Source organism: Scleropages formosus, chromosome 10 (assembly GCF_900964775.1).
Source record: "Scleropages formosus chromosome 10, fSclFor1.1, whole genome shotgun sequence".
NCBI classification, from domain to species: domain Eukaryota; kingdom Metazoa; phylum Chordata; class Actinopteri; order Osteoglossiformes; family Osteoglossidae; genus Scleropages; species Scleropages formosus.
This window is the reverse complement of record NC_041815.1, coordinates 10,161,685-10,226,504: the sequence shown is the minus strand read 5'-3', so window position 1 is coordinate 10,226,504 and position 64,820 is coordinate 10,161,685. Positions and strand designations below refer to the sequence as shown.

The following is a 64,820-nucleotide window of genomic DNA, read 5'->3' as shown; positions in this document are numbered from 1 at the left end:
GGACATCAGTACCTCTGTCTTAGAGGAGACAAGACCAAACATGGATGCACAAGGCAGCATCGATCATGGGGAGGATGCGGGGCAGATGATATCAAGACGGGCAGGGAAGGAAAGGTGTAGGGAACAAAAACTTAAGGTGAGATGGCCAGGCGCCACTGACTGTAAGGAGTGGACCTCTGTTAACAATGATTTGAGAGGGATTTTAAATGGTTTGAAGGGTATGGCTGAGTCTAAGATAAACCAATTGGGTGAGATTATACATGACTATGGGGAGAAGAGATTTGGGGTGTTTGAAAAGAAGCGTAAAGGTGAGCAGAGCAGGTTAAAGTCAAGAAGGCAGATGGAAATTGAGAGGTTGATTCAGGAAAGAAGACATCTAAAAAAGCTTTGGAAACGAGCAGATGAGGAAGGTAGAAGTGGCATTAATATTTTGCAGGAAGAATTGAAACGTAGATTGGTAGTGTTGAGGAGAGCGGAAAAGCTTAGATTGAGGAGAAAGAAGAAGGAACAGGCTAGGGTGGCATTTTTTAAGGACCCATTTAAATTTGTGAAGTCCTTGCTTGAGCAAGAGAAGTCTGGGTGTTTAGATGTTCCAAGGAAGGAGTTGGAGAGCTATCTGCGGGAAATGCACACCGATGGTGAAAGTGAGAGGGTTTTTGAAGTACCTGCAGATATTCCTCCATTAGGGGAGATTGTGGTACAAATGGATGTGTGTCCTCCAAGGTTGAAAGAAGTACAAGAGGTGGTACGGCGTGCAAGGGCAGCATCTGCTCCAGGACCCAATGGGGTTCCTTACCGGGTGTACAAAGGTGCCCCAGACGTCTTAAAGTTTTTGTGGAAGCAGATGGTGGTCCTATGGAAAAAAGGTATTATTCCAAAGGAATGGCGGTGAGCAGGAGGAGTGTTTATACCCAAAGAGAAAGATGCGGTAGATATAGGTCAATTCAGGCCAATATGCCTTCTTAACGTTGAAGGGAAAATATTTTTTAGTGTTGTGGCGCAGAGGTTGTCTGCATATTTGTTGGTCAACAATTTAATTGACACCTCTGTGCAGAAGGCAGGAATTGCGGGTTTTTCAGGCTGTTTAGAACATTGTAGTATGATTTGGCATCAGATGAAGGAGGCCAAGATGGAAGGTAAAGACCTCCATGTGATTTTTTTGGACTTGGCAAATGCCTTTGGTTCAGTGCTGCATGTTTTGTTGTGGAGAGCATTTGATTTCTTTAAAGTCCCAGAGTGTATTACGAGACTGGTTAAGGTGTATTTTGAAGACATTCAGTTTTATTTTTGTACCAAGCAATACACCACATCTTGGCAGCAGCTGGGGATTGGTATAATGGCCGGATGCACAATCTCGCCTCTGGCTTTTACCATGGCTATGGAGATGTTAATAAGGGCGTCGAGATGGGTGGTTGGGGGTATGAGGCTGAAGGATGGTTCTCGCCTTCCGCCAATCAGAGCGTATATGGATGATATGACTCTGCTTAGTACTACTGTCCCATGTACTCGTCGCTTATTAACGAAGTTGAATGGAAATCTAAAACTGGTCGGATTGAAAATTAAACCTAGTAAGTGTAGGAGTTTGTCGATAGTTAAAGAAAAGTTATCACGGGAGAATTTCCAGATTGATGGGGAAAAGATTGCGTCAGTGGCTGAAAGGCCAATTAAGAGCTTGGGTCGCTGGTATGATTCTTTATTTAGCGACAAGGAGCAGGTCAAAAGATTAAGGGAGGATGTTGTACTGGCAATTAGTAGGATTGATAAATCTTTTTTGCCAGGGAAGCTGAAGGTTTGGTGCCTTCAGTTTGGTTTATTGCCTCGTATTAGATGGCCGCTAACTATATACGAGGTCTGTATGTCAGAGGTTGAAAGACTGGAAAGGGTTATGAGCAAAGCTATTAGGAGATGGTTGGGGGTTCCTCATTGTTTGAGCAGTGTGGCTTTGTATGGAAAGGGGGTCTTGGAATTACCACTGACTAGCCTCGTGGAAGAATTCAAGTGTGCCAAGGTTGGTTTGGAGTTAACACTGTCAAGCTCAAGAGACCCAGTGGTGAGATCGGTTCCTGTAAGTTTAAAAAAGGGACGTAAGTGGGATCCACGGGTAGCTGTTGCGCAAGCGCAGACAGCGCTTGAGCACAGAGATGTGGTCGGTCAGGTGCAGGTAGGTAGGGCGGGGCTCGGTGCCGGTGATCGAATAAAGTTGTGGAGTAAAGCTAAGTTGCCGGAGAGGAGAAAGATGGTGATTGGTTTTATTCGCGAACAGGAAGAGGAGGCAAGGCGGGTAACTGCGACGTCACATGGTGTGCAAGGGCGATGTTTGGTTTGGGAGCATGTGGAGAAGCGGAAGATCAGCTGGCGTGATCTGTGGGCGATGGACGCCGGTCGTATTAAGTTTCTCATCGGAGCCACCTACGATGTTCTTCCTACTCCGCAGAATCTTAATCACTGGGTAGGTACAGAGCCGACTTGCAGCTTGTGCGGTGGTGTAGCCTCTTTGAGGCACATTCTATCTGCATGTAAGGTTAGTTTATCTCAGGGAAGATATACTTGGAGGCATAATGAAGTGTTAAGATTCCTTGGCATGCTTGTTGGAGAACAAGCGGGTTGAAGTTAATTCACTCCCGCAGTATGGAAGAAATAAGCTTATTTCTTTTGTGCGGGAGGGGGAGAGTGCTATAAGTCACGCGCGTGGTCGTGGTGATACGAGTTTTAAATGGGGTGAAGTGCGTGACTGGAAGTTGGTAGCGGACGTGGGAAAACAGCTGCAGATGCCGCAGTGCATTGCGATCACGGCGTTGAGACCCGATATTGTGCTGTACTCCGAGGGCGCACGGATAGTGTACTTCATTGAATTAATAATACCCTTCGAAGACTCATTGGAAGATGCCTTTGAGAGGAAGAAATTGAAGTACACTGAGTTGGCTGGTGAGGTGAGGGAGCGAGGCTGGCAGTGCGTTATTAGACCAGTGGAGATCGGTACTAGAGGGTTTGTTGCAAAATCAACCACGTCACTACTGTTGGAGTTTGGTTTTAGGGGTCAGTCGTTAAGAGCAGCCATTATAAAGGCTTGTCAGAGGTAGCAGAAAGATCCAGTCAGTGGTTGTGGGTGAGAAGGCACCAGGGTGTTTGGGGGAAGCACACTTGAGTGGGGAGTACTCGCCTAGGTGAACATCAATGGTTTGAGTTTTGTTGTCACCTCCATATGCTGATGTGGTGTATTGGTTGGTTGGGGTGGTTTTTTTTTTTTTTTTTTTTGTGGGTGGAGTCGCTGGGATGGCACTATGGGCATGGAGGGGGGTGGGTCTGGGATGCCAGATCTCGCCGTTGAGCCTTCTGGAGGTGTCGTGGGCTCAATTCAATGAAACATCAACGAAGGAAGGTGCCCACTTGACAACCCCAACGAAGTGCACGCGGTGGCTCCCGGCAAGGAGGATGGTGTTTGCCCATGATGTGGGCTGTTTTTTTTTTTTGTTTTTTTTTTTTTTTTTTTTTTTTTGTTGTGAAGGGAATTGTTTGGTGGGGTTTTGGGAGGGATGGAATATTGCGGCATGGTTGGTTTGTGTCTAGCCCCCTTGACTTTGGCACAAGGGGTTGAACATCTTTCCCTGTGTATTATTGTATGAGTGGCTGACCCATTATGCTTCAACATCTTAAAAATGTGTACACTGCAAGGAATACAGGTGATTGCTGTCTGCATATTTCACTGTCTATTTCATGATCAATTTATCAGATATTCTATGTTCACCCAGCTTCTACATAATCAGAAAGCAAGAAATCCAGTGAAAGATGTATGACTTAGATTTCAGGAAATTAATTTAATTTTATTTCAAATAAGTTACTGTCCTAAAATGCTTAAGGCAAAAAATGAGTTCTAAGTCACTGATTCATTGATTAGACAGTGATTATACCTTGTGTAAGTGTTTACCTAAAACTGCACAAAAACATAAGGATCAACACTATACTATACCAAAAAAGGTTTTCATATCCTAAAACCAATATCAACAGCCTATAGTCCTGAATGGGGTTGTGGCAAGCCGGAGCCTACCCTGCAACATAGGGCACAAAGCCATCGGGGGAGGGGACACACCTAGGATGGGAAGCCAGCCTGTCGCAAGGCATCCCAAGCAGTGCTTGAACCCCAGACCTGCCACACAGCAGGTACCAGCCAAATCTGCCACACCACCTTGTTCCCCTTATCCTAGAACCATTCTTCTGTGATTTGCTTTATAGTGGTAATAACTCTGCAGTCTTCTTCTAAAGGATTTTCCTTCATATGTAAAAGTAAGTTTTTCAAAACTGTGGTATTCATGACAAAGTTTTGAGACTGAATTCTAAGAAAAGTTTTTGTAAGGTCCTAAAACACCCATTAGCGTCATAACTGAGAGATTTGTCATTAGGCACCAGTCATTAGACACTTTGCATAATGATGCATAATCACTGGAGATATACAGACCATGAGCAGGATGGCATGGCAGCCAGAAGCAAAATGGTACTAATCAGAAAGAATTGTTACTGTTCTTTTGGGGCACTGTAGTTTGGCTCTGCTTTGTCATGGCCCTTAATTTGTCCATCAGCTAGGGCAGAAGACTTGTGAAGTTTCTTGGTGACCACATTATGCTCAATACAAGGTAAAATTTTAGTCCACTGTTTGCTTTTAAGTACAGAGTTCATCTCTTTATTTGTAAAATCAAACCATTCCAACCTAATCCAGACTAAACTGTTAATCTGAAAGTCATCTCGGAGGGTTTGAGTATGTAAAGTGAATTTTTAAATGTAGTGAAATAAGAGTCTAGAAAAAATTCAATCCTAAACCTATTATAATGTAACAATTTGTAATATCTCCTCCGTGAACCGCCACCTTATCGTGGTGGAGGGGTTTGAGTGCCTGAATGAGTCCAGGAGCTATGTTGTCTGGGGCTACATGCCCCTGGTAGGGTCTCCCATGGCAGACAGGTCCTGGATGACAGACGAGACAAAGCACGGTTCAAAAACCCCTTATGACAAAAAAATCAAGGCGTCCGTTTACCCCGCCCGGTATGGGGTCACCGGGGCCCCACCCTGGAGCCAGGCCTGGGGGGGGGGCTCGCATGCGAGCGCCTGGTGGCCAGGTCTATGCCCACGGGGCCTGGCCGGGCTCAGCCCGAAGCCACAACGTGGAGCCGCTCTTCGGTGGGCTCACCACCTGCCGGAGAAACCATAAGGGGCCGGTGCGTTGTGGTCGGGGCCGAGTGCCCGGCCGACCCAAACCTCGGGCGCCAACTCTGGTTTTTGGGAAGCTTGTCCCACTGGGAGGAGGCCTCGGGGCAGACCCAGGACACGTTGGAGAGACTATGTCTCCCGGCTGGCCTGGGAACGCCTTGGGGTTCCCCCAGAGGAACTGGAGGAGGTGTGCGGGGAGAGGGAGGTCTGGAGTACTCTGCTCGGACTGCTGCCCCCGCGACCCGGCCCCGGATAAAAGCGGAGGAAGATGGATGGATGGATGAATTTGTAATATTTTGAAACATGCAGAACATTGAAAACGCACAACTTGCAAAGAAATGACTGACAAAAAGAGATTGCTGTCAAACAAAACTTGTTCATTGTTTTTTCTAATAAAATCATACTTTAGTCAGTACATAAGTGCATTAAAGTTATGCTTAAAGGTGTATTGCTACTCATAACTTATATTTACCTCACATTAAGGCTTTATCTGACTTTGAAGAAAAGTCAGATAGGCTGCATTTGGTAACCTAAAATGGATCCATATTCTGGATTCATATTCTGGGCGCCCTGGTGGCATGGCGATACGGTGAGAAGCGCTGCCGTCTCAGAGTGCCTGGGTGGTGCAAGAGGAAGTGGGTTTCATCCATCCTCAATCTGTGTGGTGTCTCCATGTTCTCCCCGTGTCTGCATGGGCTTCCTCTAGGCGCTCTGGTTTCCACCCACAGCACAAAGACATTCTGTTCAAGTTCACCCATAGTGTGTGAGTGACTGAAAAAGTGTGTTCCACTGATGGACCCATTGTAATTACTTTGTAAGTCACCTTGGTGAATAAGGTGTGTAGACTGATAACACTACACTGAGTTCATTGGAAGTTGCTTTGTAAAAAAGCATATGCTGAATTAATGTAATGCTCATCTATTATCATGAAATGATAATGCAGATCAGTCATAGTAACTCCTGTTCGATGGCTTCCCATAATAGTAAAGGTGCACCATTATTTTTAGTAGTCGGCAACACACAGTGGGGGTAGAATGCTTTAGTTTTTAACAGACAAATCTATCCAGATGTACAGAAGAAGAGTAAGACAACTCAAGTTTCATTTCTTGCACTAGTCCACTCCATGTATGTACTGTATGTACATGTATGTTCAGGGTATGCATTTTTTTAATGGTGTTCTTGGGTATATTTAAACCAAGCCTTGTAATGTCTGCAACATATACTGATGTTGAGATTGTGTTGCATAAGCATTTATTCAACACTGTGGTTATATTCCAGGCTGTTCATGTCACAAAACAGACTCAGACAGGGAAGGGAATGGATCCAAGTACTGAGTTTTATTATTAAAGGGGCAGATGAAGCTTGGTGTCATTAGGAAGAAGCGAATAAGGACTAATGAAGTCATTGTGGACCTTATCTGGATCATGGTCAGGTACGCTCAGGGATGAAGCTGGGGTCAGAATTACAAGAGCAGACGTAAAGACATTGTTGCGGGATAAGCAGGGTCTATGCTGGGCAGGAGTTCTCTGGGTCAGTACTAGAGCACGGTCGAGGACGAAGTAGGCTTGATACCTAGGTCTCAGCATGAGAGTAAGTGCAAAGTGTGGGTTTCAGGTGTGTATGCGCTTGGAAAATTCTGCATCTTCTAAGTGGTGGCTTCCTCCTATTTATACTGGACTTAAACTTTGTTCAGGTGTGCTGGCCTCACTTCCGGGAGGTGCTTGCAGTGGGTGTGACCACACACACACACACACACACACACACACACACACACACACACACACACACACACACTTTCAGACCCGCTTGTCCCATATGGGGTCACGGGGAACCGGAGCCTACCCGGTAACACAGGGTGTAAGGCCAGAGGGGGAGGGGACACACCCAGAACGGGACGCCAGTCCGCCACAAGGCACCCCAAGCAGGACTTGAACCCCAGACCCACCGGAGAGCAGGACCGTGGTCCAACCCACTGCGCCACCGCACCCCCTACCTGGGCGTGACCATTCAATTGTTTTTGCAGCTATCTTATTTATTATCATTTTTTCCCTTTTGGTGATATTTAATTGCCACCACTGTTCCCCTCTTCCTGTGTATATTTTTATTTTTTAGACATATACTAGTTTATGTTCAGCAAGTGTTCTAATTGCCTCATTAAATAATTTTACAGTTTAAATGACTGACACTTGATAGACAGACAACATTTTTGTCCTTCCACTTTTTTTAATGCTCCATTTTCTGGGTGAGAGCATTTTAAATTACACCGCAACTCTTCTGCTGTTACTGCAGGCATCTCTGCAAATAAGGGTTGGCCACTTCATGTGAGATACTGACTTACAATGCAGTTGGCTTAGTAACCAAGAATATGAGCTTTAGTCTAGGTTTGGATGATATCTAGAGAGAACTGCACGTCAACATTAAGGATTATACATTTTATTACAATCTGCACAACTGTTATTCCAGGTTAGATTATATTTTCATTTTAAAAAGCTGTATTCATATTTTTTAGAAGCTGATATTCATTGGATATCACCCAGAACTAAACAGAGACTGAAGTCCACTTTTTTGGACAGTGAATCTTTCCATAGGGAGATTTATGAAGGCATAGGCCTATTGTCGAAATAACCAGCAGCCTACAATCTCAGCCACTACTGTATGGGACACAGCTTAGGCCACACAAGGGGATCTAATCATTTCCAAAGCTTCCCATGACAGGGGGGAGAGGAAGGGAGGAGAGGGAAAAAAAAAAAAAAACCAAGAGAAGAAATATAAAAAATCAGAAGTGAAGCACCTAGAGCAAGAACACAAACATTCTCTAACCCAAGAGAACTGGAACAGACTAAGGCAGAGGCCAACTATCAGCTGGTTGATACAAATCATATTAAAAAAAACTTCTGCTCTTTACAAAACAGCATCACTATGAATTTAGGAAAAAATCTAATCCACTTCTGCGCTATCAAATAAAATCACAACAAAATGACAGGTCAATTAAAGCCGTATACACACCGATAGGTCTAGTTACATATGACACTTTGGTGATTAATAGCAATTTAAATATATATTATAGGTCTTCTTACTTCTCTCCAGGGCAAGGTTCAACGAAAGAAACACAATCATTCTTAGAAAGTTGATCACTGCCTCAGATGAAAAATTGAAACCAAAATGTTGGGACATGGGACTGTTCTCCCAGACATTATTAAATCCCATCACACTGGATTGGTTAAAGCCAGGTTCAACACCAATAACGTTCCTGCCGTAAATATTATAAACTTCATTGCTGAAACACAATAACCAACTCTCAACAAAGGCAGCTGACAGAGTACAATGGAATTTCCTATTTGCTGTCTAGGATAGACTTAAAATGGATAATAACTTTATTATCCTAGTGAAGCTCTTATATTCAAATCCTTTGGCACAAATTAACACAAATGACTTTGTCAGTCAGTTTCTCTGTTGAAAGAGGGTGCCGACAAGATTGCCCCTTCTCCCCCTTATGATTCACACTTATGATAAAACATTTGGCAGAAGCTATTAAGAGCAATCAAGACATATGCAATATTAAGAGTACATGAAGAGGATTATTGCATTTCTTTATATGCTGATGATGTAATCTTATACCCTGAGACATCAGTCCCAGCAGTACTAAAGCTGATATCCCACTTCAATAGGCTTTCAAATTATAAAATGAATCTCTCTAAACATCTGGCCATGCAATTAAAACCCCTCTTAATTCTACTTAATGTTTCCCCTTTTAAACTGGCAAACTCTGTTTTTTATATTCCTAGGTTTCTTTGTTACTCTCAGTTGCCTTCTAGGCACCAACTACTCATTAATTAAAAAGACTGAGGACCTGCCTCTTGGAATTCTTTACCTGTATCAATATGTTTAGTAGAATTAACACTGTTCAAATGAATGTTTTACCTTGGTTGTTACACCTATGGGGGTGCAGTGGTGCAGCAGGCTTGGCCAGGTCCTGCTCTCTGGTGGGTCTGGGGTTCTGCTTGGGGTGCCTTGTGATGGACTGGTGTCCTGTCCTGAGTGTGTCCCCTCCCCCTCCAGCCTTGCGCCCTGTGTTGCTGCAGTCTCAGACTGTGTGTGTGTTACTTGCCAAACTTTTTTTTTTTTTTTTAACATGATACACATTTATCTCTAGGTTTATCAGGAACATTAAAGGGCTTTACATTGGGGCTTTTCTACTGAATGAGATTTTACTACTGTCCTGCACAGATTAAACAACCTATTAATTTGTTTCAGGCTAGACCGGAGTTTCTGTGGGTGGGTATGGACTTGGCTTCGTGCCACCCGCGACTAAGATCTTTGCCATTTATTCCGAAATTTCATAAGATCCCATTTTTATCCAAAATTTTTGTCATATTCAACACTCTTCTTCCTTGGAAAGATGTTAAAAACACCTGGGGATCCTGAACAGTTTATCATTATGGTCTCCTACCACTCTACATGCAGATCTACTTATCCATTTTCCAAAATGGGCTCCAGAAGTGGTTGACATATTTGGCCAAGAAATGTATTTTAATGCTATGGTCAACAGTTGAAGTTCCCTCTGTAAACATGTGGATGTGTCACACCAGCAACTCAGCAATAAGCACCTGACTGCAATTAATGCAGACAGGTAAAAAGGGCACCACTCATTGTGGAATCACTTCAAGACAACTGTCCCTATTGTGCTCTCACCTCACCTTGCCTGTCCTGCTCCTTACATATCCTTTTCTCACCCTTCCTTGACCATCTCCCTATCTCCTACAGTCACGATCTTCGCTTGTCCCTCCGACCACATCTCTGGATCATCTTTTGAACAACGTTCGCCCCTCGGATCTGAACCATCACCTGTCCTGACCACAAGCTTTCCTTCACCCCTACAACAGCAGAATGATCTTGTATCTTGGTCCATTCTCCCAGTCCCTGATGCACCAGCATCACAGGATGACAAATATTTAAATTACTTCCACTTGAAAAACTGACATTTTATTTGCATGACAATCCTAATGAATTATGGAATATGTGGACACCATTTTGGAAGTTGCTGGAAAGTGCAACATAATCATACCTGTGATAAACTGTAACCTTTTGACCACAAGCCCTAGCTCTCTGTATACGGAGATATTTGCTTTTTCTTGGTGTACTGTCTGTACGCCATTTAGGCCCTGTGGCGTGCATAAAATCAATTTTAAAAAAATGCTACAATGGGAAATGTTAAAGTAATTTATTTCTACTACTTTTCTAAGACCATTCTCACTACAAGACAACAACAGTATGGACAAAAATTTGCAACAGAAAGGCCGTTTAACAAAGTTACAATTCTGCTAGGGGCCCTGCTAATAGCTGTGGATAAGGCACTTGACTGGAATTGCTCCTGTAGAGTACTCAACTATACATATGAGTGAAATTCATGTCACTAACTACATATTTTTTTTTAGTGACCTCTTAGAATTTTCCACACCCACAAACAGCATAAATAATACATTTATTAATAGTTGTTTTTTGTGTCTTTTGTAATTAACACATTCTGCTGTTTTTTTGTTTTAAAGATAATATTAGGTATTATTTTTGGATTATGGCATTGTGGTTCCCTACAGGAGCAGTGTGCTCAAACCAGTGTACTCATTTGTGTGTACTGATTTGTCTCATTAATGACATCCAGTTATTCTCGCTTTTCTTCAACGTGCTTTACACAGTGATGGTTATAGTTGAGTATAAAAAATAACTGTCATGCTGTCTTGAGAAAACCCCTAGCAGAAGGGTGTGGGGGGGTGGAACTAAATAAATGAAACCTCCTAGCATTTAGTTTTATTAAGGAAGGCCAAATTTCAGTAGCGCTAACAGGTCTCCAGATGTCCAGGTGTTCGCCAAGCTTGGCATTTAGATTGTAAATGTTTCATCACCAGCTGAGGTGACATCATCAGTGCTCAATGTGTGTCACATATTGGGCACTGATGATGTCCCAACAAAAAAGCCAGCAAAGTGTAATGATGAAGTACATGTGTCCCATGTTGCCCATTTATTCCAGTACAGGTACAGTAAATCATGAGGTCACACAGCAGTTGCTCGACTCCATCAAACCATTAACTGACCACATGGGCCCAGACATTCTCAAGAGACTGGTGCTTGTGAATTTACACTAAATGGGTAAAAAGTACTTAGAATGACCATACCAGCACTCTTTAGAACCCAGTGGCGGTGAGTGTAGATAGAGTGCGAGCAGCCAGAGGCCTGAGAGCAAATGTTGGCACAGAGAAAGGCATCAAAAGGTAAAGCTGATAGTGCGGAGTCTGCAGTCCAAAGCATTTGCACTCCTCTGTCACCATGTAACACTGTATGGGTTGATGGGAAAACCCAAGAGCAAACTCTTCCTGGAGAGACTCCCTTTTCTGTCTCTGTGCCACCTCATCTTGGACAAAGTACCTTTTGACAGTGAATATAAAGAAGAGCCTGAGCAATTCCCAGCGACGAGCCACAGAGGGGGCCCCTGGTGGATTGACAGCAGAGCGCACTGAAGAGATGGCTCGACTGGACTCACGGTTGATGAGCAACAGTCCGAGCACATCCTTGTGGAGCGTGACAGAGCCAGGAAGGCAGTGGTCCTTCAGTGCTAGGCAGGTCCAGAGAATTTCCATCAGGGGGCGCCAGAAGCGACCCACCAGCTCAATCTCAGCTCTCTGCAATGAGGGACTGGGCCCACACAGCACACACACATCTGCCCCGGGCAGCAGCTGAAAACGTAGCAGGCGATGCGGCACTGTGGGACTACCTTGAGGAAGAAAGACGGGTTGATCACAACAGGCTGTGCCTCCCAGTGACCGCAGCAAGACAGTGAGCAACACCACCTCCTGGGGGGCCAGACGCCACCATTTCTCAGTAGCTGCCACTACTTTTCCGTGGACCAATAGGCAACCAAACTCACTCTCAGCCGCATGGCTGAAGGCATCCAGAGCCTCTTGCAACAGCACAAGCTGTGGGGGCAGCAGGCAGTCCACACAGTGCGTCACATCTCCCATCCACTCCCCAGAAGCCTCCAGAAACCCATCGATAAGCTGGTAACACAAGCGCAGGTCCCTCTTGAGACGCTCCACGTTTCGTACATTAACGAGCTCATCAATTCCCAGGATCAACACCATGCAGTTCCAGATATTGTCCAACAGGCGACGCAGCTGAAACTCACACACTGCTTCAGTGTCCTGGCCGCTCACAGCGATGAGCATGACGCTGTCGTGAAACACTCTCCACACGACTCGCCCCCCGCGCTCCGTTTCACAGCTGGAGAGTAGCACGTCCTGACCGCTGCCGAACATATGTACCCCATTCAGCGAGCCAATGACGGAGAAGGGCAGCTGCCTCGCGGTGCCGCGGCAAAACAGCGGCACTCCGCTGTCCGCCGTCAGGCACAGGAGCTGCACGGAGCCGCCGTGGACCATCGTGTGCTGCGCTGGCGGCTTCACTGGGAATAAGCGCGGAATACTCTCGAAAAGGAGTCTAGAGGAAAAACCACACAGTACGTCTGAAACGGGCAGAAAAGTTCAATGAGCGACTCAAACTTTGACAACAATACTCCCGTGTTCTACTGTTACATTTCACTAGCAAATATATACACATGCAGGATTTCCATCATCGTATTAATCGCCGGTGGTTAACTCGCTCCACGTAGCTATGTGACCACATTCATTTCGAGGTGCCTGAGTCTACGTCGACGTTACCCCGCCAGCTTTTTTTGAAAGGCTGCTTAATTTGTATTAAGAATGGTCTTCAGCGACTTTTTAAAAGTGTAGCGTTCATGACAAAAAAACATTGATATGACGGAGACGTAGAACTGACCTTGCTTATGCCTGCTCTCTTCCCTCTTCCGCTTCCCTCGGAGCGACCGAAGTTCGTTCCCATAGCAACCGCTGACGCTCTCCATGCAGAACGTTCTTCAGGGCTGTTGTTCTTCAGGCGGGAAAGCTTCGTAAAAATGTGTCAGTAGTTATTTTTTGTTAATATTTTGCTGTAATTGCCATCATTTCACTTTTGAAATCTTGCGTGACTTCATTATTTTTGACACGTAAAGTTATGAATTGTGACTGTTTTTCGGCTTCTAATTTCCTACAACGAAAACATATAATTTACACAGAAATAAAATCATATTAATTATTTAAAAATGAATTACGTTTTTTAGGAAATGTTATATGTGTATCTTTAGATTCCATTTCAAACGTGGAAGCCCAAGAAACAGACACAGTAGAGTAGTACTACTGTAGTGATTAGAGGTGTTGCCTTTAGCTCGAATGGTCGCACATTTGAATCCCACCTGCAGCTGAAGTACCCTTGAGCAAGTCCTTACCCTAAATTGCTCCAGTAAAGTTAGAACTAAGTCACTTTGGGGAAAACATCAGCTAAATGAATACATGTAAAATAATCAAACACACACTGTCCAAAACCGCTTGTCCTGAGCGAGGTTGCGGTGAACCAGAGCCTAGCCCAGCAGCACAGGGCGCAGGGGACACACCCTGGATGGGACGCCAGTCCACCGCAGGGCATTCGAAGCAGGACTCGAGCCACAGACCCACCACAGGGCAGGCCCCAGCCAAACCCGCAGTGCCACCGCACCACCCCCATGCAAAATAATGTTATACCAGATATATTAATTATACATCTGTTATAATATTTCAGTTCATTATATTAATGTTTGCATCACATTTTAAAGTGTAAGCACTAGCTTAAAGTGTAAGCACTAGCTTATATTAACCATACAGGAATTCCCTGACTTCTTCAATTATTCCATTAAAGACAATCGTTTTGGTTTCTCCTTCAAAAGTCCAGAAGTCAAAAGCTTTCCTAGCTAGAGATTAGAGGATGCTCTCTAGTTCTAGTATACATTTCTAATTTATATATAAAATACTGACTAATGAGATCAGCTTCCTTCCATTTAATTGCTAGTGTAAATTAGGGCAAATTTTGAAAGTTTATCTTATGCCTGGCCATGAATATTATAAGACAACAGTTTTGGAGAAACATGGAAACCTTTAATCAATTCAACATAACAAAACAAGGTTGGTGCTTCAGTTCATGGCACCTCACCCTCCTAAGTAGAAGACATATATTGAATAACATATTTATTAATTTAGCTGATTATTAAATTTTCTCCAAGACAACACACAGTGTTAAGCTATCTACAGCTATTTACCCATTAATACAACAGGCTGACTTTACTGAAGCAATTTAGGATAAGTAATTTGCTCAAGAGTACTACAACAGTAGGCTAGATTTGAACAACAACCTTCGGATCCAAAAGCAGTATACTGCTCTAACTGCTATGCTTTCAGCTGCTAATATCTTGTAGTCACACACTCTCACTTCATCAATGGCCATGTCAGATGACTTCAGGTTTACATTAATATGAGGTCTTGAGTGCCTCTCTGGAAATAGCTACACAGGTTTTGTCAGCACTGACACTTCCAAATCAGAGAATGGTGACTGCACACCTGACTGCACCACTGACATGACGACAGTCAACCAGAATCCCATTGTTCCCACCTCCCTTGGTCAAGAAGATGATGTTGAAACAGACAAGAAGAAGAGCTGTCAACATTATCCCGAACTACTTTACTCTTACAATTGCTCTAGTCATTCAGAACTCATCAGAGCCATCAACACTCTCACAGGTGCATTTATTGAGTTGATAGTTTGCTTGAAAGTGACTTACAATGTTAATCTACCTACATTTCTTTATCCGCCTGAGACACTTCACTGCAAGTAGGTAAAGTTATCGAAGATTACTGCGGCTGAAAATGGGATTTAAACTTGTGACCTCTGGGTCCAAAGGATACAGATGTAACCACTACACTACCAGCTGTCCCAAGGCTGCTTGTGTATGTACTTAAGCATGCAATAACTTATTTAAGCACATATAGGCTACTGTATTAAAGGAGTTTTTGCATGATTAAGTATGGACACAAGCAGCCTTGCAGATCTCACATTTATAAGCACATATACTGTACTATAAATGTGAGGCCTGCACTATGATGCAGTATTACGATTTTCCCCCTCTACTCTGGGACAGCTCTGCTTTAAATCAGTATATTTATGAACTAGGGAATGTTACAAATGAGTTTGTTGCAATTTCTGATTTTTTTTCCTTCACAGTTCAATAAGATGAAAGTTTTCAGATTTACTCTGTGTCCTTTAAAGTTTTCTTCAGGCTTCATGCAGGAATAATGGTGAGAAAGAATTTTAATATAATAAACAAGCAATGTATTGCCTGCATGGAGTCCGATAGCTTTTGTAGCATCTACCCATATGAGCAAAGAAGCACTCTTTGGGCGGAGACAGCATGTCACAGATGTTCAATCTCTCCTGGATCCATGTTGTAGGTGGAATCTTTTATTACAGGCAGAAAGCTGACAGCAGAATGGTAGACCCAAGTGCAGGATCTTTATTGTGAGCCAGAGGAACAAGGAGTATTATGATGGGTACAGGCAAAGGGCCAGGTCGATCGGCACACGTTGATCGGGGATGGGATGTGGTGTTGAAAGATACCACGATAGGTCAGTACCGTGTACAGAGGACAGTTGTCTCTAGTAAGATTCCATCACTTAAAGGCGGTGGTTTGATACCTTATAGATAGATAGATAGATAGATATACTTTATTGATCCCACAAGGGAAATTATGTTACAGCAGCTGAACACAAGTCAGATAAATACTTGCAATATATATTTAAAAACCTATAAAACAAGTGGAAAAATACAAGATAAAAATATAAGTATGTACAATTATGTATACAGTTGGAAGAATAAAAGAATAAAAAGTATATTAAATAAATAAATTAAACAGTATGTAGTGCAACAGTAAAGTGCAAGTTGTACAAAACGGTAATATAATCATTATGAAGTAGTAACAAAATGAACTAACAATAGTGCTGAATAGTTCATCTGTCACACAGAGGTGAGCTGTTGTACAAAGTTATTGCGAACGGTAGGAATGATTTCCTGAACCATTCTTTACGGCAGCGGAGCTGAATGAGTCTTTTAGAAAATGAGCTTCGCTGTCTCTGCAGTGTGCTGTGAAGCGGGTGGGATGGAGTGTCCATGATGAGAGCAGTTTGTTCAGTGACCTCCTATTCCTCACCGACTCAAACGTCTCCATGTTCTGTCCAATGATGATACCGGCCTTACAGATGAGTTTGTTCACCCTGCCTGCATCTCTGGCATTGATGCTGCTCCCCCAGCAGACCACGGCAAAGTAGATGGCGCTCGCAACAACAGACTGGTAGAAGATCTTCAGCATCTTGCTGCACACGTTGAAAGATCTGAGCTTTCTCAGAAAATAGTCTGCTCATTTCCTTCTTGTAGACAGCATCAGTATGGTCCCTCCAGTCCAGACTGCTGTTCAAGTGGACACCTAAGTACTTGTATTTCTGAACAGTCTCAACCTCCTCCCCCAGAATCTTTATGGGTCTGACTGCAGTTCTTGTCCTTCTAAAGTCGACGACCATCTCCTTGGTCTTCCTGACATTTAGGAGCAGATGATTCCTGCTGCACCACTCCACAAAGTTATCCACCAGGTGCCTATACTCCAACTCCTGTCCATCTCTAATACACCCCACCACTGCAGAGTCATCAGAGAACTTCTGCAAACGGTATGATTCAGTATCATACTGAAAATCAGAGGTGTACAGAGTGAACAGGAATGGTGACAGAACAGTTCCCTGTGGCGCTCCTGTGTTGCTAACCAAAACATCAGACAGGAAGCTCCCCAGCCGTAGAAACTGAGGCTTGTCTGACAGATAGTCAGAGATCCAGGAGACCATAGATGCACTGACACCCATCCCCAGCAGCTTCTCACTCAACAAAAGCGGTTGGATGGTATTAAAGGCACTGGAGAAGTCAAAAAACATTATCCTCACAGTGCTACCACTACCATCCAAGTGAGAATGAGCTCGATGCAGCAGATAGGCAACAGCATCATCCACACCCACATGAGGCCGATAGGCAAACTGAAGAGGTTCCAGACTAGATTTTACCTGTGGTCTCAGCTGCATCAGCACCAGTTTCTCCAGTACCTTCATAACATGACGTTAGGGCAACTGGTCTGAAGTCACTGGGGCCAGATGGGATGGCTATCTTTGGCACCGGTACTAAACAAGATGTCTTCCATAGCACGGGAATCCTTTCCTGCAACAGACTCAGGTTGAAGATGTGTTGCAGGATGCCAGACAACTGGGCTGCACAGGACCTCAGGACCTGGGGGCTGATGTGATCCGGGCCTGCAGCCTTGCCTTGATGGAGTCTCTCCAGCTGTCTTCTCACCTGGCCGATGGTCACATTCATGGGGGTTGGAGTTGGGGGGTTGTGGTCAGACGTACACTGTGGGGGGTGGGAATGGGTACGATGCAAGGCATAAGAGGGTGACAAAGAGGGTGTGAAGACTGGTCCGGTGTGGGGAGGGCCAGCAGGGTGTCCAGTGCTGAACCCGTTGAAGAACAAATTCAACTCACTGGCTCTGTCCAGGCTGCCGTCCTGCTGGCAATCTTTGATGTTATATCCTGTGATCTGCTTCATGCCTCTCCACACATCCGTCATGTTGTTCCGTTGGAGTTTATTCTCCAGCTTTTGTCTACAAGAGTCTTTACACTTCCTCAGTGCCACCTTCAGTTGGCGCTGTATCCTTCTCATCTCGTCCTTGTCACCAGACCTGAAGGCTCTCTTCTTTTGGTTCAGGTCACTGGTAATCCAAGTGATTATGATACCTTATGTTCTCTCATCCTAATTAGCCTCAGGTGACCTTGTTAAGGGTGCAGTGGATGGGCATGACAGTATGTATCCTAACATCATCAAGAAAGGAGTTTGGGTTGTGATTTAAAGAGAGCATTGGTAGGGAGAAATTGAATTTTTTGTTAAAGGTTTCTTGAGTTGTTGTGTGTACCCCAGTCCAGTTAATCTTATCACATTCCCAGAATATATGCATCAAAGTGCCTGGAGAGGCTTTGTATTTAAAACACAGCTGAGATGTTCCTGGGAACATCCCGTGAAGGCACACTGGAGTGAGATGGTAGCTAAACGACACCTAGCGAGATCCTATTCCCAAATCTTCATTAGTGTGTCAAAAGTAGCAACACTTGATAAAATGGTATAAAATTTAGACATCATGCCCCTGGAGTTGTTTGGTGTGACATTTCTCAACTTTTGTTAGTTCTGTCCAGAACCTGTACTCCTTTTTTAGGACAGCAATAAAATGGTGGTATTTGTTGTGATATATTCATATGTCTGTGTTTGGTAGGTTGAAGTTTTTTCTTACAAGGTTGAAGCTCACCAGTTTTTGATCTGCAAATTAAAATGAAATATCCAACACCCCTTTAGACAACCATTTCTGGAGCCCAATTTGGCGAATAGTTAAATTGGTAGATCTGCTTATAGAGCGGGGGGGTGCGGTGGCGCAGTGGGTTGGACCACGGTCCTGCTCTCTGGTGGGTCTGGGGTTCGAGTCCCGCTTGGGGTGCCTTGCGATGGATTGGCGTCCCATCCTGGGTGTGTCCCCTCCCCCTTTGGCCTTACGCCCTGTGTTACCGGGTAGGCTCCGGTTCCCCGTGACCCCGTATGGGACAAGCGGTTCTGGAAATATGTGTGTGTGTGTGTGTGTGTGTGTGTGTGTGTGTGTGTGTGTGTGTGTGTGTGTGTGTGTGTGTGTGTGTGCTTATAGAGCAATAGGAGATTGTCACGCCCACAACTGTGTGCCCTGCTCCTACATCTGCATCTGATCAAGGAGGCATGGGATAAAAAGGTGGTTCAGACACTCCTAAGTATGGAAACCTCCATGAGAACAACTGCAGTGCCTTGCCTGAGTTCTTTACCTGTGTGTTAGCCTCCTGTTCAGCTCCTGGACCCTTTGGTCTTGTTTTCCTGCTTCTGACTCCTGCCTGCTCCTCTGAACAACATTTGCTGATCAACAATCTGTGCCTGTCTCTGATGATTCTCTACTTAGCCATCTGGTTATTCCTGCTATTGTATCTGAGTCTGCCAGCTGCATTCCTGAGTTCTGCCATGACAGAGATCATAAACTGGGATCCCCAAGTATCTGTTAACATCATTCCAAAGAAGAGTGTTGAATATCCCAGTTTTGGATAAAAATGGGATTTCATTAAATTTCTGAATGAAAGACAAAGATCTTAGTCAGGGGTGGCATGAAGCCGAGTCCATACCCACCCACAGAAACTCTGGACTAGTCTGAAATAAATTAATAATTTGTTTAATGTGTGTAGGATGGTAGTAAAACCTCATATTCATTAGAAAAGTCCCACTGTTTTCTTTTGGTTAACAAAATTTGGATAGCCCCCAAATGGGCCTCTTATTGTTCCCGATAAACCTATAAATAAAAGGTGTATCAAAAAAATAGTTTGGCAAGTAACAGTGGATTTTAGAAGGTATATTCTGATCATTTTTGGACTTAAGTCCAATACATTAAAGTGATTTTACGCAGCGAAATGACCCAGACAAGAACATATTTACAGTTACTTACTATTTTTTTTCATTTTGCTTCACTTGACTACGCATAGTTTATGCTACTACTGGTCTGCAGGAGTTGTGCAGTTAAGCAGGGCATGATGAACCACAAACATTCTAAATGCTGGTATTATGTAAGACCTTCTATCTCAGTCCATTCAATTTCAATAACCACATTTCCTGAGTAGGGTCATGGTGAATTACAGCCTATCCCAGAAGCACTGGTTGCAAGGCTGAGGTTGGGGGGGTACACCTTGTATGAGACACCAGTCCATCACAGTGTAGCCACACATGTACACATTCATCTGTTCACACAGTATGAGCAACTGCATGTCTTTGGACTGTGGGAGGAAACCCACACAGACATGGGGAGAACATGCAAACTCTACACAGACTAAGTGGGGGATCAAATCCATGTCCATTCACACTATCCAGATGTTGTGGGGCAGCCGTGCTACCTGCTGGGTTACCATGCTGCTCTCCTTCCATTTCTAGATACTTCAAATCAGGGAGATTGGTTTTGTTTCTTCTCTGATCCTCACAGAGATTAGCAAGCTTTTCCTATTTTTAATGGGAACCACAACCACTGGAAAAACTTTGTCAGACATGTCTTTTCCAATAACAGCTTTGCGAGAGTACATTTGTTTAGTTCTCTTGATTGTTGCAGGAAACCAAAATGTAGGTATGGATGCATTCAGTTAGAAGTTAGTCACAAAACAAATAGACAAAAGGCCATTACATATGTTTAGCGATGATAAAGTGCTGCAAACTATTTTCCAAAGTTTCGTTGTCAGTAATGTGTTGGTACTTCAGAAGCTTCACATCATACATTTGTCATTTCTTCTTATGTCACCTCCATTCCCCCTCAAGTACTGAAGGACCCAAATAAGCCCCAAAGAAACACTTATGGGCAGGTGGCAGCATAGTGGTAAAAGCTGCTGCCTTTGAACCTAAAGGTCAAAGGTTTAAATCCCACCTCTAGCTGTAGGTTCAACTTTCAGGAAATATAAGTCAGCAAGAAAGATAAACCTTGTGTGAGCACCCCAAAAGCTCTTAATAACCTTCTGATTTCTATTTTCTCCTCTATCCATAGTACCTCTATCAAATTAGCTATGCTCAAATAAGAGGCCCTTGGCTTGGAAACGCAAGCTTCCAGCAGAAATAGTGTCACACTTGGAAGACAGGAATGACATTCTTCTTTTCAGAAAACTCTGACACCGACACACACACACACACTTTCTGACCCGCTTGTCCCATACAGGGTCGCAGGGAACCGGAGCCAAACCCGGCAACACAGGGCATAAGGCTGGAGGGGGAGGGGACACACCCAGGACAGGACACCAGTCCATCGCAAGGCACCCCAAGCGGGACTCAAACCCCAGACCCACTTAAGAGCAGAACCCAGTCCAACCCACTGTGCCACCGTGCCCCCTTTTCAGAAAACTCTTCCAATATAATCCAATAACACTTTCTTTTCTTGAGAACTGCCCATTGTACACCAAGAAAGAAACTCCAGATGTGGTGGCTCCCTTAACCTATGCTTCAATGGTGACCCCTTCATAACCTTTGGGATTCAATTCAATTTATATTAATTCACTTAGCAGACACTTTTGTCCAAAGAAACTTACAACAGATACTATGTAGTGTTACTAGCCCACACCTTATTCACTAAGGTGACTACATTGCTAGATACACTACTTACAAGGGGTTACTCATCCATGCATCAGTGAAACACACTATGGGGGAACCTGAACAGCATGTCTTTGGACTGCGGGAGGAAACCCACGCAGACACAAGGAGAACATGCAAACTCCACACAGACTGACTTCTCACACAGTGACCTGCAACATTTCTACAGTTATTAAAGCTGTAAGTATTCCTACTGGGCTAACTGGCCACGGAAGAAAGGAAGAAAAAAGCTCCCAACTGAAAGTCAACGGAGAAAAAAAACAACCTCCCCCCACGCCTGGCCTTTACACCCCCTTAAAGAGTTAAAACTATTAAAAGGTGTGATAAAACGGAAAATGAGAGAATTGTTCAGTGGTTGAGAGATAAGTACCATCCTGGCCACTATCACAATTTGAATATCATGAATGTGTTTTTAATCAAAGAAAACGAGACGGTGTTTAGGGATGTAGGATACATTAAAATTAATTCGTGGTTTGCTGAAATACTTTTAAATTAAACTATAAATTACTTTTCTGTAAAAATTCCAAATTAATTAATTGACATTCTCTCTAACTGCTCATGGCAAGAGTTAACGAAATACTCAAATGCCCAGCAGCTTTTTTTTCTGCAGTTTTACATATACTTGATATATTGTTAATTGTATAAAAAAAAATTCTTGACTAGAAATAGAACTCCAGACCAAGGCATATCTTTTGACTGTGTTACGTCGATTGCAATCATTTTCAAATTCCTTTTGCCGAAGTCAGTGCTGCTCTTAATTATGGAGAAAACACAACCATTTCAACAAAGTATTAGATGCATATTTATTCGCGTTAATTAAAAGAAAACGTATACGAAATAAACGGAATTTCATTCTGGAATGAAGTAAAACCGCCACGCGGCCAACGCGACATGACGTGTTTTAATTCGTTCAAAAGTACTCCAATTTACATCTTACGTGATGACTTCTCGAGCTCCAAGCCCACTTCTTGATAATTTGAGGCCTTAGAAGCATATCGAGATAGTAATATATACATAAATTTAATATTTGCCCGTTTAATTCTCAAACGATTTGGAAAGTACGGCACGTCCGGTTCTATATGACCTCCAATAATGACATTTTACGGCGTATCTAAAAAAATGGCGAGACACTGCAGGGAAGACATGAGTTGAAAATGAACCTTAACTCTTTCTCTCAACTAAACGCATTTTTTTCTGTCCATCAGTCACCTCAGCGAGTCATTTTTTTATTAATATTGTGGAAAAAAAAAACACAAGAAGAGTGCTGTCGGTGCACCAGAACAGCGGGGACAGATTGCTTGAGTGTACAAGGTCCTCATGCATGCTATAATTCAGCTGAATCGCCAGCGCTCGACATTGTTCTGACAGAAAAGCTAACCCTTGTTTCCTACGACGCGGAAATCCAGAATAATGGCAGAAATCGCTCCGACTCCAGCAGCGGCTCCAGCAAAGGCTCCTAAGAAGAAAGCCACCTCTAAGCCCAAAAAGTCGGGCCCAAGTGTTGGGGAGCTAATCGTGAAAGCCGTTTCGGACTCCAAGGAGCGAAGTGGCGTCTCACTGGCCGCCTTGAAAAAGGCTCTATCAGCGGGTGGGTACGACGTGGAGAAGAACAACTCTCGCGTTAAGCTGGCAATCAAAGCCTTGGTGAGTAAAGGCACTCTAGTCCATACGAAAGGTACTGGAGCCGCGGGCTCGTTTAAGCTGAACAAGAAACAGATGGAGGCTCCGAGTCCGAAGAAGAAGCCGGCGAAAAGGGCAGCTCCTAAGGCCAAGAAACCAGTTGCGAAGAAACCTGTTGCAGCCAAGAAGAAGGTCGCTGCGAAGAAACCAACTGCCAAAAAATCTCCCAGAAAAGCAAAAAAGCCGGCGCCCGCAGCAAAGAAAGCGACGCCCAATAAAGTCAAAAAGCCTGCGGCAGCCAAGAAAGCTACCAAGAGTCCCAAAAAAGCAAAGGCAACGAAGCCTAAGACGGCAAAATCCAAGCCCAGCAAAGGCAAGAAAGCGGCTCCTAAAAAAAGTAAATGTACATAATTACTTTTAAAAAACCGCAACACAAAGGCTCTTTTAAGAGCCACTTCAGAACATCGATAAAAGGCAAAATCCATCGCCGGTAGTAAATTATATGATTAACATTTGTATATTTTAATTGTGCTTTGACATGGAAGTTTTGGCTTTAAAGTACAAAATATTCCAAATCAGGTATAAGGAAAAACCATTTGCAGTGAGTTATTCTAGCAATGCGTGAAGATTAATCAAAAGACGGTAAAATACTCCTTGGTTACTTTAAGACTACAGAGTATCTTAGGGGAAAGAAACATGGAGAAACCATGTATCAAAAGACAAGTAACGTCACAAAAACAAAAAGGAATGTACCATTTTTTTCTGCACTTCAAAAAGGACAAAACGAACCTTAAACATGTTGGAATCTGTTGTCGGAACTTTTCTTAATATTTACTGGATAACACCGTGCCAAAGTATTAGCCAATGACATGCTAAAATACCCATTTCCAAACGTTTCAGCAGAAAATGCCGGAAAAGTGAGAATGTAAGAAGACGGCAAAGGCAGGCAAACTGCGGGAATAGCTAAAACTAAATACAACACTCGTTTTATGGGATTGAATTTAAATAGCCTCTGTATTTTCATAATCAAAAGTTTTAATATCAATCACTGCTATTGGAAATAAGATTTTTTTTTGATACTGTGATTAAGAAAAAGGCAAACGAGCATTTTAAAATGGTATCATTAAACAGCAGATCATACTTGGAAAAGTAATTTCTAATGACTAACGTCAATACTGAAAACTAGCTCAGTTTCAGGTTTACTGCTCTTTTACCATATCTTTATTAATTTTCACCAGATATTAATTACACAGTTTAAAAATTTGTAATATCACTGGGTTTTTCTAAATAATTCCATTGCGTGGTGTTGGTAACTGATACATGTTTGAATTTTAAGCGGCAAAGTTGATAAGACACGCCACCAATAAATATGTTTGGTTGTCAATGATCCACCAATAAGGAGACATAAAAACACTACCCAATCGGAGCACGGCTGTCACGTTTTAAAAGACCAGGGAAGCACATAGCTTTCCACTTGCAGTAGTTTGTTAGAAATGTTCTACGATATCGCACGTACCAGGCCTGAAATGAAACTAGAAAAATCTTAATTTTCTAGAAATTTATATAGATGAGCACACACTGACTGAAACCAAAATATGTTTAGATATACATTTTCGACCCTTCACTAAAAGCTAAAATCTTTTAAAATCTAAATCGCCCGTTCTACATCCTGACACGATTTGCGCTGTTGAAGATATTAAACAGGAGGCTCACTATACCGGTCTCAACAACTTAGCGACCACTTTATTTTAACAACGACGACCTGATTGAGACCACAGCAAGAGAACAAGCACAGCCCAATACGGTGGCGCTAACGTAGCTATCTGCAGGAGTTCACGAAAACCTAAACTGTACATTTTATGCTACTTATGTTACCTCTTTAAAAAAAATCGCGTACCTTTTTAATATTTTGTCGTCTCCCCCGCCCCCCTTATATATGTTCTTTGTTCTTTTTGTGTTTTCCAAGACTGCGAGGTATTTGTGATTATGTTGTTTTTTTGATTAGCTTGTTAGTCTGATGTGCTCTAAATACTTTGTGTGTGTGTGTGTGTGTTTAAAAAAAAAAAAGAAATTGTTTCTAGGATCTTTCCTTTTGGGGCTGAAGAACAGCGATAACCATTTAGCGCAGCCGGTTGTCCTCAGGTTGTTGGGGGCGAATGTGTATTATTTCAAATCGTAAAGACAATCTGAACCGCTTGTCCCATACGGGGTCGCTGGGAGACGGAGCCTAACCCGGCAACACAGGGCGTAAGGCTGGAGGGGGAGGGGACACACCCAGGACGGGACGCCAGTCTGTCGCAAGGTACCCCAAGCGGGACTCGAGCCGCAGACCCACCGGAGGGCAGGATCCGGGCCAACCCACTGCGCCACCGCATCCCCCCCTTCTTATTTTAAAGTGATCGGTAATCATAATACCGGTGGAATTTAACTGTACCAGTTTTTCTATGCCATGTATAATGATAGCCAACTCTGCTAACATTTTTTTCAAAGGCGACTTCACATGCATTGTACACCTTTCCGTCATCCATCTCTTTCAACAGCACAGCAACATAATATGATTAAGACCTTGGGAAATTCAGAATCCCCGATTACCTGAGACACATGTATTTGGACTGTGTTAGGAAAACCATGCCAGCGAGAACATGGGAAGGTCGAACAGATTAGACCCACACTGCGCAGGCCGGGAGCAACGTTATTTGCGGTTAAACGAAAAACATGCGAAAACTCGCGTTTTTTAAAGTGAGGAATATCGCATTGCGAGGCAATCTATTAATCCTATGAAAAGCGTAGACATATATTAAATAAGCAGACACTTTTCTCTAAAGAGACTTACAATGGATACTGTGTTATGTTACCAGCCCACACACCTTGTTCATCGCAGTGACGCCACACTGCTAGATGGGTCACTCATCCATACATACATCAGCAGAGTTGGCTAAGGACGCCCTCTCTGTCACTCACACTCTGGGGAACCTGAACAGCATGTCTTGGGAGGAAACCCACGCAGACATCTGAATTCCCCACAGACTCCGTGAGCAGGGATCGAACCCACGTTTTCTTAGACATCCGAGGCGCTGTGAGACAGCAGCGCTACTCGCTGTACCACGGTTTATCTTAACTCTATTACGATTACCAAGTAAGTATTATTGGTTCGAGAAATATTCTTTCTTCGCTCCCCATTTAAAGCTGTGTCAACTTTCAAAACTGGAAACGAAGCATGACTTAACTATTTTCAATGTTGTTTTTTGGGAGGAGAGAGAATTGTCAGTATTGTTGGACGTGTTTTACTTAGGGGTAAAGGAATGTTTTACCCTTCCAGGGGGAGGGAAGCGGCTCTTTTAAGAGCCTTTACTTTCTTGTTTGGAAGCCGGGGGGGCGAGAATTTTGAGACTGTTAAGCGCGTTCACCACGGATGCGACGCGCCAGTTGAATGTCCTTTGGCATAATAGTCACCCTTTTGGGGTGGAGTGCGCAGAGATTGGTACGCGCCATACCGCAGAACGTTTCCAACGAACTACTCTAAGTGGAAGCTACGTGCTTCCCTGGTCTTTTAAAACGTGACAGCCATGCTCTGATTGGATAGTGGTTTTATGTCTCCTCATTGGTGGACATAGATCACCGGGAATCGCAAACTTTATTTATATTTACATTTACATTTATTCACTTAGCAGACGCTTTTGTCCCAAAGCGACTTACAATGGATACTATGTAGTGTTAGTAGCCCACACATCTCATTCACTAAGGTGACTACACTGCTAGATACACTACTTGCAAGGGGTTACTCGTCCATGCATCAGTGAAACATACTCACATTATCATTGGTGCAGTTTCTTACACCATTTTACCAATCAGCGGACTAATTTTGGTTTAAGACGTTACTTTGCCGTCCGTTTCTCCCGTTTGCTCATTTTTTCCTCAAATAAATTTATTGAATAAAGTTAAAAAACCCACCTTAGAACTGCTGGACTTGTTTACGAATACTTTTAAAAAGACAAAGCACAAACCAACAGAGATCCCAGGACAAAAAAGTGTAATACTCTTATCCCTTCTAAACACAACAATAACACAGATCTCTAGGACAGTTAATCAAAGGAAACTAATTGCATTAGTGTACAATTCGTTTTCTGAGTAATCCACATGCTAAAGCCATATTAAGAGTCAAGTCAACGGACCAAGCTCTTTATTCTACCCCGCACCAGCACTATTTGACCAATCCTCCATTACATCTTGGAATACAGGGCAGTTACAGTCAGCTGTCTTTAAAACTAAATATACGTTATTTAATGCATTAGAATATTATTTCAACACTAAAAATCTCACAAAAGAAACAATACTAGTGAATAGTTCACCTAAAGAAAAAAAAAACTATTTTGAAATTATTTAATATATAGAAGTCCAAGTAATTAAAAACTGGGATCGATCGTTGTATCGATCACTTTGTACAGACATACTCCAACTTCATTGGCTAATACTTTGACATAATGATATCCAATCAACATGAAATCCCTGTTCTGGGGTCTGCTTTCTCTTTGTGAGGTAATATCCACCAAGAAAGTTTATTTTTTGTAACATAGATGCATCAAAAATGAGACGACTTTTCAGATTATGATACCGAGTTCTCTTTTAATCCCAAATTCATACTTTGAGATTGGAACAAATTTTAAAACTATTTTAACGTTCGCTGATTATCCAGCCACTCTTTTGCCAGAATATTTGGTGTTTTTGTTCTATACCATCAAGGATTTTTTTCTACCAAAACATTTTAAAAAAGTATACAGCTGCTTATCATGTAATTAATCATTTGTATTGGATGACGCTCTTTATGCCCTCTATATTGATGTTGGTACATAGATCTTCCAACAGCCTTTTGTTGCTATATGAAATAGGTAAATTACTTCCTTTAGCAGCACCTTTCTTTGCTTTACTGGGCTTGGACTTTGCCACCTTGTATTCGTTGTCTTTTTTTGAGCTCCTAAGAAGGTTGCGGTCAAGCTTATCTGTTTTTCCGTTATTTTTATTATGGAAAACATGAAAAGTATACTCCATGACTACCTCTCAAAATGGAGAAAACCGTTCTTTTACAGGTGTCTAGTTAAAAACAAAAAGACAGAAAATAATCATCATCATCATCATCTACATCCACATTCATCAACTATCATATCCTCATAGTGTCTCAGCACCACGTTGTCACTGTTGTCATAGTAAAGCATAGATATGGGGGACAGTTTAACTGGGACGCAGCAAGGCTGAGGAGTGCCCTCGGGATGGAAGGAGTGCACCAGTGTTTGCAATATAGCGTGATTGGTCCCGTTTAAACTTTCACTAAGAGGAAAAGGACACTCTCCGTGACAGTAGTTGGCCATGTATCCATGAGGTGCAATTATCCAGTCTTCCCAGCCAACATCCTTGAAGCTGATGTACAGTTTCCTTGGTTTGCAGATGGTGGTGAGAGACACTGGCGAGTAATATGCATTTCTTTTGGCGCGGCGTTTGCATTGGATCGGGTTCAAGGAGACCACTAACAAGGACGCGTGGAAGCCTTGGAACACTGCCACGTGGCTGAGGTATTGCGCTGCATCTACACCACTCGCACCATAGGCTACAGCACTGGGGTTTATTGTGAGCACAAGACCATGATTTCGCCCGCGTTTCCTCCAGATCTCAACAATATTAGTCATGTTAAGTTGCATCGCACCAGGATGGAGCCGCATGGACTGTGAGAGCAGGAGCTTGCGGCTGTATGTGTGACTCACCCCCTTCAGTGAAGTCTTTAAATTCATGTAAAGGGACAAACTGAAGGCGTCCAAGCCCTTCTGTGGGAAATGGTATTGAACTCGGTGGAATTTTATGTCCAAACGTGCCAGCGTCACTTGCTCGATCTTCTCCACTGCAGATAAGTTAAAAAACAATTGTTTCTGTACGCATTTTGGACACCGACCACTTGATGCTGACACGAACCTCCCTTGGTCTTGAACGAGCCGCACGATGTTGCCTCGGACCCCGAACTCGGTGATGGCGCAGGGATCGGCCTCAAGCGGATGACTTTCTTGTTTCTTATTCCTCTTGAAGATATCCCAGAAGACAGCAGGAACAGGGGGCCGACGCCCCGGTTTTGGTCGACTGAATAGACCCAGAGCTTTCAACATCCAGCGCTCCTGCTTCTTCGCATTGTGCGCGTCTTCAAAACCACAAACGCAAGGTAGTAACATGATAAAGCAAACAATCATTACTAAATACTTTAACACCGCCATCATTCATGCAATACGCTTTCTGTAAGATCCGTTGAGCGCCGGCGGCGGAGCTCTACTTATACTCCACATGAGGACCTTGTAGACTCAAGCAGTTCGTCCTCGCTGTTCTGCTGCAACGACAGATTTCAGTTTTCTTTTCCACGATTGGCCTATTAATTAAAAGATGACTGGCTAAGATGAGTAACAGACAGAAGAAAGAACGTACTACAGATTTTCATGAAAAAATTCATTGAAAATTTTGCCAAGACTTTATTACATTATTTTACTATATTTAATTACCACGAAACAACCATGGTTAAGTTTACTTTAAATTGACTGGGAATTAGATCATATTGGGTCATGTGTCATACCGCAGAAGACTCAAGGCTGTAATTGCTGCCAAAGGTGCGTCAGCTAAGGAAAGGGGTCTGAATACTTATGTCAATGTGATATATATATTTTGGCAAGATCATGCCTCCAGCACCCAGAGAATAAAAAAGCTGACTATGCATTGAACACCAGATGTAGCCTTCCATATATTTTAATAAATTTGCAAAAATGTTACGGGGGGCGCAGTGGGTTGGACCACAGTCCTGATCTCCAGTGGGTCTGGGGTTCGAGTTCCGCTTGGGGTGCCTTGCGATGGACTGGCGTCCCGTCCTGGGTGTGTGTCCCCTCCCCCTCCGGCCCTACGCCCTGTGTTACCGGGTAGGCTCCGGTTCCCCGCGACCCCGCGTATGGGACAAGCGGTTCCGAAAATATGTGTGTGTGTGCAAAAAATGTCTAAAATACCGTTTTTGCTTTGTCATGGGGTACTGAATGTAGACTGATGAGGGAAAAATTAATTAAAACGCTTTTAGCATAGGCTGCAACGTAAAGAAAAAAAAAAAAAGGTTTATATATATTCAGACTATATATAGTCTGAATACACTATATATATATATATATATATATATATATATTGAGGTTAGGAGATGAATATTCGTATCCCAGAATATTCATTTCACAAGAAAATCAGAACTTGTTAAAATTATTCGGTAAATTAATGGATCAGGAACTGTAAATACTACGACGTGGTCTTGTAATATCCTGTGGATGTGGAAATCGTGGTCATTAATGCATCGCAGAAAAGAGAGTAACGATCAAGAAATAACAATTATTCGATCGAGCAATTAATCACACCAGTTCGAGGAACTCAGTGCTATGAAACTGAAATGAACGCGCAGTTACTATGACGTAACCACTGAGTTAAGGTTACCAACGCGGCTTATGGGTATTGTAGTCTTAAAACTCCACGTGTTAGCCTGTTAGCCTAGAAACGAGTTTCGTAGTTGCTCTTAAATATGGCTGGCTTAGAGCTGCTGTCGGATCAAGGATACCGCCTAGATGGTCGGAAGCCCTCAGAACTGAGAAAAGTACAGGCTCGTATGGGTATTTTTACCCGAGCCGATGGATCAGCATACATAGAGCAAGGAAACACCAAGGCTTTGGCGGTGGTATACGGCCCGCACGAGGTGGGTGCTTCGAAACTGGGGAGGGCCGACCGTTGGTAGCCGGAGGAGCACTTAGTTTTACGTTTTTCATCTTAATTCGTTTTATATTTGTTCATTTTTACATTTACATTTAATTATCTGACCCATCCACCTTTTCTCTTTGGGACGCAGCCGTGCTTATTAAGCAAGCATGCGCGCCGTCATTGTATTTAGTTTACACCAAGAGTCTTGGCAAGACGTGTTTCGTTTGTGAATGCTGTCGTAGCCAAACAGAGCGGCCTGTTTACGGCATACCGTCTTTATCTGGTAATCCAAAAAGCGTTCATTGCTGATAGCGCCACACAAGTTTATTGAAGCTCTTCAGTCACGGCGAAACCTCGAGTCGAGTATGGTTTAGTGTACTGTACAGTACACGGAATTGCACTGGATTAGTGCTACTCCCCTTGGCAGTACTGATTGGGATGGCATCTTTAAACACGGAGTATTTAGCTTTATTATCTGGAAACTATTAGGACGATTATTATTTATCTGTTTAGTTTACCTGTGAGAAATGACAATCCAACAAACAGCATGACACAAATTACACAGGATACCTAACTGCTGAAATACTGATGCCAATGAGCCTGATAATATTTCCCTCCACTTGACCTATTTTAATTCAAATTTATCCCCTATACAAAAATATGTATTTATCAGTTTTATTTTGTAAGCATACATTTACTTAGTACTGTTTTCTGTACTTGAGAAAAATTTTTAGACTACCAAGATGTGTGTCACATATTGTCATATTAAAATGCTGTGCGTGATACATTGTCTCAGTGTACTGTTCTGTGATCTGGTGCAGTACTATTTTGCTTAAATTGTGGCCATAGTCTGTGTATGTTTGCAGATTTTGCTATTGGTTGTGTAATATGTCTTTAAGATTGTGGGGTGGCACTGATTTCTTATTGCCAAAGTGAGTGACTTTTTTTTTTTTAAAAAAAAAAAACTTCTTGGCTTTTTTGCATTACCCATTGTCTCTGATTTATTGACTGCTATTCTGATGTCCTTTTTTCTGACTCTACTTGGTGTATGCTTTGACATTATGTGAATGTTTTCATCACTATTTGTGGTTCTAACCCTGTGCAGTTTCTTTCTGGGATAAGTGATGTATTCATCAATTGTTCTATCATAAGATGAACAAAAGGGCTCATACCAGCCCAAACTAGTTGCTGTAAATGACTGTGTCATCCTAGGTGCGTGGCTCCCGCAGCAAAACGCTCCATGACCGTGCTGTGATTAACTGCCAGTACAGCATGGCCACCTTCAGCACCGCTGAGCGGAAGAGGAGACCACACGGGGACCGCAAATCTAGCGAAATGAGCCTGCACCTCAAGCAGACCTTCGAGGCTGCTATTCTGACACAACTGTACCCTCGTTCGCAAATAGACATCTACGTTAAGGTAGCATTGGCTGCACCTCTGACAATAGTATACACCATTACAGATTAGTGCAGTAATATAAGGAATCTACTTTATTGTCTGATATCTGAAGTGACATCTAACACGTTGGACTGAAAATTTTCTTCATTGTTGATTAGCAGAGTGATAATTTGCTGACATGCCTTGCTATATTTTGACCTCTACCTAAATAACAGCTTGGTGCCTTTAGGTGGTGCAGTTATTAATGTACATTCAGGCGTGTTGCATCAAGCCTGAGAAACTGGTTATGTTCCATAAAGCCTAGAAAGCCCTGTGTACTTAACATACAGTATGTTCAAGCTAATTTTTATATTAATGCTTTCTCTCCTCTCTCCTCCTCAGATCCTGCAGTCTGACGGTGGGAATTATAGTGCCTGTGTAAATGCAGCAACGCTAGCTGTTATTGATGCAGGCATCCCCATACGGGACTATGTGTGTGCCTGTAGTGCAGGCTTTGTAGAGGACACTCCTCTTGTTGATTTGTGCCATGCCGAGGAGACTGGCAGTGGCACAGCAGTGGCACTAGCTCTGTTGCCCCGTGGTGGGCAGATTGCCTTATTGCAGATGGATGCCCGATTGCACCAGGACCATCTGGACCCTGTAATGGAGGCAGCCATGACAGCCTGCAGGAGCTTGGGCCAGGTGCTGGATGGGGTTGTGCGACAGCACCTCCAGGAGGTGTCAATACTGACAGGGGAGTAACAGAATGAAGGAGGAAGGGAGACTTGGGGCCCAGCAAAGTGGAACCAAGCAGAGCTGTTTCTAAAAATGCTGACTGTACCTCTGTTGTTGAGGTTTGATGTAAGCAGATTATTAATGAAAGTGTAAATGTCACAATGCCATAAATAATTTTTTAAAAAATCACATTAAAAAACAATTAAATGTATAAGGGGCTACCGGAATCTTCCATTTTCTGCTGGATAAATTTGTATGTGATGACTGTGGAAGTGTTCGAATGCTGATGGGTCAAATGGCCTCTTCTTTTAATTTAGAACTGGGGTGAACGTGCAGCAGCATCATACCTGTGGCATTCTGGATTCTTTTAGAGTGTACTGCTCATCTTTTTTTTTTTTTTTTTTTTTTTTTTTTTTTTAAGTGGAGAAAAATCTGGAAGATGCCTGGTATTCCTATACATTTGTCTGCCATTGTAATGAGGATTGTAATATCTAGTACACAAATCTCAGATGTGGTACAGTTCTAAAGTTGAATATAGATTTATGTATATGTGTAAGCTTACCTCTGTAGTAATGGTACTTTTGTATAAACATACATCTGGAAATTTATTATTTTGTGTTCCAGATTAAAGCTTTTATTACAAGTACCTAGGTCAACTCCCACACTGTTTATTTGGATAAGGATGCACACACATAGTACAACATGTTTGACAATTATTATAGATCACTAAAATTTAGCAAAGCCTTTCATTTTTGAACTATTTGTGGAATTTAAGACAACACAAACATCATTTGCTCACCAAGGATGATTTCTTATACATCAGTTCAAAAAAAAGAGGAAGTCTATCATTTATAAGACAAGAGTTACAGAGTCTAATTACAATTTTAAAAAAGGAAATTTGGTTGCAAATCAAAAACCTAATAATACACATGGCCATTTTCAGCCTGGCCCTCTTTTACCAGACTGACTTGTTGTATTTTTGTAGGTTTATCAATAACTTCTGTATTGTAGCCCCATTGCACAGTCTTACTACCAGCAAAGTACTCAGTGAATTCTTCTGAGAGCTCACTTTTGCAAGCGGGCAAAGGCCTTGAATGAGACTCTACCCTGATCCCTGAGATCATTTATGGTCATGATAGATACCAACAACAGTAAGGAACAGTGACAGTCAACTGAGCAAGATGGTCTTTGTCTAATACACGCAAGAACTTTTGAGAGGATGATCAGTGTTGCCCAGTAGGAGGTCTAGCTGTGGTAAAAGCCTTCATGTTCTGGGCTGGATGTGACAAACTTGGTATGTTTGGGGGCTGTATTTTCCACCAAAGTCCTGCACTGGGAACACCTGGCACACTCCATCTGTAGATACATGTAGAGTGGTGCTTGAAACTTTGGAAACGCTTAAGAATTTTCTCTATTTCTGCGCAAATGTGACCTAAAACATGATTACATTTTCATGCAAGTATTAAAACTAGATAAAGAGAACCAAATTATACAAATGAGACAAAAACATTGTTTGTTCATTTCTTTATTGAGGAAAATTATCCAGTGTTACATGTCTTTGTTTGGCAAAAGTATGTGACCCTCTAGGATTATCAGTTCATTTGCTGGAGAAATTAGAATAAGGTGTGAGTGGGGGTGCGGTGGTGCAGTGGGTTGGACCACAGTCCTGCTCTCCGGTGGGTCTGGGGTTCAAGTCCCGCTTGGGGTGCCTTGCGATGGACTGGCGTCCCGTCCTGGGTGTGTCCCCTCCTGCGTTGCCGGGTAGGCTCCGGTTCCCTGCAACCCCGTATGGGACAAGCGGTTCAGAAAGTGTGTGTGTGTGTGAGTGGGGGAGGCTCTGTCTTATTTAAAGAACAGAAAGCAGGGCATTTATTATCAAAGTCTGATTGTGACAACATAGCTTTGTGAAACTGTGTTATGGCTTGTGCAAAGGTGCTCTACTATTGTAGATGTTGGTCATATTGTTATGATGCTGCTGGACTTGAGTGCTGTGTTTGATACTGTAGCCCATAGTATCCTGTGGAGTAGACTTGAAAAACCTGGTTGGACTAAGGGGTACTGTCCTGAAGTGGTTTGACTCATATTTACTTAAGTGTGAACAATTTGTCTTGAAATGTGATTACTGCACCCCCTCAACTAGGGTTTGGTATGGTGTGCTACAGGGCTCTGTTAGGTCCATCATTGTTCTCACTCTATATGTTACAACTGGGTGATATTATCTGCAAACACAATATTCGTATGCTGATGACACATAGCTATGTCTTATTTAAGCATGATGATCCACCACATGTGGTGTCTTTAGCTAATTGTTTACCTATATAAAACAGTGGGTAAGTTCAGTGGCTCTAAATGCCACTGAAACAGAGGTACTTATGGCGGGTGGTGATACCAAAACTCTTGACACAATCACATTAATCTTTACCACAAGTGGTTTAAGCTTAAAGAATACAGATTGTGTTAAGGATTTGGGTGTCTTGTTGAATGGAAAGCTGTCATTTGTGTCTCATGTTAATGCTTTGACTAAGTCGTGCTTCCTTCAGTTGAGAAACATAGCTAAATTAAGATGATTCCTATATAGGGAGTATGCTGAGAAACTGGTTCATACTTTTGTTTATTTTTAGAGAGCACTCTTTTCTCATGCAGTGAGGTGTACCTTGCTGAATTGGGAAATTAAGCTACCACACAGCAACAATGCCATTATTACCTGTAAACTGATTTGGAAGTCTTATTTAATCTAGAATGCCCAGGAGGGGTGAGCAGCCATTACCACTTGGACCCCCAGAGGTTTTTTCCTCCGTTGACTTTTAGTTGTTCCTTTCTTCCATGGCCAGTAGGCATAGTTCCTTCCATCCATCCATTGTCAACAACCGCTTGTCCTGAGCTTTATAAACTATTACACTAATACTTGCTTTATAATGTTTTATGCTAGTCTGTAGTCGACTGTCTTTTGCCTGATGTATTTGTTTCTTTGCCTTATGGTTGTGTTCAAGTGCTCTGTGTCACTGCATGAGAAGAGTGCTCAAAAAATAAATTGAATTGATTTCTAAGGACCTCTGAAAAAGAGTTGTTGATGCTCACCAGGCTGGAAAAGGTTATAAAACCATTTTTAAAGAATTTTGACTCCAATCCACTGTCATACAGATTGTGTAAATTTAGAAAAAATTCAACACCATTGCTATCCTCCCCAGGAGTGGTTGACTAACCAAGATAACACCAAGAGCAAGGTATGTAATAGTACAGAAAGTCACAATGAAACCCAGCGTAATATCTAAGGAACTAAAAGCCTCTTTTGCATTGGCTAATGTCAGTGTTCATGAGTTCACCAGCAGGAGAACACTCAACAACAATCGTGTCCATAGCAGGGTTGCAAAGAGAAAGCCACTATTCTCCATAAAGAACATTTGCTGAAGAGAGTGGATGGATATGCCGGAAGGATAAACCGGAAGGCTATCGGAGAAAGCTGTGGATGGCTAAGATCAAAACACAAGTTTTTGGTTTAAATGAGAAGTGTTATATTTGGCAAACGGGAAACACTGTATTCCAGCATAAGAACCTCATCCCATCTGTGAAACAGGGTGGTAGCAGTATCATGGATCGGACCTGCTTTCCTGGATGTCAGGGTATCCATCCTTGAACTGAAACTCAAGAGAAAGTGGGTCATGCAGCAAGACAAAGACGCCAAACACATGTCATTCTAACAAAGAATGGTTAAAGTAGAAGAAAGTTAATGCTTTGCAATTGCCGAGTCAAATTCCTGATCTTAATCCTATAGAAGTGGGCAGTTTGTGTGAGGAAACTCACCAACATCATCACATCCCTGAGTTGAAGCTGTTTTGTAGGAAGGAATAGGCTGAAATTCCTCCAGATTGGTGCAGAGGACTAATCAACAGTTACTGGAAACCTTTAGTTGCAGTTATTGCTGCACAAGGATCATACCATTTATTGAAAACAAAGGTTTACATTAGCCACACACAGATATGTAATATCAATGTATGAATGACCCATTGCAAGTTGTGTATCTAGCAGTGTAAGTCACCTTGGTGAATAAGGTATGTAGGCCAATAACACTACACACACACACCTTCAGAACCGCTTGTCCCATACAGCATCAGAGGTAACGGGAGCCTACCCAGTAACACAGGGCATAAGGCCGGAGGGGGAGGGGACACACCCAGGACGGGACGCCAGTCCATCGCAAGGCACCCCAAGCAGGACTCAAACCCCAGACCCACTGGAGAGCAGGACTGTGGTCCAACCCACTGCGCCACCACACCCCCCAATAACACTATATAGAGTTAATTGGAAGTCACTTTGGATTAAAGCATCTGCTAAATAAATACATGTAAATGTAAATTCTTCAAATAAATGAACAAGTATAATATTTTTGTCTCATTTCTTTAATTGGGTTCTCTTTATGAAGTTTTAGGACTTGTGTTTAAATCTGATCATGTTTTAGGTCATATTAATGCAGAAATAGAGAAAATTATCAAGGGTTCACAAACTTTAAAGCACTAATGTAGGCAGCATGCTGATACATGGGACAGCCTGTAGTAATGTTATGTAATGTAATGGTTAGAGCTGCTGCCTTTGGACCCACTGATTGTAGATCTGAACACTACCTGTAGCTGTAGTACCCTTCTGGAGGAAGGGTACTACCACCAATCTGGAGGAAGTTTACTCTAAATTACTCCAGTGAAGTTGCCCAGTTGTATAAATTGGTAAATAATGTAGGTAGATAGCTTAACAGAGTAAATAATTTTGGAGAAAAGCATCAGAGGTCTAGCACATATAAACCTTGTTCAACAATTTTTACATGATGTTTTGAACTCCTGACTGAATACTCTGATTTATTCAATGAAAAAAATCTAGTATCGGGAACCATTGCACTGACCTCAAAGGACTCAGGTTTGAATACGTGGTCCTTCTGTACTATTGCTGAATAAGGTAATATAAAAGATTTAATTCTGGATGTGGTGACACTAGGAGACTGTTCACTAGTGGTGCATATGTCACGTGTGTATGATGAGTCTTTTCTCCCCTCGGGGTTTGCCATAGGCGGGACTTGGTTCATCATGCGCTCTGGAGTGCATCAGCCAGTCTGTAAGTTTCACACGTGTTGCATCCGATAAAAACTTTGTGAAGATGTTTGAAACCAAACGGGTATCGTTTATTTTCTGGAGCCCTAAGTGTCTAGGCGAACCCTACAAGAACGCTCGGTTATTTATAGTAATAACAATGAATATAAATGGGAAAATAATCATAATGAGTGTTTTAAAGGTATTTATTTAACAGGACCGTAGCTATCAGCTAAGCTAATTTATAGCAGCAAACCTAAAAAAAACACAGGAATGAAGCTCATCTTTCAGTATTTCACTCATTAAAGCCACCAACCACTTATATAGATAGCATAGATGAATAGAAATCTGAGTCTGAGTTGGACAGCAAACATCATTATGCAACCACAGTCAGCTCTCGGAACGTGAGTTGAATTCACTGTGTAGTGTTAAAACAAAGCAAACTGAGGTGAGGAAAATAATACTAGCGTCAAATAGCCTAGGCTAGGACGCCACACGTCGGTACAATTCACTCTGGTAGTACAGACTAGTGTAGTTTATACGTGCGTTCGTTTTAGGTCGAAAAAACATTTTCACATTTATTAGTATGTTATATCTTATATCAAACCTGCATAAAATGTATATCGTGGACACTAACCACACACTCGCGAACAAAAACCTCATTACCGATTTCTAACTACTGTCCTCCTGGCCGGTAGAGGCGGTGCAGCGGAAGTCTTTACCTCTTTTGGAGGAAATGACTGATGGTTTTTCCTACCGGAAAGAAAAAAATAAGTCGAACCCGATACAGTGGGATACATCTGCAGTTCGAAGGATGGTTGCGTCTGAATTTTGGTAGTAAAGATAGCAAAAAAGTATTGTGGTCAGGTTGCATCATTGGGGTAAATCTGGATTTAAGTCATTTAAATAGGTAATAATATACCGTGATTTGTTCAACATATAGCTGTAGTAGTATGCTATGCGGAACAGCAGCTGTCTGAGAGAACTCCGTCCTTGCTCTGAACTTAACTTATTATAAGTACATTTATTTATTATACATTTATTTATATACGCACACACGTACATAAACAGGATAATAAATTGCAACATTTATTTAAATGCACTTGTATTCAAGGTGCAGGCTAAATCTAACCGCCAAAGAACCTCAACCTGTCGATTAAAACATTACATTTTGAGACTCAGAATGGCATGCTGCATATTATTAGTACTCATAAATAAATTAAGGACGTAAGTTTCAAGGACATAAATTACCTAGTGGTATTACCCGTGAGCTGATGCTGTCTATACAGATAAAATATCTTTAATTTACAATATTTACAGTTTTAAAGTTACATAATTTTCAAGACAGTATGCTTCGAGATAATGGCATAACTTTGTGTATGTCTCCTGTCTGCCGGTGTCACTTTCTTAGAAGTACAGAGTGTTCTATGAGACATGGGACTGCTGTCAGATCCGAACCGCAGGAGGGCCTTGACAAACCTCCTCACTCGTCTCAACACACCACTCTGGTAAGTGTGTCCCTCTAATGAAACTTTACATAATTTTATTGTCATTTAGCATGACCTCTGTGTGACTTATTTCAACTTTTCTACCATATGTTTAATATAATTTAACTTTATGGGCTTGCACCAGTCCCTTTTCATCCCACCTGATTTACATGCAAATTTAGGTGAATTCATAATTTGAACACTGTACACTGGATCTAGTTGCCTTTTTCTAGACAGTCTGCCTCTTTTTTTTTTTTTTTTTTTTTTTTTTTTTTAAAAACTCTGCTTATATTTGTTTGTATTAGCATTGTGTGTTACCTGGCTGGTGTAGCCTGGTTCATGGGCCTGGCATTCGAACCCTTCACCCTGCGCACCTACATGTCGGAGAATGCCATGGGGTCCACCATGGTGGAGGAACGGTTCCTAGCAGGGGAGAGGGCCCTTGTCACAGCAAGGGAGTTTGCTGCTCAGAAGAAGAAGATGGGGTGAGCCCTGTGGTTTGTTCTTAGATGTGTCTATCCTGTGTTGCTGGACACCTCCACAACACCTCCAGTGTATTATGAAATTATCACTAATCTAGAGTTCTGCTTGAATGGGATAGGGGTCTTATTGAAATTTTCTTTTGCTTTCTACCCCTGCCTTCCAGGGGGATGCCAGTAGATTGGCTGGTGAAGGCCATGCAGGCTAGGGGTCTTGAGGTGTTTACCCAGAGTTTTTCCCGTACTCTGCCTTTCCCAGATGAGAACAAGGAGCGTTATGTGAGTATGCACCCCAAGGGGTTCACTTCACAGGATACCAACTTCCTACAGAGATTGGTGGCTATTTAAACAGGGTTTCACTGTAAGAGAAATGGTGGTACTGTGGCTCACTGTAATGTGATCTCCTTATATGTTCTAGGTTGTTGCCCCTTCAGTTATCTCACAATTACAAAAAAAAATCCACAGGAATTCCTGAGATTTGCCTTAATATATGTCATGTGAGTTATTCTGTGTTATGTAAATTGATCCTAGAACTGAAAGAAGCGGTCAAAGATCGTAAAGCATGGAGAATGATGATCCATAAAGTGACCGGAAGTCGGCCTCGACTGAACGGTTAAATCATCATCAAATTGATCCTCTAATGGACTTCCATTCTGTGCTGGGTTTTTTCCACTTATGTTCTATGATATGTACAATTGGCTGTTGATCAGTATGACTGTAATTTACATTAGTTGATATAGGAAAATATGAATTATTGTATTTAACAGACGTGAAAGTGTCATGCGAGAAACTAACTATACTTGCTCCCACTATAAATTTTTGTATGTGAATGTTTTTTTGCTTTAGTTGCTGATGGGCTATAGTTTCCATATTTTTTCTGTACTTTGTCTAATTTCTTCTTTTTTTGTGTTTTTGTTTTAGTTCGTCTTCATTTTTCCTAATACTTTCTGCCCTTCAGTTTACTTCTGCCATTCATTGATATGCCTTTGCTGCAGCTAAATGGGCAGCAGATAAAGCAGTTGCTGAAGTGAAAGCTTGGGCATGGGAGCAGTTTAGAAAGGCCATGGAAAAAGATGGTCACCAGGCCCAAAGGTTGTTCTAGAAATCATTTGGGGCTTCAGGAGGATTAAATGTGATCCCTGCCCAGGATGTGCTAAGTAAGGGAGGTGGAGTACTGACTGTTCCTGGGGAGATTGTTGGGTGATGGAAGGAGCAGTTTGAGAAACCTTTTTTCCTTCTTTCCAGGAGGCAGTGTCAGACATTTCTGCTGGATTAAATCCCATCAGTATCCCTATGAGGTTACTATGGCGGTGTAAGGCCTCCAAAGTGGCAGTGCTGCAGGGGTGGATGAGATTCATTCAGCCTTATTTAAAGTACTGGACAGGGTTGGGTAGAGTGGCTGACATCCCTCTTTAATGTTGCTTGGAAGGTGGGTAAACTATCTCTGACCTGGAAAACTGGGGTGATGGGGCCTGTATTTAAGATCGGGGACCAGGGTGTGTTCAGACTACAGGGGGATCACATTATCCAGCCTTCCTGGCAAAGTCTATGGGGGAGTACTGGAAAAGGAGACTCCACCACATCCATGAGTCTTGGATTCAAGAGAAAAAATGCTGATTTTGTCCTAGCTGTGGAATAGTGGACCAACTCCTGCTCCTTTCCGCAGTTGCTTCGGGGAATATGGAAACGCATCAACCTTGTGTGCATGCTTTTTGTGGACTTGGAACAGATGTATGACTGTGTTATGGGAGGTACCACAGGAATATGGGGTGTCAGGACAACCAATGTAAGCCATGCAAACCCTGTATGTGTCCTTATTCTCAGCATAAAGTCAAACCCATTCAACGTGGGTATCAGATTCTGCCAAGGTTGCATCTTGTCTTCATTACTGTTTGTGATTTTCATGGACAAGATATGACCAACCACCATGACGGATGAGATTATCTTGGTAAACTGGGAAGGCAAGTTAATAAACAGCAACAATGCTGCTATGAGTTGTAAAACTGACTTAGAAGTCTTGTTTATTGCCCAGGAGGGTTGGAAGGTTAAAGGATAAAAAGGTTTGGGCCCACTTGCTCTGCCTGTTACTACTCTCACCAGGAAAAGTAGATGGAAACTGAACATTCATTGATTTATTTCCCCACTGTGTGTTTTGTGCTTTGCTATCAGATGGTACATGGCACTAATGTCTATGGAATACTTCGGGCCCCTCGAGCCCCCCGCACAGAAGCCCTGGTGCTTAGTGCCCCATGCACTCCAGGAAGCAGCAACAACCAAGCAGTGGGACTCCTTCTGGGACTGGCGCAGTATTTCAGAGGTATGTGAATGCTTATCTACTGTGATAGAAACAAAGTTTCATGAAAAGGTTTGGGAACCGCTGGCCAAGTTGCATATTCACTTAATTTTGTAGGCAAAAAGTAGTGAACAACTTCTGCAGGAAACATTATGTTAAACATATTTTGTAATTGTTAATGCACAGTTATTTCATGAATTTTAAAACATAAGAACAAAAAAAATAGTAATTTTGGCATGTGCAAAAAGTTTGGACACCCTAGTAAGTCAGTATTTAGTAGCATTCCCTTTGGCACATATCGCAGCTTGTAAATGCCTTTTGTATCCAGCTAAGAGCCTTTCAATTCTTCTTGGGATTTTTGCCCACTCTTCCTTGCAGAGGACATCTAATTCAGAGATATTCTCGGGCCGGCTTGCGTGCATAGTATATTTAAGATCTACCCACACATTTTCACCAACTTTTGAGTCAGGGGACTCTAAAGGCCATTCTGAAACCTTCAGCTTGCTTTTTTCCAAGTAGCTCACGGTGGTTTTTGAGGTATGTTTGGGATCGTTGTCTTGCTGAAGCTGAAAAGGAGATGGCTTCTGTAGCTGCTTGGTTTACCGTTTAACACTGGAATCCAGAATTTGGTGATAGTGGAATCCATTCGTCCCTCTACCTGTACAATGTTTGTTTCACACAACCCCAAAGCATAATGGATCCACCCCCATGTTTAACAGTTGGTAAGGTGTCCCCCACCCCTACCCCCGGGGTGCCCAAACTTTTGCGTAAAAATGTAGGTGCACATCATCACTGCAAAGAAACCTTGACACATCTGAATGCAAGTGGTGAATTTTTGTTGGTTTGTCAGGTCAGATGTATTGGGCCAAGGACATCATATTCCTGGTAAATGAACATGATTTGATTGGTATGCAGGCTTGGCTGGAGGGATACCACCATACCAACACTACAGGTAGGAGTCCGGGTGGGCTGCCTGCCTACCCACTTATAAGGACTGGCAGATTGATATTTGTGAAATATTTATATGACCACTTGGCTTTTCTTACACCCCTACCCCACACAGATTAATTTCTCTGTCTTGAGCAGTTTGTGTATTTCAGGTGATCACACATAATACAGACAAACCTCCAGTTGCATAAATTCGATTTGCGTAAATCCGGATTTACGTAAAAAAAAAAAAAATAAATCCCAGCATACACATTATTTACGGATAGTGTTTTTATTTTATGCAAAAACATCTGAAATATGTTATGAGCAAGTTGACGTAACAAGGCAGGAAGCTGTCTTCCCAGTTCTGATGTGTTTTGAGCCATGATCACATCTCCTGTCCTTAAGTGTAGTGCATTTTTTCCCCACATATTTTCTGCCCTTTTCATTATTCACAATGCCTGGTGGTAAACGTGTGCATGAAGAAAAACGAGAACCAACTTGCTGTTGTACAGCAATTGATTTGGAGATGAAATTTAAAATAATAAGGAAGTATGAAGGTGGACAAAGATTATCATCTGTAACATGGGAACAAGGTTTAGCTGTATTAACGGTGACTACAGTAGTGAAGGATGCTGCACGTATAAAGGAGCATGTGAAAGGAACAGCTAGCATGAAAACAACAATAATCACAAAGAAATGTCAAGGTGCAATAACTGAGATAGCAAAATTATAAATTATGCAACAACAGTGCCCTCTTGTGTGCCAGCGTACCACTAGATATAAGGTAAGCGTGCACAGTACAATACCGGACATGTACCGTATGCAGTCTATTTTTTTTAAATTAAATTTATGCTTTATAGAAATGTAAAAATGTATTTAATTGACTAGGCCTATGTCTTATTACAGTATTTAATGTCTGACATTTACTAGAGAATTATATTGTGTAATTTTTTTTATACCTGTGTTTGCAAGAAATGTAAAGGAAATGAGAAGGCTTGGCTCTGTAACGGAGGGGGAGGGGAATCCGACATACGTAAATTTCGACTTATGTAAGGGGTTGAAAAACAGTCAATTTGCGTAAATTGAGGAGTGTCTGTATTTGTGTTTGAGTCATCATACCCTTTGTGCGCAGGGATGAGCTGGACCCCACTTGAAGGCCGAGGTGGCTCCATCCAGGCTGCTCTGTCACTGGAGCTCAGCAGTGACATTATCACCAGTCTTGATCTTGTTCTGGAGGGTCTTAATGGTCAGCTGCCTAATTTGGACCTGGCCAACCTCTTCTATGCCTTTTGCCAGAAGATCGGGGTGCTGTGCACCATCCAAGGCAAGGTAGGAGCAGGCAGATGAAGTTTTATCCGAAGCCAGGACCGAGAAGCTGGGGAAGAGCAGTAATTTTCTTAAGGGTGACAGCTGGAGCAGATGACATGGAAGTAGAAATGTTTCACAAAGGGTTTGAAATGTTTTTTAGTAACAACAATGTAGCAAAACAAGAGGCAATCTTTCCATTAACTCTTTCTTGTATTACATTTTAGCTGAAGTGCATCATGTATTGCAGCATTTGCATTTTATGTACTATTAACATATTTTGCTCAAGTGAACGAACTGTCCTCGGTTAATCAAGTTTTGATTCTTCCATTGTCACTGTCAAAAACTAGCTTTTTCCAAAGTAAATTATATCTCTCTGTAAGTAAGTCCTTCTATATGAGGATGTTATGTGTTTAGACCTGAGTTGAAATTCCTCATGGAAAAAGTAGCAAAGCCAACATAATGCAGGACACTATTTGTAAAAGATTGGGTTAAATGAATATACTATTGCTTCGCTTTAATTCTGTAAAGTCGGCTAAATAAATAATAACATAGTAAATGTAATGATGGACACAGCTGCAGAGGAACGACTGGGACAGTGCAGCAGGGTACAGCCAGGCCGTACAGACCATGCTGCTGATGGTGCTGAAGCAGGCCAGCGGCCGGCCCTGGGGGGACCACGGCCTCTTTCTCCGCTATCACATTGAAGCTGCCTCCATCCGCGGTATCAACAGCTTCCGCCAGTATAAAACCGATCTCACCACTGTTGGGAAGTGAGTGCTGTGCTGGTGCATAACTTCATGGAGAAGATATAGGATTTAATTTTATGTTTATTTTTTAAAGCCTTACTCTCCTTTTGGAGAAATCAGTTGAAAAATCTATTCATTTGGCACATCCTACAAAGCCAGTCTGTTTGGTTAAGGTCATACTGTGCCTGTATCATCTGTAGTGCCTGTGTGTATTTTAGGCTGCTAGAGGGAATGTTCCGGAAGCTCAACAACCTTCTGGAGCGTCTTCACCAGTCCTATTTTTTCTACCTGCTCCCCTCACTCTCACGCTTTGTCTCCATTGGTTACTACATGCCGGCCTTTGGCTTGTTGGCTGCCATCCTGCTGCTGCGAGTATCCTCACCATGCTAATATGGGGACAGTTTGGTGGGGATGAGAGAAGTGGAGGTGATGGGACAGGCTCAGTCTTTAGTTTGTGACAGCGTGTGAGGTTACGGCTGTCCTTGACCCCGGCACAGGCTCTGGATCTTTGGGTCCAGCTGGGAAGTCCAGCCCCAGGAACAGAGGATGGCCTAGTGGATGGAGAGCAGGTGAGGCCAACTGCCTCTTGCAGTAAGTGTTATTCTCTCCCAGCATATAATGCTGCACATTCAGCTATTGTTACACAAAATCTTGATTCAGGAATAAACGATAGATGGATTCGTTATGAGATCATATATTTTCAATCTTTAAATTCTTGATCTATACTGATGATTTCTTAGAACTTGTAGTTTATTCATGCACATTTATACTCTTTCCTAAAATTCTGAAAATTTAATAATATGCAAAAGAAATTTGTATATGAAAATTATATATTGAATTTGTTATGAAGGAAAATGCCTAAAAATTACATTTTATGTTAATTGAGGTAACTCTCCCTGTGCTCTCTGCCAGCCATTTGGTCCCGGGGTCCTGTCGGTGCTCACACCACTGATCATCAGTCACCTGACAGGCGTAGCTCTCTACACTCTGCCTATAATGGCCCAGCAGACAGCCGTGGAGCACTTTCCTGTGTCTGAGACTGAGGCTGTGGTACTGACTGCCATTGCTATCTATACCGCTGGCCTCGCGCTGCCACACAACACACACAGGTAATCCCTTTGTGACCAACACTGTATAAACTTTGTAAATAAGCAGGGCGTATAGCCCCTCTCTGTGTTGCTGAGCTCTGAGCCCATGTCCATCTGTTAGGGTGCTCTCGGGCGAGGGCACGGAAGAGGGTTGGCGTGTGCTGAAGCTCATCGCTATATTCTACATGGCTGTGCTGCTTGGATGTACTGCCCTCATCAACTTCTCCCTGGGCTTCATCCTTGCTCTCACACTGGTCCCTGTGGCAGCCTTCATTACTCCGCACGTGCCCAGGTGAGAGGCACTTGCAGACATTTACTTAGGCTTTTCATTATCGTTTATCTATTTGTTCGTTTGTCATGCTGTTAACTTTTGCTGATAGTTATTAATTTAACATGACAACATCTGCAAACATGTATATGATTTTTGTTTGTCTGATGGCAGTACTGCTGTTAGGTGTGAGCAGCAGCTGGTATTTTGTCCGTTACTTTTAAACAGTGTGTGACATTGGTTCTCATTCTCCTCAAACCATCTAGTGCCATTTGGATCCACACCATGTTTTCACTGGTGTTAGGGTGTACTTTCTGGTTCATTAAGTATGATTTTTTTTTTTGCCATGTTTGTTTAGGGCAATTGTACACCCACACACAAAATACATGTGTTAAGGGCAGTTTAGAGACATGAGTTCACATGCATCATGGGTGAAATGCACAGTGATAAACGGGTTGGATATTTTCATGGCCATCATGTAGACAATTTTTGTTATAATAGCATTTGACCCATTTGTACTGGTAATGTAAAGGATAGCAGGTATTGTAGTGGTTGTGAAATGTCTATGTATTACAAACATCAGTTAAAATATATCAAACAACAAATGATTGAGAACTGTCTCACATGGGCTTAGCCCTCATTCTTAAAGCAGTTAGCAGGTAAAAGATGAACACCCTGGATTGTTGATGAAAGATAAGATACTTTATTATTGTTGTATGCAGTGCAATACAACAAATTTTTTTTGTGGCAGCCCTCAGAACAATTGCAGCAGAAAGAAAAAGTTAAAATAAGTAAATAAATAAGAATTAGATTGAAACTTTGAAGTCCTTTAATGTATCTTTTCTAATGCTAACATAGCCTCAGCTTGTTGGGGAATGTATAGGCCACTGCACCAAATGTTCACATAGACACACAGTTCTCCTCCTCTGCTCGTCCTGGAATCCCTTGTCCGATCCGCTTTTGACCTCATCCATCTTGTTGGTAATACACCTGCAGATGGTGAGGAACAGGATCGGAAGTGCTGGTCTATATAGGTTAGCCTTTAGCTGAGCACGTGGCCCAGACTCACATCCGCTGCTTCCGTTTCCCTCCACCACCCGCGCTGCCTTGTTGGTGGGATGACAATTCCAATGGGCTCTGGGGGGTACAGGGTCTCTGAGAGGATGAAAGGGGTGTCTCTGGTGACAAGTAGTTGAGATTGGTAATATGGGGTATCATTATTATCGGTAATATGCGCTAAAAGCTGCTGCTGTACTGAGGGAGAGCCGAGTCACTGCGTCTGCACGCGGATGGATGTATGGATAGGATGTATTTGCCATAATGATGCTGTATGGCCGTGTTGGCATTTTAAAACAACTGATGCACATTTTAAATGACAGTACTGATGCACGTCTTCTCCACAGGGTGTTGAGTGCATTAGTGATGGTGCTGCTCAGCCCAGGCTCCACGCTGCTCTTCTCCATCTTTGTGTATCAGGAGCTGCAGGAGGCACCCATCACCCTCCTCGAGGGCTGGAATCTTTTCCTATCAGTCATCTCACAAGGGATCCTGGATCACAACCTCTACGGCTCTCTCGTGTACCCACTCATCTCCCTGCTTGTCTACCCTTGTTGGCTGCTTCTCTGGAACATTCTTTTCTGGAAATAAAGCTAAGAAGAAACATGATAATGACAGACCTGAGGAGAAGACAGACAGAGTCAGTGTTGAAAGGGTTGACAGAGGGGAGATTTGGGATAGGATAAGTGGGAAGCCACTGTTGGGTAGAGCCAGCGTTTGGTCTCAAATAGGGGCTCAGCAGGTTTGTGTTTTTGATCCCTTTTTGTTTCTGTATTTAATCTTAACCCAGTCTTTTTTTTTTTTTTTTTTTTTTTTTTTTTTTGATGATGATGGAAAAAAATGTGTGGGACTGAAAGACGTCTTTCTTCCAGGCAGCTGTGAACTGGAGTTTATCTGAAAGGTTGGAGGCAGTGTGCTTGTTTTCAGTCCTGAATATGGTCTCGTTAATATTCTAATTTTACTGCTACTGTGCTAGAGATCGCATTTTGTTTCATAACATGTATTTTATTAATATAGCATTTAATTTGATTTTTTTTTTTTTTAAAAGCTGCATGTGATGCCATACGTATCTTTAATAGCCCACAGCAAGTTTGGGGTTGTGCCCACACCCACATCTGTATCTCAGATGGAATACGCGGGCCATGTGTTTAATCCTGCATTTTGAGTCACTTGATATGTTACAGTGGAATGAACCTTCTAGCTTTTTTATGAGACATCTCATTCTCCTTTTCACTCACAATCAAAGAGACTTCTATTAAGGCTGAACATTCAACGTCCAATTTTATGTACACGAGTGTTCAAAAGTTTGCCATAACCTAGAATTTTTTTGAGAAAAATTGATTTTTTTTCCACCAACATAGTATTAAATTGATCAGAAATCATGGTTAATACATTGACAATGCTATAACATTTTTATTATTATAACTGTTTTGTGTCAGACTTTACCATTACATTTCCTCTACCATGGTTGACTGAAGGCATCAAGCACTCTACCAGGATCCTTTCATTTGCTTCACATCTCACATATATTCTCCTTGATCCAAACACCTCAAACTTGCTCATCTGTTCATAACACTCTTTTCCAGTCATTGAGTGTCCGTTTGTTCTTTACTTATTTTAACCCTGTCTCTTTATTAGCTAGTTTCAAATAAGACTTTTTCTTTGAAACTATCTGTAATGCCAGCACCCTAGAGTCATCTTTCCACTGCAGAGGGCACTGGTATCCGGCATGTACTAAATAATCCAACTGGGGACCTGTAAGGTGTCTGTTTCTGAAACTACAGTCTCTTGGGCAGTTGTGCATTTGGGCCTCCCACTTTTTCTATCCTAGTTAAATCCTTTGCCCTCTTTTCTCAAGATAGTAGTGGAAAATGTGTATGAAAGCTTCAGTTTCTTGGTAATCTGATGCATGGAATAACTTTAATTTTGCAAAACAATAATGGGCTGACGTCTTAAGAAAGCTGTTAAGTTGGGCCATTTTTGAACCCAGAAATTACCTTTAGGAATTCCAGTACCTTGTAACCCAAGAAAAAAATTTATTCGCTTTATTAAATAGAATAACAGGTGTCAGCTGTGCTAACATTGTTACAAAGGTTTCTCTAGTAAACAATTAAATGATCAAGGATGAGCTCAGAGTGTACCATTGGACAAGGGTAATGGCTGCTGAAAATGGGGCTTTGCGATTATATGTGAATAATAAATTATAAATCTGTCATTCCAAGCAGTAATAGCCATTTGCAATATTAGTAATGATGTCTTGGCTATATATTGTAAATCAATGTAATGGTATCTTGATTAAAAAAATTGTTCCGTTTCAATAAGATGAAAATTTCTGGGCAATTCCAAACTTTTGAACACTAGTATAAAACTTGGGCTAGTACTTCACATAGGCCTCAGGTATGAGTAAACATAAAAATTTTCTATATATATAAAATTTAAAATAAAACCTGTGTGACTATGGTGGTAATTTTCAAACATCACAGATGTATTAACTATAGAGTGTAAATACTGAAAGTGAAAGAGTATCTGATACTGCTCATTTGTCAGCTAATCGACAAAGGTGTCCAGATGATGCCGTTCCTAGTACGGGCACATAAGTAATTTAAAGCCCTGTTAAGATCCATGGAGCACAGAGAAGCCACTGTTAGAAGCATGGCCAAGAAAGGAGGTCATAAAATTCAACCAGTCAATAAAATAATTTATTAAAGCTTTCTATTTTTAATATATTGAGGGATACAATACAGTTGCTTTTCCACATGCATGTACATTTTCTGTTCATGCTTAGTGAAGCAATGGGCCTGTTCTTCTAAAACCCTCAAATACCTTAATTTTGTTCATGTCTAAAATATCCTGATGGAATAGTTTTGAACTAATAAACCACTCAAAATATTGCCATATAAAATATAACCACTTGAATGTTGACTTCCCTGAAGCCCATTAATCCCCACAACCCAAATTACAATCCCCAGTCAAGCAGGTGGTGGTTCTCTGCCAACAAGTATGAACAAATGTATGCTCTTGCACTGAACCTTTCACAGTTTAAAATCAACAGGATTACAAGTTCTTAAAAAAAACACCATCTTTTGGGTCTGTCAAATATACAAGTAAAATATTACAAGTCTTTAACAACCAGTCATCCACCCTAACATATCTGACTGACAATGGACTTTGCCACAAATGTCTGGAAGAAGGGAATGAGTGCACAGTAAAAATAGCAGAATATCTTCAACACACTGAGGTGCCACTGTGTGTCTGTACTTCACTTTCAGTCTAATGGTCTGTCTCCGCCACAAATAAAGTCCAGTCTACTATACATGTAAATTAGCAATTAAGTGTGCATTTGATGGTTGATAAAAATGTGTAATGTAAGGTATATTCCGTATGAATGTTGGTAGCAGACATTCATATTGTGGGTTCACACTGCTGGTTGTGTCCATTTGTTCTCTGGTGTCAGCCATCCAACAACAGGTTGGATTCACGCTCTGCAGCAAACTCTTTTGTCAGTAGTCCTGGCTATGGGCCGGGTTAGGCGGGTACAGGGACTTCTGTATTCCAGTGCTTCCCAGTTCCTCACGCCTCCCTTTCTCCTTGAAAAAAAGACAAAGAATCAGAAATGGGTACTGTAATCAAACATAGCATTCAACTAAAAGAACTACTTGAAAAAATAATCACGCAAGGCAAAGTACTCGTCCAAAAACTCACTTGAATAAAAAAAAAAGTATAGCTCAGGAAACTACAGAAGTACAGTAGCTATTTTGATTCAACTGAAGCATTTTATATTGCATATTTTATATTGCAGTGTTAATAGCTACAATATACCAACTGCAAACAAAATGTCAGACTAACCAAATTAAAAAAAAAAAAATTTAAAAGACAGTCTTCTAGGTATTATTCAATTTATTTTTATAGAGCGCTCTTCTCTCGCAGTGACACAGAGAGCTTTAACACAGGCATATTATTAAATTGAAAGTTAACTATGTGCTTACCAAAAAAAAGAAAAAAAGAAAAACTGCAACAACCAGGGATGAAGCCTCCAGAGGAAAAAAAAAAAAGTCATAACACCAGCACTCACAGTAGTAACTGTGAAATGCAGCTGAATAATTTGTCAGTAAATACAATATTCACCCATGTTAAACACAAAACTCATTCTTGTTCATACGACAACAAAGTAATGGCTATGTATGTTCAGAATTCAACATGAGTGGAAGCATTGTCAGAAGTAGAGAGTTCTAGTTGTTTCTGTTTAAGCATAATAAGAACATAATTACCATTCATGAAAACCACTCAGTCTTACCTGCACCACAGCATGAGACATAATGATTATGTGCCCTTGCCCCTACATATTTGTATGTATGGATACATAAACTGTTAATATTCTTTTATAACATTTTTAAATTTTGCTTTTCTATGTGTATAAATCTTCCTACCACAATAATCTGTTTAGTTGGATTCTCTACATCATCTATGGTGATTGAGTGTGTGTGTCTGTATGCAGTAGAGCTATCAATCCCTCTTTGTCCAGCTGTCAGTCAGCATACTCATGTAGGCTGCTGCTGTACCTGCTGGTATTGCCAGACAGCCTCTCTCTCCTGATGGAGGCGCCGTAGCTCCAGTGCATCAGTCCGGTACTCCCCACACACCGTGTAGTTCTCAGGCCGGTCTGTGCTGCAGATCTCACAGCCAGGCCGTGTGGGCTTGTTAATGAACGTGCAGGAGGGGCAAGACCATCCTTCCTAATGAGGGACAAGATGTGACCTAGTTAAAGTCTTATAACTCAGATAACGGCTTTTATCTTAAAACTGCACAAAGGGGTAAAGAGTACGATACTAAAGCAGCTTGTGATAAAAGTGAATTTAGGAAATTAGTAATATATGCTTTTTATCATTCTTTCAGTGTGCACTGTCCGGTGAATACATGTCCATGTGTGGCTATCACGAAACACAGTAAGGAAAAGCATGTACTCTACACCAGTTTTAAATCATAGACTGCAAAATACACCACATATACCTATAGTGTAGCAGTATGGTAAAACTGGCAGTACATCTAAGGCAGCAGATAAGATACCAGGCTGCAGTGTTTTTAAGTCTGCATTGTTTATTCAAGCAACAAGCTTACAACAAATGCGCATTGTTTGTTAAATCTCCTCCGCGAACCGCCACCTTAACGTGGTGGAGGGAGTTTGAGTGCTTCAATGATCTCAGGAGCTATGTTGCCTGGGGCTATATGCCCCTGGTAGGGTCTCCCAAGGCAAACAGGTCCTGGGTGACAGATGAGACAAAGCGCGGTTCAAAATCCCCTTATGACTATTGACTTCTGAGTGGCCGGTGCGTTGTGATTTGGGCGGTGGTCGGGGCCGAGTGCCCGGCCGACCCAAACCTCGGGCGCCCACTCTGGCTTTTGGGACTTGGAATGTCACCTCACTGGCGGGGAAGGAGCCTGAGCTAGTGCAGGAGGTTGAGAGATACCGTCTAGATATAGTCGGGCTCACTTCCACTCACAACGGGTTCTGGAACCACTCTTCTCGACCAAGGGTGGACTCTCCACTATTCTGGCGTTGCCCAGGGTGAGAGGCAGCGGGCGGGTGTGGGCTTATTAATAGCCCCCCAGTTCAGCCGCAATGTGTTGGAGTCTACCCCGGTGACCGAGAGGGTCGTCTCCCTGCGCCTTCGGATCAGGGAACGGTCTCTCACTGTCGTTTGTGCTAATGCGCCTAGCGGCAGTATAGAGTACCCGGCCTTTTTAGAGTCCCTGGGGGGCGTGCTGGAAAGCGCTCCCACTGGGGACTCTGTCGTTCTACTGGGGGACTTTAACGCCCACGTGGGCAGCGACAGTGACACCTGGAGGGGCGTGATTGGGAGGAACAGCCTCCCTGATCTGAACCCGAGTGGTGAGTTGTTATTGGATTTCTGTGCTAGTCACAGTTTGTCCATAACAAACACCATGTTCATGCATAAGGGTGTCCATCAGTGCACTTGGCACCAGGACACCCTAGGTCGGAGGTCGATGATCGACTTTGTAGTCGTTTCTTCTGATCTTCGGCCATATGTCTTGGACACTCGGGTGAAGAGAGGGGCTGAGCTGTCAACTGATCACCACCTGGTGGTGAGTTGGATTCGATGGCGGGGGAAAAAGCTGGACAGACCTGGCAGGCCCAAATGCATAGTGAGGGTCTGCTGGGAACGTTTGGCGGAGAAAGGTCTTCAACTTCCACCTCCGACAGAGCTTCAACCAGGTCCCGAGGGAGACTGGGGACATTGAGTCCGAATGGACTATGTTCCACACCTCCATTGTCGGGGCGGCGGTTCGGAGCTGCGGCCATAGAGTCTCTGGCGCCTGTCACGGCGGCAATCCCTGAACACGGTGGTGGACACTGAGGGATGCCGTCAAGCTGAAGGAGGAGTTCTATCGGGCATGGCTGGCTCATGGGACTCCTGAAGCAGCTGATGGGTACCGGCGGGCCAGACGGAACGCGGCTCTGGCAGCCGCGGCAAAAACTCAGGCCTGGGAGGAGTTCGGTGAGGCCATGGAGGAAGACTTCTGGTCGGCCTCAAAGAGATTCTGGCAAACCGTCCGGCGACTCAGAGAGGGGGAGCAGTGTTCCGCCAACACTGTTTACAGTGGAAATGGTGCGCTGCTGACCTCAACTGAGGATGTCCTCGGGCGGTGGAAGGAGTACTTTGAGGATCTCCTCAATCCCTCTGACACGCCTTCCGTAGAGGAAGCTGAGGCCGGGGACTCGAAGGGGGACTCTTCCATTACCCTGGCTGAAGTTGCTGAAGTAGTCAAAAAAACTCCTCGGTGTCAAGGCTCCGGGGGGTGGATGAGATCCACCCCGAGTTTCTCAAGTCTCTGGATGTTGTGGGGCTGTCTTGGCTGACACGCCTCTGCAGCATCGCGTGGAGTTCGGGGACGGTGCCTCTGGAGTGGCAGACTGGGGTGGTGGTCCCTCTTTTTAAGAAGGGGGACCGGAGATTGTGTTCCAACTATAGGGAGATCACACTCCTTAGCCTCCCTGGGAAAGTCTATGCCGGGGTACTGAAGAGGAGAATCCGACTGATAGTCGAACCTCGGATCCAGGAGGAGCAATGCGGTTTTCGTCCTGGCCGTGGAACACTGGACCAGCTCTATACCCTCACTAGGGTGTTGGAGGGTTCATGGGAGTTTGCCCAACCAGTCCATCTGTGTTTTGTGGACCTGGAGAAGGCATTCGACCGTGTCCCTCGTGGCATCCTGTGGGGGGTACTTCGGGATTATGGGGTTCAGGGCTCGTTGCTACGGGCTGTTCGTTCCCTGTATGACCGGAGCAGGAGCTTGGTTCACATTGCCGGCAGTAAGTCAGACCTGTTCCCGGTGCATGTTGGACTCCGCCAGGGCTGCCCTTTGTCACCGATTCTGTTCATTATCTTTATGGACAGAATTTCTAGGCGCAGCCAGGGAACGAGGGGTGTCTGTTTTGGTGGCCGCAGGATCTCGTCTCTGCTTTTTGCGGACAATGTGGTCCTATTGGCTTCATCGAATCAAGACTTACAGCGTGCACTGGGGAGGTTTGCAGCCGAGTGCGAAGCGGCGGGAATGAGAATCAGCATCTCCAAATCCAAGGCCATGGTTATCAGTCGGAAAAAGGTGGATTGCCCCCTCCGGGTTAGGGGGGAGTTGCTCCCTCAAGTGGAGGAGTTTAAATATCTCGGGGTCTTGTTCACGAGTGAGGGAAAAATGGAGCGGGGGTTGACAGACAGATCGGTGCGGCATCCGCAGTAATGCGGTCATTGTACCGGTCTGTTGTGGTGAAGAAGGAGCTGAGTCGTAAGGCGAAGCTCTCAATTTACCGGTCGATTTACGTTCCTACCCTCACCTATGGTCATGAACTCTGGATCATGACCGAAAGAATGAGATCGCGGATACAAGCGGCAGAAATGAGTTTCCTCCGCAGAGTGGCTGGGCGCACCCTTAGGGATAGGGTGAGGAGCTCAGTCACCCGGGAGGAGCTCGGAGTAAAGCTGCTGCTCCTCCGCATCGAGAGGAGCCAGTTGAGGTGGCTCGGGCATCTGTTCCGGATGCCTCCTGGACGCCTCCCTGGTGAGGTGTTCCGGGCATGTCCCACTGGGAGGAGGCCTCGGGGCAGACCCAGGACACGTTGGAGAGACTATGTCTCCCGGCTGGCCTGGGAACGCCTTGGGGTTCCCCCAGAGGAGCTGAAGGAGGTGTGTGGAGAGAGGGAAGTCTGGGGGGCTCTGCTTGGACTACTGCCCCCGCGACCCGGTCCCGGATAAGCGGAAGAAGATGGATGGATGTTTGTTAAATGAAATTCGGGATCCATTCCCCTCTAATGTTCATTCAGAATGGGAGTGTAAAAATGACCATGCTGTACAAATCTACAAATAATTATAAGTAGATTACGCAGTAATAATAATATTATTATCATCATCATCATCATCATCCCTACATTCTCAGTAACCGCTTGTCCTGATCAGGGTCATGATGGTCTGGAGCCTAGCCTGGCCCACTGGGTACAAAGCTGAGGGGGGTACAACCTGGATGGGATGCCAGTCATCGCAGCAACAGTAGTATTAAATCTGCTATTTCAGTTGTGATATTTAACCAAGGATTGTGACTAGCTGAAAGTTGATGTGATAAAAAGTAGGGACTATATACAGTAGCTGGTTTTGTCATCTGCTGATTTAATACATTTTTGTATTGTTCTCAGGGATGCATGTCGCTTTGGGAAAAAAAAGTGTCTGCTGAGTGAATAAATGTATAAAAATACATTGTGACAGCTTAAAAAAATAAAACAACTTTGAACTATATTAAAAGTAAATGACTTAAAATGGATGTTCTCATCAAACTCCTGCTTGGTGATGATTGTTGACCAATTCAAGCCATAAATATGTGCAACGTTCATGGTCTTTAAAGTAATCAACACTTACAAACACTAATTATGAGCTGTAAACACTATGGAAGGTAATCTAACACTCATATTCTGTTTGAGTACATTTCACTGACACCGATTAGCTCAGCGTTTCCTCCGTTACAGACAGAATTTTTTAAAAAATGCAATTAAAAATAAACTGATGTTCATATCTTTGAAACTTTGCAGTGCAACACTTCGAAATAAAATCAATCAGAAGAATTACCTGCGTATTGGTTCTGTTTGTGCTCAGAGGTTCACTGAGGTGCAGCACTTCCAGGTTCAGCAGATCTCGGATCTCTCCAGCTGCAAGTCTTTCTGTACCACCCCCTGTGCTTCCTACACAGGCAATGAGGGCAAAAGCAAAAACAAATACACAATTCTTTAGGCAGCAACTCTGTCACTGATGATGATTTTTGAAGTAAAAAAAATCAATGTTAAAAAATGTACATCACCTGTCCTATGTGGTACAGGCTCCACTTTGGTCACTGTTCTTAGTGTTGTAGTATGAAACAATGCATAACCGTGCAGTATTGTGACATGTGGTGCACATACGGCTGTACAATACCATGTGTTTTGTGTGCTACAGTGGCTTCCTGGCAACATACACACCTGTGCTCCCATGTGAAAGCCTGGAGGGTAGAGTGCTGTAGCCCCTCCAGTCTTGAGAGGCAGGACCGTTGCTGGGTGCTGTAGGCACAAGCAGGGCATTTTCCTGGTCCTGCTGACACAGCTGCCGAGTCAGACGGGCCTGTCGGGCTGAAAGGAGGTACAGAAAGGCTGTATCCCCATGTTGCTGCACACCGTAGGATGCCAGCGAGCGTGAATCAGTGCACAGGCACTGCCCAATAACCCAGCGCTGCACACGGGGGTGGAAGCCATACTCCAGGAACACCTAGGGTGTGGAGAGAAGCTGAGTTTACCTTTGTGCAGTTGCACATCCCAGCAATGCCCTGCAAGTGAACTAGACTTCTGGACTATTTTATTGTACATTTCTATAGCATTTGCCCATAACTTTATTTGTATTTGGTAGAGATAGTGACCATGTTTTACCTGTTGCTTGAGTGATGCAATGGTCATATGTGGAAAAACTTTCACTGTGACGCAGCAGGAAGAAGCAGCATCCTCCACGGCCACAGCCAAGCTGTAGAAGGCATTCAAGTTATGAAGTCTATCCACTCAGTACGGACTTTCCCTTTACAGACCTTTCATTCACAGGTCACCATGAAATCTCACATAAAAAAATATTACAATGATCACTGGTACATCTGCATGTTAAACATCTCCTGATTGTAGGGTTTAGAAAAAAAATTATATAATAAACTATGTAAGACAGTCATCGATAATTTTCATATTAAATGTAAGCAAGACAAGAAACTAAGCTTTGAGATGTATGTCCTACGAGTCAGACAAAGAAAAGTTTGAAAACTTTGAAATTTCGTGAGCAGCTAACAAGAATTTCCTGGAGCTCATTGCACACAGCCCTGTGTCCTCTGGACTTTACCTGATCTCTGTGTCCATATAGTTCTTCTCTGATGGCTGAATCTTCAGTGCCACCTTCTGGCGGGCCAGAACGACTGCACTTTGTGAGGCTGACTGAGGGTCTCCTCTCTCGATGGCCCGCATAAGCTCCCCACACACCTCCTCTACAAAGGAGTGAGGAAGACAAAGTTGAGGCGAGAAGAAAAGATAAAGAAAAACAAGATGTAAGAATGAGGAGTGAAATTGGAGGATGAGATGAATTCTCCCTGTTTGCTTTGCCTGCCTCCAAAATACTGACCTACGCGGTGCAAAGAGATGGTGGAGATGGTGCCTCTATGGCTAACAGGCTCCTGCTGTTGTGAGCTCTCATCAGTGGGCTGAGGGGAGCTGTTTGCCACTGGGAAAGGGAAACAGGAGACCCAAGAAGGTGTCAAATACAATGTTATATTCGTGACCCTGAAGTGAAGATTAATCTGCTAATGCAGGAATTTTAAGAGGAAATCATGAATACATGCGAATATGTAGGAGTGTTTGTGGTGTTAGAATGGCAGTGTTGCAACAGCCTTCAGCAGAAATGGAAACAGTACAGGCAGGATTGGTATGTCATCAGGATGCTTCACTGACAACCTTAGCGTGAATTAGCAGCTAAGTTATTTATAGATGGAACAACAAAGTCTGGAACCAATTTTGAAATCTGAAGCTATTATTTATAAGGGGCCATATATAAGGGTGATATACTTTAATCACTGTACAGTACACAAGTATAGATAGTATATTTTCTGTACCGAAGCATATTATTTCAACCTTGCCTTTCTTTCATTCATTCATTAACAACCACTTGCAGAATCACAGAAGTCTGGAGTATATAAGGAAGTACAGGGCATAGGACAGAAAAAGGGTACAGAGATATAAAGACATAAATTTACAAGTTTAGTGCCTATGTCTTTCACTGTACAAAGAACACAACACAAACACTAATGCTTTTCATGTGTAGGGGTACTAACACTTATTTGACACTAGGTAATCTTTATTTTATCTTTAAATTTAAAATTTATTTACAATAGTATTAGGATATTGATGTTAGTATAGCTGTTTATATTTTAATTGAGTTAATAGTTACATAATTATGATGGTTACAGCTATCACACTTAATTTGACAGAGTGAGATTTGAATTTAATCTGGAGTTTGCATGTTCTGTGCTCATCTATGTTTCCTCTGAGTGTTCCAGTTCCCTCCCATAGTCTGTGTTTCAGTTAAATTAGTGACTCTTATTAGCCCTGACTCTTATGTTTATGAGTGTGTGTATGGTAACATTGATCTGTTGGATACAGGTGTAGAGAATTTACTACAGTACAGCCAGCTGGTAAGTGAGCTTGGACAAAAGGTTTCAGCACAGTAACCACTGAACACTGTTTTGGAGTAAAATTCTACAAAATGAACAAACGTAAAATGATGGTGTAGCACGCCGAGGCGGCCTGGGGAGGGGGCGGAGAAGGGGGCAAAGCAGCCACATCTGGGGCTGATTACACTCCCTATTTCTTCCCCGGTACCCAGCAGTAGAGAGAAGAGATTGAGGAGGAGAACGAGGCAGAGATGAACCCGATCCCAGAGACGATGCCCGCGTCCCGACCGTCCCGACTCTCCCAGCCCTCCTGACCCGCACGAAACCTCATCCTACCTGTTCCCTGGTCCCCCTTTTCCATCCCCTTCCTTCTCCCCACTCTAAGGGCAAATAAAAGCCTTCATCAACGGGCAACTGCACCTCTTGTCTCCTGCCTCATCTCTTACAGATGTTTAGAGCCATCATCTTACAACTGAAAGACGCAGGTTCAAATCTATGTTCCAGCTATAGTACCGTTGCGCCAATACTTACCCTAAATTTACCCTGTTGTATGAAATAAGCTATTGTTAGCAGCTTCACACTGTTAAGATGCTCTGAAGAAAAGCATGTTTATATCGGTCCCAAAACATGTATGTGACTGTTTACAGTTTATAAGCTGTTTTACAGAAAAAAAATACCTGTTATGGAAACTGCCACACAGCAAGAAATGCCTTGGCCCACTAGGTATTATTAAAGGGGGTAGAATTAGTATATATTACAATTTGTTACTTTCTGCTGAAAACCTTTGCGGTTTAGATTTTGGACCTTTGTACTCATGCACGTGACGTTAAGATATGGTGAAACAGACTGACCTCTGTGTGCTTCTCTCAGCGATGACATGACCACAGTGGCCCACTCCTGTGCCTCCCGCTCACAGCGGAAGTTGAAGCTGATGCGGTCATTAGGGGGTGAAGCCAGACACAGCTCATGGCAACGTGGGGACTTGACCTCATAACGCACAGAGCGCAAATCAAATTCTGCAATGGACTGAGAGAGACATTTTATAGAGACTTTAAAAGAGTCTTATCTGGTCTGAGCAACACATTTTATTGCCCACATACGTACAGGTAATAGCTGAACATCACTGCTAAATTCATAGAAATTTTTTACCTTTTTTGTCACTAGATTTCAAAAACCTGATATTTAGCTGTTTAAATGTGTCACACAAAAAATGGCCTCAACTGCACAGCTTGGACTCTACTGTTTATCATGTTTTCTTAATGCATGAAATAGAGAGTACTTACCTGATAAGAATTTGTATTAAAGCATGGTGAATTTATGATTTTCCTTAATTGAATATCAAATAAATCAACTCTTATGTGTCATCAACAAAGTATCTGAAAAACCCTAAGGTAAGTGACACAATATATTTTGTTACAACCCAGTCCAACTGATGATAAATTGACAGCTGGAATTCAATCAAGGAGACACACGTGCATCATCACCAGGACTGCAAAACTACACTGTATTTATGGCTTTTAAAAGTTTTTTTTTTTGCAGGGGCACAGGGGCACAGTGGGTTTGACCAGGTCCTGCTCTCCGGTGAGTCTGGGATTCGAGTCCTGCTTGGGGTGCCTTGCGACGGACTGGCATCCCTCCCTGGGTGTGTCCCCTCCCCCTCCAGCCTTACACTCTGTGTTGCCGGGTTATGCTCCAGCTCCACCCGCGCCCCCGTACGGGACAAGCGGTTTCAGATGATGTGATGTGTGTGTGTGAGTAATTTTTTTTCCCAATAATCACAGTTTTTTGGTGAGCTATTCCACAGCTATCACCTTATAAAAAATTATATCCACAACAATGCTCCTTCAGAGTGCCACACAGTGCTCCTTTGTTACAATGTCATCTTCAGAGACAGCTACATGAGTAACACTCTCTGTCTCTTACTTCTTCAAAAACACATTTTCCAGATTTCTTTTCAGTATCTTTTAAAATGATTTTTTTTCTTTTATTCTTGTCAATGAAACATCCAATGTACACAACAAATAAAAGACCGTAATACAGAAAAATAAACTTTGCATTTACATTTGCTTTATCTGAACATACATAGTAGTAGATGCATGTAAAATTTCTACACATTTAAATATTTTAAATCTCAAACAAAAAGTATTTGCCCAGAATCAATAAATTAAAGTTTCAATAGGAAATATATGACCACTAACAAATGATTATGATGGTTACTACTAATATTATTATGTTATTCTTATTGTTGCTGCACCAAGGTTGTACACGCAGTGAGTGAACTGTCAAACATGTTTCCACTCAATTATAACAGTGTTAAGTCGACAGTGGTTTCTAATACATTAGGCCAGCAAGCCAAGTGAAGTCGGCAGTCTCACCACACTTCGCGCCGAGCCACTGGCCTCCTTCAACGCTAGGCGGAACTCCCCGGCCCGGCCGGGATCCATGCTGAGTTGTAGGCGGAGAGACTCGTCTCCAGTGCCGGGGAAACACAGCGGCCGCATCCCCGAGTGGCAAACTGACACTGGCACTGACATTAGCACAGTGCTGCAACCCGCGCGTGCCTGCACTTGCCCGCTGTCCGGAGAGGACGCGGACGGAGCCGGAGTCGGGCCCGAGGGAGGTGTGTGCACCCACCCGCCTGAGCTCAGCGCCATGATGTCACTGGCGCCGCAGGCGGGGAAGGAGCGTACGAACAAGCGCGTCTTCGGGAGGCCTCCCGTTCTACTCGGACAAACTGCGATGTCCACTTGTATAGCCTGACTGTCAAAGCCCTCGCAAATCCATCCACACCTCCTTGTTTCCTTCTGCCAGATTTAGCAAGGAACGACTTCCAAAAAAACAGGAAGCATGTCCGTCATTTTCCGGCTTCCCCTGAAACTGTGTCCCCAAAAAAGAAGTTCCGAATTTCAGGAGGCAAACGATTAATTTAGCCTCCAGATTGGAAGTAAACGCGACTATGTGGACGTTAGAAGAAAGGCAAAAGTGTTATTATTGTCCTTACACTTTTTTTGCAGTTTCCAAATAAGAAATAAAAAAAGTTTGTGAAGTAGATTGATAGCGTACTTAACTATTATTCGGGTTTATCTAGTTACAATTTACCCAAGCATAACACGGCTGCTTATTTTTTTTTTTTTAATTGTACGAAAGGCAGGGTAAGTACCTTGAGGGTACTACAGTAGGAGATCGGATTCGAACCTGCATCTTCTGGGTTATAAGGTAGTGAGGCTGATTAGTTTTCTTTGCACACGTGACTGCTGCCTTTCACTTGAAGGACACAGTTTTCACTTCTGAATTGCCAGGCTGTTTTGGTGAATCGCTGGGCTTAACACTGCAAGTTTGTTTATTGAAGAAAAGTTTCACAAAAATGCAGTAAAAAAAGAATGAGTCATTGTGTAGAGCTCAGTTCTGGTTGTTCTGAACTGGTTGTTCATTATTATTATTATTAATAATAATTGTTACATAAACCTTTTCCTAAAACATATTTGCATAAGTGGACAGAAAAGTAAGTAATTTTATATTGCATTTATGTATTCAACATGGGGGGGCGCGGTGGCACAGTGGGTTGGACCGGGTCCTGCTCTCTGGTGGGTCTGGGGTTTGAGTCCCGCTTGGGGTGCCTTGCGATGGATTGGCGTCCCGTCCTGGGTGTGTCCCCTCCCCCTCCAGCCTTACGCCCTGAGTTGCCGGGTTAGGCTCCGGTTCCCCGCGACACCGTATGGGACAAGCGGTTCAGAAAATGTGTGTGTGTGTATTCAATATGCACTTTTTACCTGACTAACATACAACAGACTAAATAATAAATACATATGCATGCAAACCTAGATACAAATGCTGTGTAAAGTCTAAAAGTCTGTTATGAAAAAACCTTATATAATAAAGCTGGTAAATTGGACAGCTAGTAGCGTAGCGGTTACCACTCTGTCCTTTGGTCTAGTGCTTGCAGGTTCCAGTCTTAATTCTGTCTTTAGTACCCTTGAACAAAACACTAAACCTAAATTTCTCAATATATTGTTTCATGTGAAGAATGTGGATATGGATCAGAAAGACCCTCGATGCTTTGTTGGTTCATGGAACCCATTACACTGGGACAATGAACGATGAACCTCGGTGCAGCAAGTGGTAGGGAACAAACTAGGTTTGCTTGAGACTTTCATGTCTGCAGCTATGTCTCCTTCTCTTAATGTAATGCATAAATTGTACATTTGCTGAGATGTACATTGCTTTGAACAAAAGTGTCTGCAAAATGAATAAAAGTAATTGTAAATGTAATGTACAGCAAAGATCAGAAGTGCCACGATGGTCCATCATATGTACTGGAATTTTACTGTTTATTCATCCATTGTTTAGTAAATACACACACACACACACACACACACATTTTCAGAACCGCTTGTCCCATACGGGGTCACGGGGAGCCGGAGCCTACCCGGCAACACAGGGCGTAAGGCCGGAGGGGGAGGGGACACACCCAGGACGGGACGCCAGTCCGTCGCAAGGCACCCCAAGCGGGACTCGAACCCCAGACCCACCGGAGAGCAAGACCGTGGTCCAACCCACTGCGCCACCGCACCCCTTGTTTAGTAAATAGTAAGTCTGTTTTTAAAATAATATAACCTTTTGTTTTCTTCATAAGAATTACTTCAGTATGTAGCATATTCAGAAAGATCAAAGAACTTTATGATTACTACAAACCGTTTTCCAAAGTGGTGCTCAAAAAAATCTTCTTTGATAGATTGTTTGGAATTCTCTAAATCACTTATTATTAATTAATTAATTAATTAATTCTCTAAAACACTCATTAATACCCCTCAGACATCACTTGTTTAATTTTAATTATGAACTCCTTCTGGTATTTTTACAACATTTTTTGTAGGAAATGCAAAATAACTCACCATATAGACAGGTATAGCAGTTTTGCAGAGTATGGGACTTGCATGGCTTTATTATGAAAGATAAACAACAAAATAATCTGTTTGCCCAAATGAACTGATAACTAAAGAAAAACTGCAGCTAAGGATTTTCCCAACCAAAAAAGGAAACTGAACATAAGAGTTATGTACTGACAGTGATTTTCTGTTCCCACATTGTGACCAGCTGAAGTGGCTGCAGTTTCCTTTATCTCCTATTTCAACTATGCTGTAAATTTTATTAAAATAAATGGTTGTAACTGCTCTCAGTTCTTTAATAAACCGTTTCACAACTTCATTCAGCTAGACGATCGACACCACAAATAAACACATTTGCTAGGATATTCCAACATAATACTAGACAATTTACTTGATTACATAGTTTAAAAGGCCTCAAGATTTATTTTTCTCTTTAATTAATAGTTGTCTACATTTTTTAATTTGTTTGTCATTGTTTATAAGCAGTATATGGGGACATTTTATTTCAATTTACTCTCGTTCAGCTAACTGGCAGCACAGGGAATACAGCTGCTGTCTTGCGCTCAGAAGACCCAAGTCAAGTGCTGCTGCTACTGTAGAACCTTGAGCAAGGTACTTACC

At 42.7% G+C, this 64,820-nt stretch overlaps 6 protein-coding genes across 11 annotated transcripts; 3 read left to right on the top strand and 3 right to left on the bottom strand.

Moving 5' to 3' along the window:
* Positions 1-11,365: 11,365 nt before the first annotated feature.
* On the bottom strand, positions 11,366-13,063 carry fuz (fuzzy planar cell polarity protein). 2 transcript variants are annotated; one of them, XM_018758802.2, is made up of 2 exons: positions 13,027-13,063; positions 11,366-12,687 (listed from the first exon to the last, which is right to left on the bottom strand). In XM_018758802.2, exon 2 carries the CDS (start codon positions 12,627-12,629, stop codon positions 11,379-11,381), a length of 1,251 nt encoding a protein of 416 aa, XP_018614318.2. In that variant the 5' UTR covers positions 12,630-12,687; positions 13,027-13,063; the 3' UTR covers positions 11,366-11,378. The 2 variants fall into 2 exon arrangements, with proteins under 2 accessions (XP_018614318.2, XP_018614319.2); XM_018758803.2 differs by having other exon boundaries at positions 11,366-12,712; positions 13,027-13,043.
* A 9,385-nt stretch (positions 13,064-22,448) lies between these two features.
* Positions 22,449-23,406, top strand: LOC108938282 (histone H1-like). Its single transcript, XM_018758751.2, has one exon. It carries the CDS (start codon positions 22,786-22,788, stop codon positions 23,404-23,406), a length of 621 nt encoding a protein of 206 aa, XP_018614267.2. The 5' UTR covers positions 22,449-22,785.
* A 4,718-nt stretch (positions 23,407-28,124) lies between these two features.
* On the bottom strand, positions 28,125-29,242 carry LOC108938322 (protein DVR-1). The gene has a single exon (XM_018758812.1). The coding sequence runs from the start codon at positions 29,220-29,222 to the stop codon at positions 28,125-28,127; it is 1,098 nt and encodes a 365-aa protein (XP_018614328.1). The 5' UTR covers positions 29,223-29,242.
* A 1,281-nt stretch (positions 29,243-30,523) lies between these two features.
* On the top strand, positions 30,524-33,064 carry exosc4 (exosome component 4). Its single transcript, XM_018758785.2, has 3 exons — positions 30,524-30,739; positions 31,954-32,160; positions 32,521-33,064. Exons 1-3 carry the CDS (start codon positions 30,569-30,571, stop codon positions 32,878-32,880), a joined length of 738 nt encoding a protein of 245 aa, XP_018614301.2. The 5' UTR covers positions 30,524-30,568; the 3' UTR covers positions 32,881-33,064.
* A 5,615-nt stretch (positions 33,065-38,679) lies between these two features.
* gpaa1 (glycosylphosphatidylinositol anchor attachment 1) lies at positions 38,680-48,965 on the top strand. 5 transcript variants are annotated; one of them, XM_018758837.2, is made up of 13 exons: positions 38,680-38,821; positions 39,340-39,436; positions 39,721-39,900; positions 40,062-40,173; positions 42,064-42,211; positions 43,038-43,139; positions 44,250-44,446; positions 44,999-45,195; positions 45,390-45,543; positions 45,669-45,740; positions 46,084-46,280; positions 46,381-46,551; positions 47,931-48,965. In XM_018758837.2, exons 2-13 carry the CDS (start codon positions 39,363-39,365, stop codon positions 48,172-48,174), a joined length of 1,848 nt encoding a protein of 615 aa, XP_018614353.1. In that variant the 5' UTR covers positions 38,680-38,821; positions 39,340-39,362; the 3' UTR covers positions 48,175-48,965. The 5 variants fall into 5 exon arrangements, with proteins under 5 accessions (XP_018614353.1, XP_018614352.1, XP_018614355.1 ...); XM_018758836.2 differs by having other exon boundaries at positions 38,680-38,838; XM_018758839.2 differs by lacking the exons at positions 38,680-38,821; positions 39,340-39,436; positions 39,721-39,900; positions 40,062-40,173 and adding exons at positions 40,754-41,323; positions 41,561-41,680.
* LOC108938335 (ranBP-type and C3HC4-type zinc finger-containing protein 1-like) lies at positions 48,613-62,164 on the bottom strand. Its single transcript, XM_018758841.2, has 9 exons — positions 61,689-62,164; positions 60,165-60,339; positions 58,269-58,367; positions 57,993-58,134; positions 57,542-57,632; positions 57,101-57,383; positions 56,715-56,827; positions 52,143-52,316; positions 48,613-51,170 (listed from the first exon to the last, which is right to left on the bottom strand). Exons 1-9 carry the CDS (start codon positions 61,965-61,967, stop codon positions 51,084-51,086), a joined length of 1,443 nt encoding a protein of 480 aa, XP_018614357.1. The 5' UTR covers positions 61,968-62,164; the 3' UTR covers positions 48,613-51,083.
* Between the last annotated feature and the right edge of the window lie 2,656 nt (positions 62,165-64,820).

Excerpts from the sequence above, each read along its gene's own strand:
- LOC108938335 (XM_018758841.2), bottom strand. The coding sequence starts at position 61,967 with ATGGCGCTGAGCTCAGGCGGGTGGGTGCACACACCTCCCTCGGGCCCG. Across the intron at positions 56,828-57,100 it reads GCTTTCACATGGGAGCACAG|GAAGCACAGGGGGTGGTACA; the intron begins GTGTGTATGTTG and ends TTGCCTGTGTAG. Across the intron at positions 51,171-52,142 it reads CTGTCTGGCAATACCAGCAG|GAGAAAGGGAGGCGTGAGGA; the intron begins GTACAGCAGCAG and ends CTTTTTTTCAAG.
- LOC108938322 (XM_018758812.1), bottom strand. The coding sequence starts at position 29,222 with ATGATTGTTTGCTTTATCATGTTACTACCTTGCGTTTGTGGTTTTGAA.
- LOC108938282 (XM_018758751.2), top strand. The coding sequence starts at position 22,786 with ATGGCAGAAATCGCTCCGACTCCAGCAGCGGCTCCAGCAAAGGCTCCT.
- gpaa1 (XM_018758837.2), top strand. The coding sequence starts at position 39,363 with ATGGGACTGCTGTCAGATCCGAACCGCAGGAGGGCCTTGACAAACCTC. Across the intron at positions 39,437-39,720 it reads CGTCTCAACACACCACTCTG|CATTGTGTGTTACCTGGCTG; the intron begins GTAAGTGTGTCC and ends TGTTTGTATTAG. Across the intron at positions 43,140-44,249 it reads CCACCATACCAACACTACAG|GGATGAGCTGGACCCCACTT; the intron begins GTAGGAGTCCGG and ends CTTTGTGCGCAG.
- exosc4 (XM_018758785.2), top strand. The coding sequence starts at position 30,569 with ATGGCTGGCTTAGAGCTGCTGTCGGATCAAGGATACCGCCTAGATGGT. Across the intron at positions 30,740-31,953 it reads TGGTATACGGCCCGCACGAG|GTGCGTGGCTCCCGCAGCAA; the intron begins GTGGGTGCTTCG and ends GTGTCATCCTAG. Across the intron at positions 32,161-32,520 it reads AAATAGACATCTACGTTAAG|ATCCTGCAGTCTGACGGTGG; the intron begins GTAGCATTGGCT and ends TCTCCTCCTCAG.
- fuz (XM_018758802.2), bottom strand. The coding sequence starts at position 12,629 with ATGGTCCACGGCGGCTCCGTGCAGCTCCTGTGCCTGACGGCGGACAGC.